The following is a 62387-nucleotide window of genomic DNA, read 5'->3' on the forward strand; positions in this document are numbered from 1 at the left end:
TGATCCCTGGAAGGACGATGGATCTCCTGCCTCATGGACGTGGTAGGCGGAGTTGCTCACTGCCACCTATATCTTTGGGACAGAATTTACGGTGACTAGCCCTCCCTCTTCCCCCCCCATGGACACAGGCAGTGCAGCTCGGGATCGAGCACACAGGTGTGCATACCTATATACACTATATTGCCAAATGTATTTGGGTCCCCTGCCTTTCCACACACATGACCTTTAATGGCCCCCCAGTCTTAGTCCGTAGGGTTCAATATTGAGTTGGCCCCGCCCTTTGCAGCTATAACAGCTTCAACTCTTCAACGCTCTATGAATGATCCATGTACCGGGCCTTCCCGCTCACCGGGCAGTGTATAGAGCCAGGTCATGTCATCGCCAATGTCGTATTGTAACATGGCTCGAGGTAGGCTGTAGTCATGGCGATATGCACCATATCTCCCCAAGTATTGGTCGGCCGGCCTTTCCATGCCCATGACCTTTAATGGCCCCCCAGTCTTAGTCCGTAGGGTTCAATATTGAGTTGGCCCCGCCCTTTCCACGCACATGACCTTTAATGGCCCCCCAGTCTTAGTCCGTAGGGTTCAATATTGAGTTGGCCCCACCCTTTCCACGCACATGACCTTTAATGGCCCCCCAGTCTTAGTCCGTAGGGTTCAATATTGAGTTGGCCCCGCCCTTTGCAGCTATAACAGCTTCAACTCTTCTGGGAAGGCCGTCCACAAGGTTTAGGAGGGTGTCTATGGGAAGGTTGGACCATTCTTCCAGAAGCACATTTGTCAGGTCAGGCACTGATGTCGGGGGAGGAGGCCTGGCTCACAGTCTCCGCTCTAATTCATCCCAAAGTGTTCTGTGGGGTTGAGGTCAGGACTCTGTGCAGGACAGTCAAGTTCCTCCACCCCAAACTGGCTCCTCCATGTCTTTATGGACCTTGCTTTGTGCACTGGTGGGCAGTCATGTTGGAACAGGAAGGGGCCATCCCCAAACTCCTCCCACAAAGTTGGGAACATGAAATTGTCCAAAATGTCGCCTTAAGAGTTCCCTTCACTGGTACTAGGGGGCCAAGTCCAGCCCCTGAAAAACACCCCCACACCATAATCCCCCTCCACCAAACTTCACACTTGGCACAATGCAGTCAGGAAAGTACTGTTCTCCTGGCCACCGCCAAACCCAGACACGTCCATTGGATTGCCAGACAGAGAAGTGTGATTGGTCACTCCAGAGAACACGTCTCCCCTGCTCTAGAGTCCAGTGGCGGCGTGCTTTACACCACGGCATCCGACGCTTTGCTTTGCACTTGGTGATGGAAGGCTTGGATGCAGCTGCTCGGCCATGGAAACCCATTCCATGAAGCTCTCTACGCACTGTTGTTGGGCTCATCTGAAGCCACACCAAGTTTGGAGGTCTTTAGCTATTGACTCTGCAGACAGTCGGCGACTTCTGTGCACTGTGCGCTTCAGCATGCGCTGACCCCGCCCTCTCATGTGACGTGGCCTACCACTTGGTGGCTGAGTGGTTGTTGTTCCCAGTTGCTTCCACTTTGTTATAATCCCACTAACAGTTGAGCGTGGAATATTTAGTAGCCAGGAAATGTCACGGATGGACTTATTGCCCAGGTGGCCACCTATCACGGGACCACGCTTGGAGTCACTGAGCTCCTGAGAGCGACCCATTCTTTCACCAATGTTTGTAGAAGCCGTCTGCATGCCTAGGGGCATGATTGTATACACCTGTGTCCATGGAGGGGATTGGAACACCTGAATCACATGATTTGGAGGGCGGGGACAATACTTTTGGCAATATAGTGCGTATTTACACACTTACAGTATTATATAATATAATTATATTACTTTTTATGTCTATTTTCAGGTAACGGAAATTGGAAAAGATGTGATTGGTCTGCGGCTCAGCCCCCTCCAGTTCCGTTAGGAAGCTGTCCGCCCCTTTCCCCTCCCTCATAATATAACTGTTCTTATATAGTAGTTTGTTCCGGCTCAGCATGGAGCTTCTCGTGTCTTTTCTAACACTGGTGGTGATGACCACCCAGCAGGACCATACGAAGACACAGCTGAAGATGTTCTCATGTTCTGTTTCATTATTGCGAGTGAAATTAAATAAAATTGAAATCTTTCGTCTTTTTTACTGTCTTTATGCTGTTGCTGTGGGACTCCCGCTACTTTTTTGTTTTGTTTTGTTCTGGGTGGAGTATGGAAGGGGTAGAGCCTCTCCTCCATTTTTAAGCGTTCCTCCACAGGAAATGGAGTAAAATCTTCACCAGCAAATACTCCGTCCATAGAAACTTGGAACAGGTATAACTGAGGTCCTGGATTCCACTCGTCGGTGAATCATGGGTCCAAGAAGGTCCATCGAATTCTTACAGAGCACAGTGGCTCTGGTGATGTTTCTTTCTGCAAAAATGGGGAACCCCTTAGCTTGGGAACTCCAAGTGTAAAAAAAAAAAAAAGTCCAATGGGGATGCCAACTCAAAGAACTAAGAGTGCAAAGTCTTTTAGTAGTTGTAACGGAACCGGCCCCAGATTGCACTTGGGTACTTCCGTTATAATACCGCTTCCCGTCTAAACACCGACCACAGACACCACAGCCGACCAAAGAAGACTAGATGACACCAGTCTTGAAGTAAACCAGGAAATAGACTACTTTATTTGAACACAGATACAAGATGTATACACTCAGGGGACAACCCCCCCCCTCCCTGCATAATGACACGGCGGGGCAATCTACATTTAGTAACAGGAGACACACCAGCAGACAGTCCCATCAGTAGGGAGGGTTAATGGAGACACCCCCCCCCTTCCCTTACCAAGCCAATACCCATAAACACATACATCCCATAATAGTTTGCGCCCAAGCGAGACACACAATAGAACAATGGGATGCAACCACATGGCATTAAACAACCCCCCACCGCAATATTAGGATAGATCACCCTGTACCCCTAACAGGCACAGGGTGACTTACACATAATAGGGATATGGGGAGCTGAGACGGGTCTCCCCACCTCTCCAAAGTGAGCTGTGTTCCATGGGCTGCCCACCCATGGTGATTCCCGTCACAGTAGTGGGGTTCGTTCTCTAGACAATCTAAAACGTTTAGCTATTTTTTTTTTTCCCTCTGTAGTTATAGTTGCATTACTTACCTGTAATGAAGAATGTCCCATGATGTGCAGGCTGCTGGATTCTGTAGAAGTCTTCACTGCATGCATGCCCTGTCCTCTTCCTGCGGCTGACCTACATTTCAGACTGCCCTGTCCTCTTCCTGCGGCTGACCTATATTTCAGACTGCCCTGTCCTCTTCCTGCGGCTGACCTATATTTCAGACTCCCCTGTCCTCTTCCTGCGGCTGACCTATATTTCAGACTCCCCTGTCCTCTTCCTGCGGCTGACCTATATTTCAGACTCCCCTGTCCTCTTCCTGCGGCTGACCTATATTTCAGACTGCCCTGTCCTCTTCCTGCTGCTGACCTATATTTCAGACTGCCCTGTCCTCTTCCTGCGGCTGACCTATATTTCAGACTCTCCTGTCCTCTTCATGCGGCTGACCTATATTTCAGACTGCCCTGTCCTCTTCCTGCAGCTGACCTATATTTCAGACTGCCCTGTCCTCTTCCTGCTGCTGACCTATATTTCAGACTGCCCTGTCCTCTTCCTGCTGCTGACCCTTACTGCAGATTACCCTGCCCTGTTTAACAGGACAGGTTCCACTCAGAACAGGCCTCGCCGTGGTTGACCAAAGAAGTTGAGTGCACGTGCTCAGCGTCATATCCAGAGGTTGTCTTTGGGAAATAGACGTGAGTGCTGCCAGCATTGCTGCAGAGGTTGGAGGGGTGGGGGGGGGGGGTCAGCCTGTCAGTGCTCAGACCATACGCCGCACACTACATCACATTGGTCTGCATGGCTGTCATCCCAGAAGGAAGCCTCTTCTAAAGATGATGACCAAGAAAGCCGCAAACAGTTTGCTGGAGACAAGCAGACTAAGGACATGGATTACTGGAACCATGTCCTGCGGTGTGATGACACCAACATCAACTGATTTGGTTCAGATGGTGTCAGGCGTGTGTGGCGGCAACCAGGTGAGGAGTACAAAGACAAGTGTGTCTTGCCTACAGTCAAGCATGGTGGTGGGAGTGTCATGGTCTGGGGCCGCATGAGTGCTGCCGGCATTGGGGGCTACAGTTCATTGAGGGAACCATGAATGCCATCATGTACTGTGACATACTGAGCAGAGCATGATCCCCTCCCTTCGGAGACTGGGCCGCAGGGCAGTATTCCAACATAACGACCCCAAACACACCTCCAAGACCACCACTGCCTTGCTAAGCTGAGGGTAAAGGTGATGGACTAGCCAAGCATGTCTCCAGACCTAAACCCTATGGAGCATCTGTGGGGCATCCTCAAATGGAAGGTGGAGGAGCGCAAGGTCTCTAAGATCCACCAGCTCCGTGATAACGCCACGGGGGAGTGGAAGACGGAAGGTGGAGGAGCGCAAGGTCTCTAACATCCACCAGCTCCGTGATGACACCATGGAAGAGTGGAAGAGGATTCCAGTGGCAACCTGCGAAGCTCTGGTGACCTCCATGCCCAAGAGGGTTAAGGCAGTGCTGGAAAATAATGGGGGCCACACAAAATATTGCCAATTTGGACCTTGTCACTTAGGGGTGGAGTCACTTTTGTTGCCAGCGGATTAGACATTAATGGCGGTGTGATGAGTTATTTTGAGGGGACAGCAAATTTCCATGTTATACAAGCTGTACGCTGACTACGTCACATTGTAGCAAAGTGTCATTTCTCCAGTGTTGTCACATGAAAAGATAGAATCAAATATTTACAAAAATGTGAGGGGGGGGGGAGGGGGGACTCACTTCTAGGAGATACTGTATATATACACATTGTATACAGTCCGGGGGAGGGGTGGACTCACTTCTGGGAGGTACTGTATATATATACATTGTATACAGTCCGGGGGAGGGGTGAACTCACTTCTGGGAGATACTGTATATATATGTATACAGTCCGGGGGAGGGGGGCTCACTTCTGGGAGATACTGTATATATATGTATACAGTGCGGGGGAGGGGGGCTCACTTCTGGGAGATACTGTATACTATTATGATGTGTGTTATATTATGCTCCATATATGTTCGGATTATTGTTGGAAAGCAAGGATCTGGTTTTGTGTCACTTTAATGACAGGTCCTCTTTAGTCAGAGGCTGCCAACCTTTCTCCTGTTTTCATGTTCTTAGAACAAGGCGTGTCACCCTAAAGCTACAGAAACAAAACTGAAAGTATAAATCTCGTACTTTGCTCTCAGGATTCCAGCCGCCATCGAGAGACCAACAGTAAGTCTGCAACTCCCCTGAAACATTTTTTATAATTTGCATTAGAACCGCTTCCCCACCCCCCACCCTGAAAGGGAAGGTGATTATTGGTTATTGATGGGGGGAGGGGGTTCAATGAATAGTGAAGGGACTACAAGGATGTGCATGGCATATGGCTGGGATAGGTGTTTTATCACCCGGGATGGCCAGTATTAGGGACTGTAGCAGCCTCAAATCAGCGCCGGGGTCCAAAATGCTGGATGGGTGGGGGGCGGCCATATTTAGCACTTTGGAGCAAATTACCAACAAGGAGTCTCCAAACTATGGCCATCCAGGTGTTAAGGAACTGCAAGTCCCATGAGGCCTTGCAAGACTCCCAGAGGCATGATGGGACTTGTAGTACTTCAACAGCTGGAGGGCCATAGTTTGGAGACCCCATATAAAGCATAAGTCCTGATATGAACCCTTCATTGAGGCTTTGTAACCCTGATGATCCAGTTTTCATAGGTTGTTTTTTTTTTTTTCTTAACCTCGGCATCCCTTTATTTGGTTCGGGGGGGCAGAAAGGTTCAGTGATCATAGGACCACTGTGATTGGCTGTCAGGAGCCAGTCCTGTTAGTTGGGACCAAGAGCCCCCTTCAACAGCTTGGTCTCTGTGTTGGGCGCGCTTACAGCACAGACAAATCAGCTGCCTGGCGACACAGGTGTAGGTGTCAAAGCCCGCCCTTTTGCTGCCGTGCGCCAAAGGGTTAAACATTTTTTTTTTTTTAATCGACATACAAAACCATCCACAACACCGCCCCCCTAGCTCCATCACCGACCTCATCCGCAGATGTTGTCCAAATGGCCCGCTCCGCTCCTCCCAAGACATCCTGCTCTCTAGCGTCCTCTTCACCTGCTCCCATGCTTGCCTCCAGGACTTCTCCAGAGCCTCTCCCGTCCTCTGGCACTCCCTACCCCAGTATGTCCAATCAGCCCCCACCCTGTCTGCCTTTAGGCGATCGCTGAAATCTCACTTATTCAGGGAAGCCTACCCCACCTCCACCTAAGAACTGTACTTGAGTCACCTCCACCAGAACATCCCCCGCAGCTATCACCTTTTCTAAGTATGAGATAGAGAAGAGTTTCTCTGCTGTCTGTCCCATTGGGGAGATTTCTCCTCACTTCCTGTTCCAGGGACACAACAGGAAGTGAGAGGAAGGAAGCCACTGGAGTCAAATCCTTTGACAGCCTGTTATAAGCTATTGGAGGCTCTTCTGTCTCTTCCATTACACCCCAGCCTGCTGCAAAGTCTCCAGCCCCCATAGTGCCCCCAACCTCCACCAGTGCCCCACACTCCAACCCAGCCTACTGCAAAGCCTCCAGCCCCCATAGTGCCCCCAACCTCCAACAGTGCCCCCTCCCTCACACTTCACCCCAGCTTGCTGCAGAGCTTCCAGCCACCCATAGTGCCCCCAACCTCCAACACAGCCCCACACTCCACCCATGCATGCTGCAGACCCTCCAGCCTCCCATACAGCCCCCAACCTCCAACACAGCCCCACACTCCACCCATGCATGCTGCAGACCCTCCAGCCTCCCATAAAGCCCCCAACCTCCAATGGTGACCCACACTCCACCCCAGCCTGCTGCAAAGCCTCCAGCCCCCATAGTACTCCCAACCCCCAAGAGTGTCCCACACTCCACCCCAACCTGTTGCAGAGCCTCTAGCCCCCCATAGTGCCCCCAAACTCCAACAGTGCCCAACACTGCAACCCAGCATGCTGCAAAGCCTCCAACCCCCCAAAGTGCCCCCAACCTCCAACAGTGCCCCCTCCCTCACACTCCACCCCAGCCTGCTGCAGAGCCTCCAGCCATCCATAGTGCCCCTAACCTCCAACAGTGCCCCATACTCCACCCCAGCTTGCTGCAGGGCCTTCAGCCCCCCATAGTGCCCCCAACCTCCAACAGTGCCTCGTACTCCACCACAGCCTGCTGCAGAGTCTGAAGCTCCCCATAGTGCCCCCAACCTCCAACAGTGCCCCACACTCCACCCCAGCTTGCTGCAGTCCCTCCAGCTCCCCATAGTGCCCCCAGTCTCCAACAATGTCCTACATGACACCCCAGCCTGCTGCAAAGCCTCCAGCTCCCATAGTGCCCCCAACCTCCAAGACTGTCCCACATTCCACCCCAACCTGTTGCAGTCCCTCTAGCCCTCCATAGTGCCCTCAACCTCCAACAGTGCCCCATACTCCACCCCCAGCCTGCTGCAGAGCCTCCAGCCCCCCATAGTGCCCCCAACCTCCAACAGTTTCCTTCTGTGCCCCCTACCCCCCACCCCCCCCAGCTTCCTCAAGTAACCTCATTCACTACAGAGCCACCAAGTCCAGAGTCCCCTAACACCCTCAACAACCTCCATCCTCCCCCCGATGACACCTAGCCCCCATTCAGAGTCTTCCAACATTTCAGTACAAGTTTTGCTTCTCATTCTTCTATTATGTGAGCATAAACTTTTTCCTTAAAAAGAAAAAAATATTTCTTGGGGCAAGGACTATTTTAGAAGAATTTACTGGGGCCCCCCAAAATGGTGTGCAATCGCCTAAACACAAGGAGGCAAAGATAGGAAAAAGAGGAAAAAAAAAAAAGAAGCCAAGTGTGCCACCTGCTGGGTGAAGAAGATACTACAGTACAATCATGCTCAATATTTCAGATATACCTGATTGTTTTTTTTTTTGTAAATATTTTTATTTATTTTCAAACATAAGAAAACAAAATATTCCAAAATGGACAAAAAAATCCCATTATGAAAATAAAATAAATAAACCTAAAAAAAAAAAAATGAAAATATAAATTCTCATATCCATACAATTTTTTTCAGGGAAAGATAAAGAACATGAATAGAAAACGTGGATGAACGTTCATGTATTCATCTATCTTATTATTAAAAAAAAAAAAAAAACATAACCCAAATTAGTTTATAACCAAAAATTATAATTTTTCAAAACTATTTTTACATTTTCATTTTATTTTTTTATTTTATTATTAATATTTATGTTTTCTTTTTCTTTTTTTAAACATACTGTCATCCTAGCAGTACAGTGTCACCATATTATAATTTTACATTTTTATTTTATTTTTTTATATTATTATTTATGTTTTTGGTTTTTTTTGTAACATACTGTCACCCTAGCAGTCACTATGGTGACACTGTACTACTTGTGGGGGGTGATGAAGATTTTTTTTTCTTTTTTTACACCGATTGCTTTTACACCCATAAAGGCTGTAAAAGCAATCGTTTCTCCTTCTCTCTGGCTGCATTCCTGCAGCCATTGAGAAATACTGTGTGAGCTGTGATTGGTCACAGCTTGTCACATGGTACAAGGCTGTTGTGAATAGCCCTGTACCATGTGATCTCTCTGATCATTCACAGATTTCACAAGTAGTAATCAATGATGTCAGGTAGTGACATCTTGCTTGCTACTGTTCATGTGATCACTGATTGGCAGGGGTGGACTGACAACTCATGGGGCCCCCGGGCAATAGGGGATCATGGGGCCCCTGTGTCCTTGCCCAAACTCAAAAAAGCCTATGAAAAAGGCACCAGGAGCATCTCATGGGGCCCCCTACTGACCCCGGGCCCTCGGGCAGTGCCCGAGTTTACAAATGGTCAGTCCGCCCCTGCTGATTGGCCAATCAGTGATCACATGAATCGGGACCTCACCAAACATATTAATGGACTCTTGGCCACTCGTATGGAAGTGATACCATAAATATAGTGTAGGACTTGTGTCCAGAACGTTGATATCTGGGAACCCTCCCAGAAACCATGGTCCTATTCAGGGGCGGACTGACAACTCATGGGGCATCCGGGCAAAAGGAAATCATGGGGCCCCTGTGTCCTCGCCCACACTCAAACCACACCCAAAAAAGCCTATGAAAGGTACCAGGGGCATCTCATGTGGCCCCCTACTGACTCGAGTGCCCGAGTGGCTAAATGGTCAGTCCGCCCCTGGTCCTATTCTATGTCTGACCCAGGGGCGAACTGACCATTTGGAAACTCGGGCACTGCCTGAGGGCCTGGGGTCAGTAGGGGGCCCCATGAGATGCCCCTGGTACCTTTTTCATAGACTTTTTTGAGTTCGGGCAAGGACACAAGGGCCCCATGATCCCCTATTGCCCGGGGGCCCCATGAGTTGTCAGTCCGCCCCTGATCTGACCTATATAAACCTCTACTTTTCTGTACATCGAAATGACAAAGATCTGCTCTTCTGAAAAGCTGGAGTAAGGATGTACCAGAAGAAAATCCACAAGAGAGAGTCTTGGAGGGACATCTGAGGTCTCGTGTTCTTGTTACCAGTGAAAATTGGAGATAAATATTAAATAAAATATTTTATTTTAATTATTTTCCTTTGTTTTGTTTTTTTTTTAGTCTTCGGCTATATAGTACTTTTAACAACTACCTTCTTGTCTGTAGATGGATTCCGAGGTCTTGGTTTTCGAGCTCCAAGACAATAAAACGGTGAATAAAACGTCAGTGTCGTTGACTTTTCCCCGACCAAACAACCAATGCTTGTACATCATCACCAATCAGAAAAGTAAATGCCACCTTCTACAGGATCCGAATGACAAGAAAAGCCTTGAAAAGGTGAGAAACTTCCACACATAAAGGGGTTCCCCGCCTAATTTAGCAAAAATTATCGTCAGTATTTTGGGATTAGGGAAGGTCTAAAGCCAGCCATACACATTATAATTTATTTGTAAAACCCTGTACTAGGAGCGGACTGACAACTCATGGGGCCCCCGGGCAATAGGGGATCATGGGGCCCCTGTGTTCTTGCTCAAACTCAAAAAAGCCTATGAAAAAGGTACCAGGGGCATCTCATGGGGCCCCCTACTGACCCCGGGCCCTCGGGCAGTGCCCGAGTTTCCAAATGGTCAGTCCGCCCCTGCCCTGTACAAGACTGACTAATACTATGTAGTGTGAAGGTCTACCTAAACCAACCTCAATACAGAGGAACCCTTGAAGGAACTTTCTGGTCTCAGGGAACTTTCCGGTCTCAGGGAACTTTCCGGTCTCAGGGTTTTTATATGTAAAACCCTGTACAAGCTCCTTTAGACTGACCAATACTATGTAGAGTGAAGGTCTACCTAAACCAACCTTTCTCAACACAGAGGAACCCTTGAAGGAACTTTGTGGTCTCAGGGAACCCCTGATAAAAATGACTACATCTACAACTCATAATACATTCGTGTGATAGTCGGTGGGAAGAATGTTCCTCACACTTGTGGCCATTGGGAAGAATTACCCACTTATAGATACCTAAAAAGATCAATGGTGTCAATGGGAACTTATCTGAGAAGCAGGAATTGCTCAAGGAACCCCTAGCAACCTCTGGGGGAACCATAGGATTCCATGGAGCCCTGGTTGAGAAACCCCGACCTAAACCACCAAACCATCAGGTCAATGAATAATTTCTTGAAGTATTAGTATTAGTAACACATTGCTGAGCATACAAAACATTTCTGGTGACAGGTCCTCTTTACAACTCATCTGTTTTATATATTCTTTTATTTGGGTAGAACTTGGAGAAGAAGAAGATATTCCAGTATGGCGGCTCCAGCAAAGTCTTCTCTGTGACCGGTCCAACTGGGAGCGAATGGGAGGTGAGGAGCGATATCATCCGTCCTTGTAGGAGTAGATGGAGGCTAGTCAGAGACATGGGATAGAGATCTAGATTGTAGGAATGTCGTGCAGCCCAGATCCAGACAAACATTTATTGTTAGTTTTGGACAGAGTGAGGAAAAGTTCAAACTTCTTTCATTTTTTTTTTTCTGTCTGATACCCCAACTGGGGAAATTTCTCTCACTTCCTGTTCCTGTGACACCAAGAAATATGGAATGTGATTGTCACTGAGACAAGAAGGCAACAGGACAGGGACCCCACTGGAGAGATTTATCTTCATTTTCTGACAGGAAGTGAGGGGATGTTACAATAATAATGACATGGTCTGTGCCTTTAAAAAAGATACAAGTTAAAAAAAAAAGTTTTGTCTGGATTCAGGTTTAAAAGCAGAAAAAAAAAAAAAAAAAATATATATATATATATATATATATATATAAATTTTTTATTTTGTTTTAAAGCTGAATATATATATATATATATATATATATATACAGTTGCAAGAAAAAGTATGTGAACCCCTTGGGATTACGTGGAGTTTTGCATGAATTGGGCATAAAATGTGCTCTGAACGTCATCTAAGTTACAACAATAAAAGAACACAGTCTGCTGAACATAATACTACACAAGCATTAGATGTTGCCATGGTTTAATTGCACATAACATGTAAACATTCACAGCGCAGGGAGGAAAAAGTATGTGAGGCCCTAGCTTAATGACTTCTCCCAGAGCTAATTGGAGCCAGGAGTGAGCCAACCTTGACTCCAATCAGTGTGATGATGTTGGATGTGTTGCTGACAGCTGTCCTGCCCTTAAAAAACACACACCTGTTTTGGGTTTACTGGTTTCAAGAAGCACTGTCTGATGTGAACCATGCCTCGCAGAAAAGAGCTCTCAGAAGACCTACCATCAAGAATTGTTGACTTGCATGAAGCTGGAAAGGGTTACAAAAGTATCTCCAAAAGCCTTGATGTTCATGTGTCCACGGTAAGACAGACTGTCTACAAATGGAGAAAGTTTAGCACTGTTGCTACTCTCCCTAGGCGTGGTCGTCCTGTAAAAATGACTGCAAGAGCACAGCGTAGAATGCTGCATGAGGTAAAGAAGAATCCCAGAGTGTCAGCTAAAGACCTACAGAAATCTCTGGCACATGGTAACATTTTTGTTGACACATCTACAATAAGGAAAACATGAAACAAGAATGGAGTACATGGGAGGACACCACGGAGGAAGCCATTGCTGGCCAAAAAGAATATTGCAGCACGTTTGAAGTTTGCAAAAGAGCACCTGGATGTTCCACAGCACTACTGGCAAAATATACTGTGGACAGATGAAACCAAGATTGAGTTGTTTGGGAAGAACACACAACACTATGTGTGGAGAAAAAAAGGCCCAGCACACCAACATCAAAACCTCATCCCCACTGTGAAACATGGCGGAGGGAGCATCATGGTTTGGGGCTGCTTTGCTGCCTCAGGGCCTGGACGGATTGTTGTCATTGATGGGAAAATGAATTCCAGAGTTTATCAAGACATTTTGCAGGAAAACGTACGACCATCTGTCCGCCAACTGAAGCTCCGCAGAGGATGGGTGATGCAACAGGACAATGACCCAAAGCGTACAAGTAATTCAACAAAACAATGGCTGCAACAGCACAGAATACACCTTCTGGAGTGGCCCAGTCAGAGTCCTGACCTCAACCCCATTGAAATGCTGTGGAATGACCTTAAGAGAGCGATTCACACCAGACATCCCAAGAATATTGCTACACTGAAACAGTTTTGTGAAGAGGAGTGGTCCAAAATGATTCCAGATCGTTGTGCAGGTCTGATCTGCAACTACAGGAAACGTTTGGTTGAGGTTATTGCTGCCAAAGGAGGGTCAACCAGTTATTAAGTCCAAAGGTTCACATACTTTTTCCTCCCTGCACTGTGAATGTTTACATGTTATGTGCAATTAAACCATGGCAACCTCTAATGTTTGTGTAGTATTATGTTCAGCAGACTGTGTTCTTCTATTGTTGTGACTTAGATGACGTTCAGAGCACATTTTATGCCCAATTCGTGCAAAACTCCACGTAATCCCAAGGGGTTCACATACTTTTTCTTGCAACTGTATATATATATGTATATTAAAAATAAATATATATATATATATATATATATATATATTCAGCATTAAAATGTTATTTATATATAATTTCTTTTTAAGCTGAATATGTGTATATATATATATATATATATATATATATATATATTTATTTAAAAAAACTAGATAAATATATATAAAAAAAATATATATATATATATATATATATATATATATATATATATATATTCAGCTTAAAAAGATATTATATATATATACATATATATTTAAAAAAAAAATTATATATATATAACATTTTAAAGCTGAATTTATATATATATATTATTATGTATTATTATTTTTTTAAATATATATATATATATCAAATTTCTTTTTAAGCTGAATATATATATATATATATATATATATAAATGTGTGTACACTATATATTTTTATTTATTTATTTTTTATTTTGGCTTCCCTGGTTCCCCCCTCCCCTCCCCCATCAACATGCTAATGATGATTTAAAAAAAAACTTAAATGCTTTATTTTAGACCCTGTGATGTCCACACACTGGGTCTCTTTTTGTCTCTAAGCAATGCAGGAAGATCATGGCTGGTGGGAGGGGCCGGCACAGCTTTATCACAGCCCCTTGCCTCAGTACTCCTTTCAAGAGCTCTCAACCCTGCCACATACGGCGGGAGGAGGAGTTGTGCGAATATCAATATACCTTGATGGGCGGGTGCCCATCTGGAAGGGCGGGCGTTCCTAGGCAGGCTGTATTTGCATAGGTAACGCCCACATGTGATGCAGCTCATCTACGAAATAACTGAAATCCAATGAAAAAAAAGGGGTGGAGCAAGGGACAGTAAGGCTGGGGGAGGAAAGAACTAGATGATGCTGGGCGTCCTCCAGCCAAGAAATGAGGCAGAGCTCTATCGTACTGGCTGCAGCTTCTAATGCACATTGTGAGAAGCTCACAGTGTGCAGTGACATCAGAGGAAGACATTCCAGTCCAGGAGAGGAGCTGGTACACCTGTGCAAGACTGGAGGGGAGGAGCCGGTACACCTATGCAAGATTGGAGGGGAGGAGCCGGTACACCTGTGCAAGACTGAAGGGGAGGAGCCGGTACACCTGTGCAGGACTGAAGGGGACGAGCCGGTACACCTGTGCAAGACTGGAGGGGAGGAGCCGGTACACCTGTGCAAGCCTGAAGGGGAGGAGCCGGTACACCTGTGCAAGATTGAAGGGGAGGAGCCGGTACACCTGTGCAAGACTGGAGGGGAGGAGCCGGTACACCTGTGCAAGACTGGAGGGGAGGAGCCGGTACACCTGTGCAAGGCTGGAGGGGAGGAGCCGGTACACCTGTGCAAGGCTGAAGGGGAGGAGCCGGTACACCTGTACAAGGCTGGAGGGGAGGAGCGGGTACACCTGTGCAAGGCTGGAGAGGAGGAGCCGGTACACCTGTGCAAGGCTGAAGGGGAGGAGCCGGTACACCTGTACAAGGCTGGAGGGGAGGAGCCGGTACACCTGTACAAGGCTGGAGGGGAGGAGCCGGTACACCTGTACAAGGCTGGAGGGGAGGAGCCGGTACACCTGTGCAAGGTTGAAGGGGAGGAGCCGGTACACCTGTACAAGGCTGGAGGGGAGGAGCCGGTACACCTGTACAAGGCTGGAGGGGAGGAGCCGGTACACCTGTGCAAGGCTGGAGGGGAGGTTGGTGGTCAGGTTCAGGTTTGGGGGGCACTTTGTGACGTTGGTGTCTGTAGCTTTGACCCTTCAGTTGGGATCTTCTGTCTTCACAGGTGCGTTTGCTGCTGAGCCCCTCTGAGATCTCCCGGCTGTCCACTGGCTTCAATTTGATTGGCTGCCTCAGCATTTACCTGGTGAGTGGTGGGGGGTCTGCGGAGGAGCATTGTACTGCACTGATGGATGGAGACGCCTCCCGCCGATCTCCAGCAATTTATTTATATCATTAGGCAGCCAATCATCCTCTGGGGTTCACACAGATTAACAAAAAAACATTTTAGACCCGACGATTAGTTAAAACCCCAAAACTGATATATTTTCTGGAAGCAGAGACCCTGGAGAATAAAACAGTGGCAGTTCCGGGTACCCTGGGGTAGGTGCACTGGAGGCTGTAGAGCCCCCCCACTGCTGCGGACGCATGACATACAACAGTGCCAGCTGGGTTGGGGGGATGCAGGTTTCAGGGGGATTCAGGCAACCAGGGGAAGAGGACCCAGGTTCCGGGAGTCAGTGGAGGTGAACTGACAGCTGTAGAGCCCCCCATTGCAGTGGACATACATACATACATGACATACATCAGTGGCAGTTGCTGCAGACATATGACATACATCAGTGGCAGTTTTTGTGGATGTAAGACATACATCAGTGGCAGTTGCTGTAGTCGTATGACATACATCAGTGGCAGTTGCTGCAGACATATGACATACATCAGTGGCAGTTTTTGTGGATGTAAGACATACATCAGTGGCAGTTGCTGTGGTTGTATGACATACATCAGTGGCAGTTGCTGTGGACGTATGACATACATCAGTGGCAGTTGCTGTGGACGTATGACATACATCAGTGGCAGTTGCTGTGGATGCATGACATACATCAGTGTCAGTTGCTGTGGATGTATGACATACATCAGTGTCAGTTGCTGTAGTCGTATGACATACATCAGTGGCAGTTGCTATGGACGTAGGACATACATCAGTGACAGTTGCTGGACGTATGACATACATCAGTGGCAGTTGCTGTAGTCGTATGACATACATCAGCGGAAGTTGCTATGGACGTAGGACATACATCAGTGACAGTTGCTGGACGTATGACATACATCAGTGGCAGTTGCTGTGGATGTATGACATACATCAGTGGCAGTTGCTGTGGACGTAGGACATACATCAGTGGCAAGTGCCGTGAACGTATGACATACATCAGTGGCAGTTGCTGTGGTCGTATGACATACATCAGTGGCAGTTGCTGTGGATGTATGACATGCATCAGTGGCAGTTGCTGTGGATGTATGACATGCATCAGTGACAGTTGCTGTGGATGTATGACATACATCAGTGGCAGTTGCTGTGCATGTATGACATACATCAGTGTCAGTTGCTGTAGTCATATGACATACATCAGTGGCAGTTGCTGTGGACGTACGACATACATCAGTGGCAGTTGCTGTATTCATGACATACATCAGTGGCAGTTGCTGTGGATGTATGACAAACATCAGTGGCAGTTGCTGTGCATGTATGACATACATCAGTGTCAGTTGCTGTAGTCATATGACATACATCAATGGCAGTTGCTGTGGACGTATGACATACATCAGTGGCAGTTGTTGTATTCATATGACATACATCAGTGGCAGTTGCTGCGAATGTATGACATACATCAGTGGCAGTTGCTGTGGATGTATGACATATATCTGTGGCAGTTGCTGTGCATGTATGACATACATCAGTGTCAGTTGCTGTAGTCATATGACATACATCAGTGGCAGTTGCTGTGGACGTATGACATACATCAGTGGCAGTTGCTGTAGTCGTATGACATACATCAGTAGCAGCTGCTGTGAACGTATGACATACATCAGCGGCAGTTGCTGTGGACGTAGGACATACATCAGTGGCAGTTGTTGTGGACGTAGGACATACATCAGTGGCAGTTGCTGTGGGATGTATGGCATACAGTACATCAATGGCAGTTGCTGCTGACATATGTGAATAGTAGTAAAAGGGTGAAAACACACACGCAGTGAATATTTGGTGAATGTCAGTGTCAATGTGCGTTGATGTGGAGAAGGATGTGTATCATACCATTTTATAGGTATCCCCCGAGTCTCATCAAGATTTTCAGGATCTCCTTCATGGAAAAAAAAGCACAAATGCAGCAGAAAAGATCTGCAGGATGATCACCCCGTTCCTCTGCCTTCCGGAAGGTGACGTAGCCGATGACTATCGGGCCCAACTCACCGAAATGGTGACCACTAATATCAGACCATCCTGCAAGGACCTACCTGGAAAGGGGGCAACAATGGTGGCCAGAGGGCTGGCGGCTCTGATGGCGGCTGAACTGGCCGCCTCTTTTGTAGCCTCCAACACGTTTGACTATCCAGGAGAGAAGATGGAGGGCAAGGAGGACCTGAAGGAGAAGGTAGTGTACATCAGTATTACATTTGTAACAAAGCCCACCATTGGTCAGTGTACATCAGTATTATGTTCATAAGGAAGCTCACCATTGGTCAGTGTACATCAGTATTATATTTGTAAGGAAGCCCACCATTGGTCAGCATACATCAGTGTTATATTTGTAAGGAAGCCCCACCATTGGTCAGCATACATCAGTGTTATATTTGTAAGGAAGCCCACCATTGGTCAGTGTACATCAGCTTTGTACTTGTTTGGAACCCCCACCATTGGTCAACATACCTCAGTGTTTTATTTGTAAGGAACCCCACCATTGTTCAGCATACATCAGCTTTGTACTTGTAAGGAAGCCCACCATTGGTCAGCATACATCAGTATTATATTTGTAAGGAACCCCCACCATTGGTCTGCATGCATCAGTGTTGTGCTTGTAAGGAACCCCACCATTGGTCAGTGTACATCAGTATTATATTTGTAAGGAAGCCCACCATTGGTCAACGTACATCAGCTTTGTACATGTAAGAAGCCCCACCATTGGTCAACATACATCAGTGTTGGACTTGTAATGAACCCCCACCATTGGTCAGCATACCTCGGTGTTTTATTTGTAAGGAAGCCCACCATTGATCAGCGTACATCAGTATTATATTTGTAAGGAAGGTTCACCATTGGTCAGCATACATCAGCTTTGTACTTCTAAGAAACCCCACCATTGGTCAGCGTAAATCAGTGTTATATTTGTAAGGAAGGTTCGCCATTGGTCAGCATACATCAGCTTTGTACTTGTAAGAAACCCCACCATTGGTCAGCGTACATCAGTGTTGGACTTGTAAGGAAGCCCAGCATTGGTCAGTGTGCATAGAGTGTTGTAACTTAGAAATGACTTTCTCTTTAGATCAGTCAGATGGTCAAGATGTTTGATGTACAGGCCGAACTTCTGGAGGTTTCTCATCAAGGGAAGTCGGTGACCATTATATTTCGTAACCCCTGTCCTGATAACTGGGTGAGTGGAGAACTTTCATTTTTGAGTGTATTAGAATGAAACAAAATATCTCCTTGTGAAAATAATTTCAACAGCTTCTTTGGCTACAATGGTTCTCTTAGCAGAACATAAATTATATTATAGCGAGTCCCACAGTGGCCACTATTGGTGTATACCAGTGGTCTCCAAACTGCGGCCCGGGGTCCGGATGCGGCCCTTTACTTTATTTTATCTGGCTCTTGGGGCACAATTTAATCCACTGACACCAACAAATTCCTCACAGTGATTCCAACAATGGGGCACAATTCCCACCAATGACACCAATGATGGGGCACAGTTCATCCTAATTATAGCAAGAATGGGGCCCAATGACACCAATGATTGGGCACAATTTCACCCAGTGACACCATCAATGGGGCAAAATTCCTAGCACTAGCATCAAAGATGGGGCACTGTTTACTCCCACTGATGCCGAGTTATTTTCCGATCCGCCCCCCCCTAAAAACTGTAGTAAACTGACCCTTTGCTTAGAAAGTTTGCAGACCCCTGGTGTATACCTACCATCATGGGACTTCATTAATAAGTGCAACTAGCTCCAGTACGCATAGGGGCCCCTTTGGACCTATGTGTTTCGGTGACGCCTGCTTTGCTGGGGTATTGCGCAGCACTTTGTGCCGTACCACTTTCATTTAGAATGGTGCACCAAAGTACCAGCGCCGCATCGTGTTGTTCGGTGCCGTATTAAAAAGGGATTTCTCTAATTTTTTTGGGAAGTTTCTTCACCTCCATTCTACATCTGTATCTACAGGGCAGGAAGTGAGAAGGAATCTTTTGAACCGGATACAGATGGCAAATAAAAAAAACTAAGCGGGGCGGTTTAAAGCAGAACTCCAGGCATGTCATTGATATCAGCCTCTTGCAAGTCCTTATATAAGAAAGCTCAGACTGGGGGAGGGGCATGCAGCACAAGGAGCCAGTTCCTAGTGCTGCAGTGCAGGAGGAGCACTCCAATAGGGGCAGAGAGCAGAGTGACAGAGATAGTCATCAGTCTTTTCCTTTCATTGTCCAATCACAGTCTGAGAACTGCAGCTGAAATCAGGTTTCCTGCCCTGCCAGACAGTGCAGAACTGTGTAAATCTCAGGACTGTATAGACAAACCCTTTGGAAGATAAGCCAACGCCCATGTATGTATTCCATTTGTCTACTTAGCCATTTGCCTGGACTACAGTTTTAATTAGCCGTTCCGTTCCAATATGCCATAACTTATGAATGTTCCGCTGGCGATTTTTTCCTAATATGCTTATTTTATTTATTATATTTTATTTTCTCGTTCAGGCCTCTGGTGGTAGGAAATGCTCAGAGAGTAAAGAATCCATTGAGTTTGGTCTTTGTCACAAAGTCTTCTCCATCTCTCGATTACAATCTGATGTGAGTAGTAGCATGGGAAACCTCAGGAGTTCCCTCCTTAATGTACGTTGCCTCTACTTTCTCCACTTTTCCCATAAATTCATTTACAGTAAAGATACGTCTTCCATCCCGGAATCAGCCTATAAAGTTCTCTTTCGGTGGTGTTAGGTCCCAGTCTGGATTACTCAAGCAAACCTTAACTATTCGGATAGATGTTTTCATGTTTTCAGGGTTGGGATCAATGAGGTGACCTGCTGCATATCTGGTGGTCTTGGGAACCATGGCTTACCTATGCCTTGCCTTCTGTAAGCCCGGTAAGCCTATCGTACCCTTACCCTCAAACCTGGATGGGATCTCGAGTCTATGGGGACTTTCCCCTAAGCCCCCTCCCTTCCCCTTCACCCTTCCTGGTCATCCCTCGTTTACGCTCTTATTCTACCCTAACATATTACTCAGGCTATCCTTAACTATTCGGATAGATGTTTTCGGGGTTGGGATCAATGAGGTGACTTACTGCATATCTGGTGGTCCTGCCCTCAAACTTTATTCCAGCTGGTAGTTCCCAGGGAAGCTAAGTTTGCTCTACTTCACTGCCTGATCCCCGCTCTTTATGCTGTCCAACAGCTACTGGCCATGCACCTCTTTCTAGCGGCCAAACCTGGAAGAAGCTCTCAGTTTCCTTACAGGAAGTCAAAGACCGCATGACTTTGATGATGTCTAGCATCCTTAATGACTCCTAACCCAAATTTCTGTGCATGTGGGAACCATGGATTATCTATACCTTGCCTTCTGCAAACCCCGGCGAGCCTATCGTACCCTTACCCTCAAACCTGGATGGGATCTCGAGTCAGTGAGGACTTCCCCCTAAGACCCTTCTTCCCCTACTGCTCATCCCTCTTTTGCTCTCTTATTCTTCCCTAACATATTACTCAAGCTAACCTTAACTATTCGGATAGATGTTTTCGGTGTTGGGATCAATGACGTGACTTACTGCATATCTGGAGGTCCTGACCTCAAACATTTTTCCATCTAGTAGCTCCCAGAGATGCTAAGTTTGCTCTACTTCACTGCCCGATCCCAGGTCTTTATGCTCTACAACAGCGACTGACCATGTACCTCTTTCTAGCGGCCAAGCCTGGAAGAAGCCCTCAGTTTCCTTACAGGAAGTCAAAGACCGTATGACTTTGATGATGTCTAGCATCCTTAATGACTCCTAACCCAAGTTTCTGTGCATGTGGGAACCATGGATTATCTATGCCTTGCCTTCTGTAAGCCCAGCAAGCCTATCGTACCCTTACCCTAAAACTTGGATGGGATCTCGAGTCTGTGGGGACTTTCCCCTAAGCCCCTTCCCTTCTGACCATGTACCTCTTTCTAGCGGCCAAGCCTGGAAGACTCCCTGTTTCCTTACAGGAAGTCAAAGACCGTATGACGTTGATGATGTCTAGCATCCTTAATGACTCCTAACCCAAGTTTCTGTGCATGTGGGAACCATGGCTTATCTATGCCTTGCCTTCTGTAAGCCCAGCAAGCCTATCATACCCTTACCCTAAAATTTGGATGGGATCTTGAGTCTGTGGGGACTTTCCCTTAAGCCCCTTCCCTTCTGACCATGTACCTCTTTCTAGAGGCCAAGCCTGGAAGAAGCCCTCAGTTTCCTTACAGGAAGTCAAAGACCGTACGACTTTGATGATGTCTAGCATCCTTAATGACTCCCAACCCAAATGTCTGTGCAAGTGGGAACCATGGCTTACCTATGCCTTGCCTTCTGTAAACCCTGGCAAGCCTATCGTACCCTTACCCTCAAACTTGGATGGGATCTCGAGTCTGTGGGGACTTCCCCCTAAGTCTCCTCCCTTCCCCTTCACCCTTCCTCCCCTACTACTCATCCCTCGTTTGCTCTCTTATTCTTCCCTAACATATTACTCAAGCTAACCTTAACTATTTGGATAGATGTTTATGGGGTTGGGATCAATGAGGTGACCTGCTGGTGACCATCTGGTAGCTCCCAGGGTTGCTAAGTTTGCTCTACTTCCCAATCCTAGGTCTTTATGCTCTCCAACATCGACAGGCCATCTTGAGATACCTCAGATTATCTGCTTGTTGTAATCCTGTTATATGTTTATATCATTTACCATTTGAAAGCTTCCATTGTTCTATTATTTCTTACTGTTTCATTGATGATATGTTGTCAATTAATGTCCTTGCCCCTACATGGGCCTATTTGTTGTCATGTTCAAACGTCTCGAAAATCTCAATAACACCATTGAACTAGATACATCTTCCATTATCCTCGTATCGCAGATTCAGTTCCTGCAGAGCCTGCAAGAATCCTACGACATGATCGCCGTCTTCCATATTGCCGCTTTTGCCGAACACTTGCTGGTAAGCATGTAACAGCTACACCAAATACTGGCCTTCTCCAGTCTTAGTCATCCCAACAATAATTCATAATCGTCTTCAGCTTCCATCAAAGTACATAAACACAAGCCACTCCCATAAAAAAAAGCCAACATTTAACAGATTGGTTCTCTTCACTTCCTGTCCTGTAGACCCAACAGGAAGTGAGAGGAAATCTCTTGAATGTGCAGGATATCGTAGACAATTTTTCCCCATTGGATATTTTCACTCTAGTCTTGTTGTGGTGACGGTAAAATTTCGGATTTTTCCTTAATTTCCAAAACAAACAAAGAGGACAAATTTCCTCCAAGGCTACGTTCACAGTCGTGTTTTCCAGAGGTTTTTTGCTTCAAATATTTTTGTGTGTTTTTGGAGCAGAATTGCACGTTTTTGCACGCTTTTCTCAATGCCAATGGAGAGCTGAAAAAAGAGCAGAGAGCTGCTGTTTGAGCTGAGAACGCGCAACAAAACACGCAAAAAAAATGCTTGAAAACGATCAAGTCACGCTTTTCAGGCTCTTTCACTGAAGTCTCAATTTTGCCTGAAAAGTCTTTTTTGATAGACAAATGTTTTTTTTCAAGCGTCATGATGCTCAGATGTGAACAAGGGCTATTGAAAACAAAAGGTTTTTGACTGTTCAGCGTTTTTGAGCTTCGAGCTACAAAACACTCAAGTGTGAACGGGGTCTGAGTGGACACATTGCGGCAATAAATTGCTTAACTACTATTATTATTATTATTATACAGTATTTATAAAGCGCCAATAGTTCGCTCAGCGCTGTACATTACAAAGGGGGACAGAACATGTGACAGAACAATACCAATACAATGCAAAACATGAGGGGATCGAGGGCCCTGCTCTTTCGAGCTTACAATCTAGGAGGGAGGGGATGGTGGCACAGGAGGAGATAGCTGTGGGGGATGGAGTGGTAGGAAGAGTGGAGGAGGTCGGCAAGTTAGCAGGGGGTGGGGTAGGCTTCCCTGAAGAGATGGGTTTTCAGGGTGCGCCTAAAGGAGAGGATAGTAGGTGATAATCTGATGGGTTGGGGCAGGGAGTTCCAGAGGATGGGTGACACCCTCGAGAAGGCCTGGAGGCGGGCATGGGAGGAGGAGACCAGGGAACTAGAGAGAAGGAGGTCTTGTGAGGAGCGGAGTGTGCGTGCTGGGCGGTACTTGGATATTAGGTCAGTGATGTAGTTCGGGGCAGTATGGTGGACAGCTTTGTACGTCGGCGTTAGGATTTTGAATTTGGTCCGTTGCGCAATCGGAAGCCAGTGGAGGGATTGGAAGAGGGGGGTGGAGGAAACAGAGCCCAACCCCTCTCAACCCCCCACCTCACCCCCTCAGTCTCTGCCCGAATCACACACCCACCGAGCGACACATCAGACTGGACGTCGCTCCACTTCCCCAAACCGAACCTCTCCAAAACCGAGTTTCTTGTCTTCCCCCCAGCCCACGCAGACTCCACCTCCGCAACATCGCCAAAATCCGCACGTTCCCAACCCCAGAAACCACCACTAGAAAAACGTTTTGGTTTAGATACACTTTAAAAATGGAGACCGATAAGACATCTCATGTGGGCTAGAATTTCTGGCCTCCTGGTCCCTCCAGGAGTGTTGCTTTCTGGCCTTCTGAAACCATGGATGGTAACCTATCCAATAGAAAAGTAGAGTGTTGTATTGTGCTAGCCATCGACTAGTTCGGAAAGTTTGAAGTTTACGTGATACCCCTTATTGGCTAACTTGGGTTATTAAAGACTCAAGATTTTGGGATGCCTTAGATGCCCTTCTTCAAGTGTTCTACAACTCCTTATTCTGATATTGTAACATCTTGATTTTCTTTCAGATGACCAAGAAGTGGAGGAAGACTTTGGATGCTCTCCTGAACGAAGATCAAAAGAAGGAGACGATTAATGAGCTGTCTCAGTTTGCCGCTAAATTTGTGTGCAGCAAGAAGCGTACTGAAAAGTCCTTTCTAAAATGTTTTAAAAAGGAGATGAGGGAAACATTGTCCAAGGTAAAAACACTGCAAGCGGGTGGTGAGGCAATACCTGTCTTTGGTCTTTTGGTGGCTATCTTAGCAGCTTTTAAGGCCAAAGCCATTGCAGATACTCCCGATGATGATATCTCTTCGAGTAGTGATGATGAGACAGACAAGCCAGTTGTTTCAGAAAGCCAATCTTCTGAGGAAGCACATGATTCTAAGGTTGATTTACAAAGTTCACAGCAGGTTGTCCATTCTAAGCCTGAAACCATTGGTCCAAATTTAAAAGTAAATGATGAGACCGGCAATGAAGAAGCAGAAACTGGCAACACTGGTGAGATCTCAAAAGATTCAACTGATGTTCTTGTGGATGGGAATGTGGGTCATTCTGAAAAGGCCAACACTGAGTGCAATGAGACTGATTCCTCTAAAACACCTGAGGTTGGAGCATCGGATACTGGAACATCATCGCCTCATTCAGATGATGATTCACAGCCCTGCCCAACAGGGAAGCCTTCAAATGAACAGCTAGACTCAAACGATAAAGCCATCAGTCCAGTTTTAAAAGGAAAGGATGAGACCGGCAATGAAGAAGCAGAAACTGGCAACACTGGTGGGATCTCAAAAGATTCAGATGATGATCTTGGGGATGGGAATGTGGATCATTCTGAAAAGGCCAACACTGAGTGCAATGAGACTGATTCCTCTAAAACACCTGAGGTTGGAGCATCGGATACTGGAACATCATCGCCTCATTCAGATGATGATTCACAGCCCTGCCCAACAGGGAAGCCTTCAAATGAACAGCTAGACTCAAACGATAAAGCCATCAGTCCAGTTTTAAAAGGAAAGGATGAGACCGGCAATGAAGAAGCAGAAACTGGCAACACTGGTGGGATCTCAAAAGATTCAGATGATGATCTTGGGGATGGGAATGTGGATCATTCTGAAAAGGCCAACACTGAGTGCAATGAGACTGATTCCTCTAAAACACCTGAGGTTGGAGCACCGGATACTGGAACATCATCGCCTCATTCAGATGATGATTCACATCCCTGCCCAACAGGAAAGCCTTCAGATGAACAGCTAGACTCAAACAATGATTGTCCAGTGAGTGGCATTGATATGGAACCATCTCCACTTGAGACCCAATCAACTGGAGAATCTCAATCAGTTGAAGAATCTCAAGGTTCGCCTGAGTTCACCTCAAAAATCGATACATCAGGCACGTGCAAGCATGGCAGACAAGACCCCGATGATCTTAATGGTAATCATTCAGGTTCATCTGCAGAGAGTACCTGTAGTGAGACATCTGTAGGACATGTTGATGATCCCGATAGTGGTTCAAGGACAACTTACGATGAAGATACTACCAACAACAGAACACCTGAGCCTGAAACCATCGGTCCAAATTTAAAAGAAAATGGTGATACCGGCAATAAAAAAGCAGCAACTGGCAACACTGGTGGGATCTCAAGAGATGGTCTTGGGGATGGGAATGTGCATCATACTGAAAAGGCCGATAGTGGTTCAAGGACAACTTACGATGAAGAAAAGACCATTCATCAAGATACACAAATAACACACAGTAGGGGTATGGAGTCTTTGACATCCAGCCCTCAAAAAGACCCGAGCACTCAAAGATCAGAGGAAACAAAAAAGTCAGATACTGATCAGCCAGGCCAAAGGCAAGACCTCCCTTCTGATGTAGACCAGGGAGGAGAGGAAACATCTAACAGACCTGTTGCCCAAAGCTCATTTTCCATGCTGCTGATCATCCTGATTGCTGCGTTGGTCATTGCGTCATTTGTTCTTCCCGTTGAGTGGACATCTGTCCTATTCACAGTCATGGCGCTGATGCTGGGTGTGTATCTGTTTCTCGGTAGGAGACCTTAGTGTCTTCTCCGTGGGGTTTCCTAAACAGAATCTCTCACTTTGCCCAATTGGAGGAAATTTAAGGTTCTCTTGAAAGCCCACCAGCACCCAGGGCTGTCTTAACGCATGGGATACATGGGGGCCCTATGATCATCTTGCACTACATCATACTTGCCCAGGACAGTTACGGTTTTTCCCAAGCTGTCCCGGGATGGCTATGTTCCTTGCTTAAAATCGATTTTATTGAAAGTACTAATAAATATTTGTTTCATTCTATCAACTATTTATACTTTAATTCTTGAGAGCAGGGGCGTAAATTGGGGCTGGCCGGGAGGGGCCCCAGTGCATTACTTTTCCCAGGGTCCCATGATGCTATTAGGACGGCTATGCCCCCACCAGATTTTTGTTGTGCCCCCCCAAGCTAAAGCTATCTGTGTGGGGAGGAGGAGCTCTGCTGTCTGTGCCCAGGCTGTGTGCAGGGATGGGAGAAGGAGCTCTGATGAATGCCCTGCCAGCAGTGACTCCTGTCCTCTTCCCTGCCAGTTGTGACTCCTGTCCTCTTCCCTGCCAGTTGTGACTCCTGTCCTCTTCCCTGCCAGCTGTGACCCCTGTCCTCTTCCCTGCCAGATGTGACTCCTGTCCTCTGCCCTGCCAGTTGTGACTCCTGTCCTCTTCCCTACCAGCAGTGACTCCTGTCCTCTTCCCTGTCAGCTGTGACTCCTGTCCTCTTCCCTGCCAGTTGTGACTCCTGTCCTCTTCCCTGCCAGTTGTGACCCCTGTCCTCTTCCCTATCAGTTGTGACTCCTGTCCTCTTCCCTCCCAGTTGTGACCCCTGTCCTCTATCCTACCAGTTAAGACCCCTGTCCTCCTCCCTGCCTGTTGTGACCCCTATCCTCTTCCCTGCCAGTTGTGACCCCTGTCCTCTACCCTAGCAGTTGAGACCCCTGTCCTCCTCCCTGCCTGTTGTGACCCCTATCCTCTTTCCTGCCAGTTGTGACCCGTTCTGTCCTCTTCCCTGCCAGTTGTGACCCGTTCTGTCCTCTTCCCTGCCAGTTGTGACTCCTGTCCTCTTCCCTCCCAGTTGTGACCCTTGTCCTCTACCCTACCAGTTGAGACCCCTGTCCTCCTCCCTGCCTGTTGTGACCCCTATCCTCTTCCCTGCCAGTTGTGACCCGTTCTGTCCTCTTCCCTCCCAGTTGTGACCCCTGTCCTCTTCCCTCCCAGTTGTGACCCCTGTCCTCTACCCTACCAGTTGTGACCCCTGTCCTCTACCCTCCCAGTTGTGACCCGTCCTCTACCCTCCCAGTTGTGACCCGTCCTCTACCCTCCCAGTTGTGACTCCTGTCTTCTTCCCTGCCAGTTGAGACCCCTGTCCTCTACCCTGCTGACCCGTCTTCAGCTCTGCTACCCCCTATGCTCAGATCTGCTGACCCCTGTCCTCTGCCCTGCCAATTGAGACCCCTGTCCTCTTCCCAGCCAGTTGTGACCCCTTTCCTCAGCTCTCCTGACCCGTCCTCAGCTCTGCTGTCCCCCCTGTGCTCTGCCCTGCTGACCTCGCACTCTCTGCCCCCCCTGACAGTTTTTATTGCACTCCCACATCAGACAGGCTAGATCCGGCCCTGGCGTAGACCCAAGGCCAGGACGGACGGATGGGAAATGCAGTGGTCTGGCGGTTCATGGTAAGCTTTCAAGAGAACCTGTCATTTTGTTAATTCAGGAATATCTGATAGCGACTGATTCCTCTTCACATAATCTCTAGTTATCTGCAAAAAAAAAAAAAAAAAATCCAAGATTTTTTTTCATCTTAATCGAACATTTATTACCTCACAGACAAAAAAGTTGTTTGATTACAGATGCTTTGATCTATATTTTTCGGGAATACCTGTCTATGGATCTGTGAAGGACTTTTATTATCATCTGCTAATGGACCTTTTTCTTACTTTCTGCAATAAATGATCTGAGAACATGGAGGGCGTTGTGTCTGATGATTGCTTTCATGTATAATATTAGGCTCGGCATTGCTGTCATTATTAGTGGTAAGCAATGGGTTCCAGGAAACCGCTGAACACGGATCGCAGGCACTGTATGTGAAAGGCTCCGGGACAGGGGGCGGGCAGGAGGGGCGGCTGCCCTGGGCACTGTGGTGTCATGTCAGGTGGGGAGGGGGGGGGGGCACCGCGAGGAGATTGTTGGGAGGGGGTAAGAATTGTTCTAGGAGGGAGGTGTGATTGGGGGGATTTGTGTTTTGGAAAGGGGGTGTGTGCTAGAAAAGTTGATATGGTAGAAGGGAGGAGGGGATTGTGCTAGGAGGGGAATTTTTTTTTTTTTGAGGTGTGGGGGGAGGGGGGATATTTGTGCAAGTAAGGATGACGGAAGGGGGGGGGGGGGTTTGTGCTAAGATTGGGTATTGGGGAGGAGAATGTGTGCTGGGGGGGGGGGGGGGGTTGGAGTCAGGGGAGAGAATTTGTGCTGGGAGGGGAAATTTGAGGGGTAGAGGATGGAATTTTTTTTGGGTGAGATTTGTGCTAGTAGGGATGATGGAAGGGGGGGGGGTGTGCTAGGATTGGGAATTGGGGAGTATTAGGGAGGGGAATTTGTGCTGGGGGGGGGGGGTTGGAGTGGGGGGAGGGAATTCGTGCTGGGAGGGGAATTTGAGGGGTAGAGGCTGGAATTATGTTTTAGGTGGTGGTGGTTGGGGGTGGGGGACGGGGGTTGTGCTAGTAGGGATGATAGAAGAGGGGGGGGGGGGATTGTGCTAGAATTGGGCATTGGGGAGCATTGGGGATAGGAATTTGTGCTGGGGGGGTGGAGTGGGGGGAGAGAATTTGTGCTGGGAGGGGAATTTGAGGGGTAGAGGCTGGCATTTTTTTTGGTGGGGGGGTGGGCTTGTGCTAGTAGGGATGATGGAAGGGGGGGGGGTGCTAGGATTGGGCATTGGGGAGTGGAATTTATGCTGGGGGGGGTGGGGTGGGGGGAGAGAATTTCCGTGGGAGGGGTAATTTGAGGGGTAGAGGATGGAATTTCCTTTTTTTTATGGGGGGGAGGGGGTTGTGCTAGTAGGGATGATGGAAGGGGGGGGGTGTTGTGCTAGGATTGGGCATTGGGGAGGGGGATTTGTGCTGGGGGGGGGTGAGGTGGGGGGAGAGAATTTGTGCTGGGAGGGGGAATTTGAGGGGTAGAGGATGGAATTTCCTTTTTTTTTTTTGCTGGGGGGGTTGTGCTAGTAGGGATGATGGAGGGGGGTTGTGCTAGGATTGGGCATTGAGGAAGGGAATTTGTTCTGGGGGGGTTGGAGTGGGGGGGGGGAGAATTTGTGCTGGGAGGGGGAATTTGAGGGGTAGAGGATGATTTTTTTTGGTGGGGGGGGGGGGTTGTGCTAGTAGGGATGATGGAGGGGGGGACTGTGCTAGGATTGGGCATTGGGGAGCACTGGGGAGGTGAATTTGTGCCGGGGGGGGTTTGGTGTGGGGGGAGGGAATCTGTGCTGGGAAGGGAATTTGAGGGGTAGAGGATGGATTTTTTTTTTTTGGTGGGGGGGGGGGTTGTGCTAGCAGGGATGATAGAAGGGTGGGCGGGGGGGGGGTTGTGCTAGGATTTGGCATTGGGGAGGGGAATTTGTGCTGGGGGGGGGATTTGGAGTGGGAGGAGAGAATTTCTGCTGGAAGGGGAAATTTGAGAGGTAGAGGATGGAATCTTATTTTTTGTGGTGGTGTTGGGGGGGTTTGTCCTGGGGGCATATAAGGGGGGAGAGAAATTGAGTTGGGGGGGCAAAGATTTGTACTGGTAGGAGGGATTTCATCAGGGGGTGGATTTATACTGAGAGGAGGGGGGGGGGATTTACACTTCGGGGGTAAAAATGCAGATTAGTGCTCACATTTTATTGGGTGGGGAGATTTCTGCTGACACATAATGTTCATATATCTGGGGGTGGGGAGGGGGGGCACAATATTCGCCCCCCAGGCTCTAGATGACCTTGTCCCAGCACTGGTCCTTGGCACCTCAGGGTTCCATCACTTCCCCCACCCCATCTCTATGGGAACGCAGTGTAGCTGCACACCTATGGTTAGGCCCCAGCAGTGGACGAAACGCGTTGGTTGGAGTTCGGTGGGGGAACGGTCTCTGCTGACAGAATAAAGGTTCTGTATGGAGGATTGTGTGGCTCCATTACTGTGTGGAATGTTTTACCTGTCAGCATGATTCTATCCAGCCGGACCTGTGATGGCGGCACACCTGCCGAACAGCCCTGACCGCCATTTCAGCACGACAACCTCGGTCAAAAAAACAACCCCAAGGAAGGAGCGGCGGCCAAGTTTCGACTCGCCTTTCTTCTGGGAGTGTCCTTTGCCTGCCTCCCCCGCCGTGTTCTGTGGTACCTTCCAGCAGCCTCTTATGTCTCAGTACAGAGGAAGGAACCACAGAAGGCAGCGGGGGAGGCAAGCGCCGGGCACTCCCAGAAGTGTGATGGATGGGAAGGTTCCTCGGGTGGCTTTACTCCCTGACACATCAAAGATCCTACGAAGTCTCTTACCGGACCCTTTACATTTTGTCTTTTTTGGGGATTTTTTAATTACAATTTTAAATTTTTTTTATTCAATTTATATACAATTTTGCAAACCAATGTACATTCACATCAGTCCCCGCCCCCGAGGAGCGAACAAGGTCCCTATCTCACACATACGAGAGCCAATGTCGACAGGAGCCACTTATCCTACCAGCATGGCCTTGGAGTGTGGAAAGCCTGCGAAAAGCCCAGGAAGAACATGCAAACTCCATGCAGGTATTGTCTTGGCTGGTATTTGAACCCGGGACCCCGGTGCTGCAAGGCGCGTGAGCCAGCATGCTACCCCCTTGGTTATCAACGACTCGGGAAGCACTGAAGCCAGAGCCACCGATAGCCAGGTGACTGGCATTTTCAGGAGCTCAATGGCGGACATGTTTATCTCAGGATTTCCTTTAAAATGGTTTAACTCTAAAAAAAAAAAAAAAAAAAAAAAAAAATGAAAATTGAGAAAGCAAAATTAATAAACAAAGACATACGCAATTAAAATAAAATCGAATAAATAAATACATAATTTAAATTAATTCAATAAAGTAAATAAACTACTTGTACCAAATTGTATTGTAGCTGTAATGTCTGCCTTCATTTTGTAAAGCGTTGCGCAAACTGTTGGCGGCATATAAATCCTGAATAATAATAATTAATAAATAAATACATACATACTGTACTTAAAAAAAAATAAAATTGTTTAAATAAATAACCTAAATAAAGTAAATACAATAAAATAAAATAATGCAGAAATAAATCAGAATAAAAGAAATAAATTGATTCATGTAAAAAAATAATAATAAATATATACATACATATTATTATTATTATTATTATTATACAGGATTTATATATTATTATTATTATTATACAGTATTTATATATTATTATTATACAGTATTTATAAAGCGCCAACAGTTCGCTCAGCGCTATACATTACAAGGGGAGACAATACATGAGACAGCACAGTAACAATACAATAAAATACACGAGGGGCTCCAGGGCCCTGCTCCTTGGAGCTTACAATCTAGGAACATATAATATATACATAAATTAAATAAAGTAAATCAGCAAAATTAATGAATAAATAAATATAAGAAATATGTCACTAAAATACAAATAATTGGAATGTGCAGCGCCAATAAAATAAATGAATATATCTATAAAATAAACAAATAAATAAATAAATAGAATAAATAAATATAGTAAATATGTAAACAAAATAAATGAATATATAAAATTAATATAAACAAATAAATACATAAAATTTCAATAAAGTAAACAGACAAAATCAACAAATGGAAAAAAAATAGATGTATAAAACAATCAAACATAAAAATAAATAAAAACAATAAATAAATAAAATAAGTCTTAGATTGTAAGCTCCCAGGATCAGGGCCCCCTTATCCCTCTTGTATTGAACTGTATTGGTGCTGTATTGTCTCCCATTATATTGTAAAGCGCTGAGCAAACTGTTGGCACTATATAAATCCTGTATCATAATAATAATAATAATAATAATGATAATAATATATATAAAAAAAAAATACATAAATAAATAAAATAAGTATATAAAAAAGCAATAAATACATAAATAAAAAAATAAATAAAAGAAATGACTATAGTAAATAAAATAAATAAATAAATATACTAAATCTGAAAATAAATGAATACATACAGTATATAAAACAAATAAATATAATAAACTAAATTAAAAAAACACAATGAATGCATACAAGTGTTAAATGTATAAATACAATAAAATAAATGAATAGAACAAATAAATAAAAATTAGAGAAAAAAATAAAAATAATGCATAAAGAGTGCATAAAACAATTGAATAAATAAATAAAGACAAGAAATATATCAATAAAATAAATGAATATATCTATAAAACAAATAAATAAAAAAATAAATACAGTAAATATGTAAACAAAATAAATTAATATATAAAATGAATATAAATAAAAATAATAAATAAATAAAATAAGTATATAAAAAAAAATTAATAAAATAAATGAATAAATAAATATAGTAAATATGCAAATTAATTAAATAAATATACTAAATATGAAAAGAAATGAATACATACAGTATTTAAAACAAATAAATGAATAAACATAATAAATTGAATAAAAAACAACAACACACTGAATGCATACATGAATTAAATGTATAAATACAATAAAATAAATGAATAGAACAAATAAATAAAAATTAGAGAAAAAAATAAATATATAATGCATAAAGAGTGCATAAAACAAATTAATAAATAAATATAAGAAATATATCAATAAAATAAATGAATATATCTATAAAACAAACAAATAAATAAATATGCAAACAAAATAAATGAATATATAAAATTAATATAAGCCAATAAATACATAAAACATATAATAAAGTAAATAAAAAAAAGAAATGAATGAAAAAATAGATGTATAAAACAATCAAACAAACAAATAAATAAAAATAATAAAAAAATAAGTATATAAAAAAATAAATACATAAGTAAAATAAATGAATAATTAAATAAATATAGTAAATATGTAAATAAAATAAATAAATATACTAAATATGAAAATAAATGAATACACCTATAAAACAAATAAATATAATAAATTAAATAAAGTAAAAAAAAAACCACACACACACACAATGAATGCATACATGAATTAAATGTATAAATACGATAAAATAAATGAATAGAATAAATAAATAAAAATTAGAGAAAAAAATAACTATATAATGCATAAAGAGTGCATAAAACAAATTAATAAATAAATATAAGAAATATATCAATAAAATAAATGACTATATCTATAAAACAAACAAATAAATAAATATGTAAACAAAATAAATTAATATATAAAATTAATATAAATACATAAATACATAAAACATATAATAAAGTAAAAAAACAAATCAAATGAATGAAAAAATAGATGTATAAAACAATCAAACAAATAAATAAATAAAAATAATTAATAAATAAGTATATAAAAAAATAAATACATAAGTAAAATAAATGAATAATTAAATAAATAAATATAGTAAATATGTAAATAAAATAAATAAATATACTAAATATGAAAATAAATGAATACACCTATAAAACAAATAAATATAATAAATTAAAGTAAAAAAAAAACCACACACACAATGAATCCATACATGAATTAAATGTATACATACGATAAAATAAATGAATAGAATAAATAAATAAAAATTAGAGAAAAAAATAACTATATAATGCATAAAGAGTGCATAAAACAAATTAATAAATAAATATAAGAAATATATCAATAAAATAAATGACTATATCTATAAAACAAACAAATAAATAAATATGTAAACAAAATAAATTAATATATAAAATTAATATAAACCAATAAATACATAAAATATATAATAAAGTAAAAAAACAAAACAAATGAATGAAAAAATAGATGTATAAAACAATCAAACAAACAAATAAATAAAAATAATAAATAAATAAGTATATATATAAAAAAAATAAATACATAAGTAAAATAAATGAATTAAATAAATATGTAAATAAAATAAATAAATATACTAAATATGAAAATAAATGAATACACCTATAAAACAAATAAATATAATAAATTAAATAAAGTAAAAAAAAAAACACACACACAAAATGAATGCATACATGAATTAAATGTATAAATACGATAAAATAAATGAATAGAATAAATAAATAAAAATTAGAGAAAAAAATAAATATATAATGCATAAAGAGTGCATAAAACATATTAATAAATAAATATAAGAAATATATTAATAAAATAAATGAATATATCTATAAAACAAACAAATATATAAATATGTAAACAAAATAAATTAATATATAAAATTAATATAAATCAATAAATACATAAAACATAATAAAGTAAATAAACAAAACAAATGATTGAAAAAATAGATGTATAAAACAATCAAACAAACAAATAAATAAAAATAATAAATAAATAAGTATATATATAAAAAATAAATACATAAGTAAAATAAATGAATAATTAAATAAATAAATATAGTAAATATGTAAATAAAATAAATAAATATACTAAATATGAAAATAAATGAATACACCTATAAAACAAATAAATATAATAAATTAAATAAAGTAAAAAAAAAACCACACACAATGAATGCAAACATGAATTAAATGTATAAATACGATAAAATAAATGAATAGAACAAATAAATAAAAATTAGAGAAAAAAATAAATATATAATGCATAAAGAGTGCATAAAACAAATTAATAAATAAATATAAGAAATATATCAATAAAATAAATGAATATATCTATAAAACAAACAAATAAATAAATATGTAAACAAAATAAATTAATATATAAAATTAATATAAATCAATAAATACATAAAACATATAATAAAGTAAAAAAACAAATCAAATGAATGAAAAAATAGATGTATAAAACAATCAAACAAATAAATAAATAAAAATAATTAATAAATAAGTATATAAAAAAAATAAATACATAAGTAAAATAAATGAATAATTAAATAAATAAATATAGTAAATATGTAAATAAAATAAATATACTAAATATGAAAATAAATGAATACACCTATAAAACAAATAAATATAATAAATTAAAGTAAAAAAAACCCACACACACAATGAATGCAAACATGAATTAAATGTATAAATACGATAAAATAAATGAATAGAATAAATAAATAAAAATTAGAGAAAAAAATAAGTGCATGAAACAAATGAATAAATAAATAAAGTAAATACATAAATATGTAAAGTGTATTCCTATACAAATGAATGATTCCGCTTCCCAGCCATGGTTGCAGTGTGTCCCCCGATCACATGACACGAGTGTCCCGAGCTGTCAGTGTCACACGTGGTCACCTGTCACCAGTTCAGGCTCCTCCCCTCTAACTTTTAAAATGGCGCCGCCCGCAGCGGCCTCGGTGCCCTTACCTTTCTGTCGCTCCTCATTGGCCGGCACAGGCTGACGTTGTTGGACACGCCTCCCCGGCTGCAGAAGGGAGTAAAGATGGCTGAGGCTGGAGGAGAGGACAAGGAGCTGGAGGATCTTCTGGACAGTAAGGGGGAGGCTGGGGGGGTCACGTGGTTAGGGAGCCATGGGGAGTGCTCTTGCTGTGCCCCCCCCTCCCGTTCCCGGCAGGTGGGATCTGGGGGGAGGGGGAGTTCCTTTAGCCCCAGGTGGACTTTAACCCCTGCACTGCCAGCTGGCTCCCCAGACACAGACAGGCAGCACATTGTGAACTCAGTGGGGAGGTTTTGCTGTTGGAGGCCATGCCATGCACACTCCTACCCATAGGGGGCATGGGGGGCTGGGCACATGTGGGTGACTTTGCTGGGTGAGGTTTTGGGGTGTCCAAGGATGACCTTCCCTGGGTCTGTGCAGGCTCCTGTGTCGGGGTCATGGCTTGCTCTGTTCCTTTTAAAGGGCTTTTGATGTCATTTCAAGAACCTGTGGCCCCCGCACCCGTCCCTGAGGAGAATTGGTCCCAGATATTGAAAGATTGAGGTCTATCCCCCCCCCCCCCCAATCCCTTATGTAGAGGCTGACTCTGGAGCTGGGAGTTGGGGGTGAAGTCTGACAACTGCTACCTGATCTGGGAACACCTGCTGTCTTCTGGCTCCTGAGTGAGCAGTGCAGAAGAGCATGGGGCTGCCCTGTCTGTGCGGGGGAGGTGCTTAGAGCTGCCTGGTCTGTGCGGGGGAGGTGCTTAGAGCTGCCTGGTCTGTGCAGGGGAGGTGCTTAGAGCTGCCTGGTCTGTGCGGGGGAGGTGCTTAGAGCTGCCTGGTCTGTGCAGGGGAGGTGCTTAGAGCTGCCTGGTCTCTGCGGGGGAGGTGCTTAGAGCTGCCCGGTCTGTGCAGGGGAGGTGCTTAAAGCTGCCCGGTCTGTGCGGGGGAGGTGCTTAAAGCTGCCCGGTCTGTGCAGGGGAGGTGCTTAAAGCTGCCCGGTCTGTGCGGGGGAGGTGCTTAAAGCTGCCCGGTCTGTGCGGGGGAGGCGCTTGGGAGCTGCCCGGTCTGTGCGGGGGAGGCGCTTGGGAGCTGCCCGGTCTGTGCGGGGGAGGCGCTTGGGAGCTGCCCGGTCTGTGCGGGGGAGGCGCTTGGGAGCTGCCCGGTCTGTGCGGGGGAGGCGCTTGGGAGCTGCCCGGTCTGTGCGGGGGAGGCGCTTGGGAGCTGCCCGGTCTGTGGGGGGGAGGGCGCTTGGGAGCTGCCCGGTCTGTGGGGGGGAGGGCGCTTGGAGCTGCCCGGTCTGTGCGGGGGAGGGCGCTTGGAGCTGCCCGGTCTGTGCGGGGGAGGCGCTTGGGCCTGCCCGGCCTGTGCGGGAAGGGGGGGCGCTGCCCGGCCTTTGCGGGGAGAGGCACTTGGGGGGCTGCCTGGCCTGTGCGGGGGAGGCGTTCTGTGCAAAGAAGTTATTCAGAGCCTTGTGGACTCTGCAGGGGAAGTGCTTGGAGTCACCTCGGCTTTTCAAGACTGCTGGGAGCCATTTGTGCTTTGCAAAGGAGCTACTTAGAGCTACCTGAACTTTGGTAGGGGAGGTGCTTTGAGTCTCCTGGACCAGGGGTGGGCAACTGTGGCCCTCCAGCTGTTGAACTACAAGTCCCATTATGCCTCCGCCTTTTGGAGTCATGCTTGTAACTGTCAGTTTTGCAATGCCTCATGGGACTTTTAGTTCTACAACAGCTGGAGGACCACAGTTGCCCACCCCTGTCCTAGGCTGTTCAAAGTAGGTACTTCAAGCTAAATGGTCTGTGCAAGGGAGGTGCTCCGAGCCACGTAAACTCTGCAGGGGAGGTTCCCTGAGCCCCATAGACTCTGCAGGGGAGGTTATCAGTCACCATTACAGCATAAGGGAAGTTCTTGGCGCCACTTGGTCTCTGCATGGGAGGTGCTCGGAGCCGCCTAGGCTGTGCAAGGGAGGTCATTAGATACAAGCAGGGTTCAAGAGAAGGGGCTTGTGGCACTGAAAAATAGTTGTAGGCCCAGAAGGTGGCTTAGGGGGAAAAATTAAAAAAAAGACTGACCCAGAATTAGAAGGAAGTTTTCACAAGTGGTCATTATTGGTCTAATTTTTGGTTAGATACCCAAGTAGTTGGATTTGGAATCACTGTTTTTTTTGTTTGTTTTTTTCGCCTTGGCAGGTGCACTGGATGATTTTGAGAAGACCAGCCAACCACCTCCGTCCTCAGACAAAACTACAAAACCCTCCGGTCCCGAAAGGCCGCCTGAGGATGCTGCCAAGGTACGGCCATGTTTCTCGTTTTAGTGTATGGAAGACTCTGGAGGCCAATGGGGGACCCACATTTTTGTGTCTCAGCCCTCTGATGGCTCCATGTTGGGACTGAAGGGCAGAATCTGGAGGAAGAGAAAGTGGGGGAGGAATGTTTGCAGGCCACAGGGGTGAGGAGCCTTGACTGAGGGGGGCAACACGTATCTTTAATATGCAGCATTCATAGCAGAATATGATGTAGCGGGTCTACATGAGTGTTCTGTTACTGCTCGTGATGGTGATCTTCAGATCCTAACGCTCGCCAGTATCTCAGTGCGCCCGGAGGTGCTGGAGTTGAGTCAGACGTCAAACACCAGGCAGGGCCCCTGACATTTGGTGTGGTAGTCATGTTCTTATTTACCCAGCTCCTTCCTGGAGTGCATTTAACTGAAGGTGTACCGGGAACTTGGGTATATGGAGCTCTTGCGTAGCTGCCATACGAGCCTTCAGGTGGTGGAAAGTCATTGGTATGGGTGTGTTTATGGATATGTGGAGCATGTGGTTCAACTTTCGGGAACTATGCGCTGTGGTTGTCATGATGGGCATAAGCATGCACACTGCAGTCCTTCATGGGTCTGTGGTTTAGATGCAGAGCAGCTCTTCTTTTCTTTTGAAGAACAGCTGATTCGTTGGTCCTTCAGGGGTCGTCGTCTCTTGGAACCTGCATGGGAACCATCTGGAGAACCTCACGAGAGCATTCCAAAGGGTCTAAACATGCACACTGCAGTCCTTCATGGGTCTGTGGTTTAGATCCGGAGCAGCTCTTTCCTTTTTGAAGAACAGCTGATTCACTGGTCCTTCAGGGGTTTTCGTCTCTTGGAACCTGCATGGGTACCATCTGGAGAACCTCACAAGAGCATTCCAAAGGGTCTAAGCATGCATACTGCAGTCCTTCATGGCTCTGTGGTTTAGATGCAGAGCAGCTCTTCTTTTCTTTTGAAGAACAGCTGATTCACTGGTCCTTCAGGGGTATTCGTCTTTTGGAACCTGCATGGGTACCATCTGGAGAACCTCACAAGAGCATTCCAAAGGGTCTAAGCATGATTTACCCAGCTCCTTCCTGGAATGCATTTAACTGAAGGTGTACCGGGAACTTGGGTATATGGAGCTCTTGCGTAGCTGCCATACCAGCCTTCAGGTGGTGGAAAGTCATTGGTATGGGTGTGTTTATGGATATGTGGAGCATGTGGTTCAACTTTCGGGAATTATGCGCTGTGGTTGTCATGAAGGGCATAAGCATGCACACTGCAGTCCTTCATGGGTCTGTGGTTTAGATCTGGAGCAGCTCTTTTCTTTTTGAAGAACAGCTGATTCACTGGTCCTTCAGGGGTCTTCGCCTCTTGGAATCTGCATGGGAACCATCTGGAGAACCTCACGAGAGCATTCCAAAAGGTCTAAGCATGCACACTGCAGTCCTTCATGGCTCTGTGGTTTAGATCCGGAGCAGCTCTTTTCTTTTTGAAGAACAGCTGATTCACTGGTCCTTCAGGGGTCGTTCTCTTGGAACCTGCATGGGAACCATCTGGAGAACCTCACGAGAGCATTCCAAAGGGTCCAAGTCTTCTCATCTGTTTTTTACCCCAGAGGAAGCCTTGAAATAACTTTCAGATCTTGGGAACCCTTGCAACAACCAGTTCATAGGGGTTCAGTGGGCAAAGTATCCTTTACCTTGGTAACCAGTCCCCCCCCCTTACAGTGATACAGTGATGTTCAAGAATGCCATCCATCAAAAAGATCATTGGTATCATATGGGTGAAGTGGTATTGAACTTTACTGGAGGTAACCTCGAATAGGAGGTCAATCTGTTTGCTGTTTAATGCCTTTGATGGTTTTTGGTGTCTCCCTAATGATACATCTTTGAGGACCTCTCACGTGACTGTCCCGGAGGATGACTTGGGAAAACACAAGTTATTACTGGAGAACTTCTTTTTAAAGTTCAACCTTTAACCAAAAATAATAAATGCCCGTTTTTTGCAGGTAAAAAAATGTGCATTTTAATATTTTTGGATTCGGGATCCTGTAAATCATCGCACCAGCCATCAGCAGATCTGTGGTGCCATGCAGGTCTCCTGCAGTCCTGTCCGTATATCTGCTTGTCCATATGGGATATACAGGCAAGCAGATCTACTGACTGGAAGATTCAATGAACTACAATGGCACTGTGGTAGTTCATTGAGGAACTACAAGCTGACAACCGCTAAGGCTGTCGGGACTAGTAGTTCATTCATTCACCAAACACTGTGAGTGAATGACGTGGGCGTGTGGGCGGAGCTAGTTGACAGCCAGTACAAGGAACTTCTGTCGCGGGGAGGGGGGACTAGGCAGTGGCTGCAGCATGGGGAACATGTTACATGTTCCACTCTATTAGGGTGGAACATGTAACATGTTTCCAAAGGTGAACTTATCCTTTAAGGAATCCTCCAGCACAGTAACAATCCTCCCCTATTTTATGACTTTTACTTCTAGTGTTCTGCTCCTCGAATTTTTGCACAAAACGGGACTTAGTTATAGAGGGTGTATGATTTAAGTCCAGTTTTGGGTGAAACACGTGAGATTGTCCCAGGTGGCGGCTGAGTGGAGTGGGGAAGGGTAAACACCCCTTCTTCTTCCTTTTTTTTTTTTTTTCTTCAAATATAAGGGAGATTTGACATCACTTCCTATTCCAGAGACCGTGGTCACCAATTAAGGCTGAGAAAAGGAATCTCCAGATTGTAGACACAGCTGTGGGGAAAAAACTGATGCAGGTTCTAATCCTTCTTTACTTTCTTTTTTTACTCTACTTTTATATTTACTAAAAAAAAAAAAAAAAAAGGGAGATTCGACATCACTTCCTATTCCAGAGACAGTGGTCACCAGTACAGGAGAAGAGAAGGACCTCCAGAATGTAGACACAGATGAGGGGAAAAAACCCTGATGAAGGTTCTAATCCTTCTTTACTCCTTATATTTAATAAAGAAAAAAAAGGTAAAAAAAGTAGAATAAAAAGACAGTAAAGAAGGATTAGAACCTTCATCAGGGTTTTTTCCCCTCATCTGTGTCTACATTCTGGAGGTCCTTCTGATGAAGGTTCTAATCCTTCTTTACTCTTTTTTTTACTCTACTCGACTTTTTTCCTTATATTTAATGAAGAAAAAAAAAAAGAAAAAAGTAGAATAAAAAGACAGTAAAGAAGGATTAGAACCTTAATCAGGGTTTTTCCCCCTCATCTGTCTACATTCTGGAGGTTCTTCTGATTAAGGTTCTAATCCTTCTTTACTGTCTTTTTTTATTCTACTTTTTTTCCTTTTTTTTTTTTTTTTTTTTTCTTAAATATAAGGAAAAAAAGTTGAGTAGAGTAAAAAAAAAAGACAGAGTAAAGAAGGATTAGAACCTTCGTCAGGGTTTTTCCCCCTTATCTGTGTCTACATTCTGGAGGTCCTTCTTTTCTCCTGTATTGGTGACCACTGTCTCTGGAATAGGAAGTGATGTCAAATCTCCCTTATCTTTAATAAAAAAAAAAAGGGGGGAGATTTGACATCACTTCCTATTCCAGAGACAGTGGTCACCAGTACAGGAGAAGAGAAGGACCTCCAGAACGTAGACACAGATAAGGGGCAAAAAAGCCAATGAAGGTTTTAATCCTTCTTTACTCTACTTTCTTTTTTTACTCTACTTTTTTTTTTTTTTCTTTTTTTACTGTTGAGTCTCTCATCACCTGTCCCGATGGCCAACATGAACACAGACAACAGTATAAACCTTGCAGGAGTCCTTATCCTAATCTTCTTTATCCATAATAAAAAAAAAAAAAAGCTTTGGCAGGAGTTACAACTTCGTAGACCACACACTCGTGAACACACCAGAATTGGCCGCCATAGAGCAATGGTTCCCAGTGAAACCGATAAATGTTGGCTCATCACAAAAGACAACTGGTGTAAATCTGGAGTTTGGCTGATGTAAAGGTTCAGAGGTCATACATATTCTTGTCTTGTTTCTCTGGCGCAATGGTTGTCCCTCTGGTTCCACCTTAACTGAAGTCCTTTGTTTTCTCAGGATCCCCTGTTGGCGTCTCAGGAGAAGTTCTTCCAGGAGCTGTTCAGCAGCGAGTTGGCAGCCCAGGCCTCAGAGGAATTTGAGAAAGCCATGAAGGAGCTGGCTGAGGAGGAACCTCATCTGGTGGAGCAGTTCCAAAAGCTGTCGGAGGTCGCTGGAAAAGTGGGTGGGTAGTGACCTTCTTGAAGAATGTGAGCTTGCCCTTTAATATGGAGGCCAAGGGATTCAGACTGAGAACAGGCCACGTTCAGAAGTCCTCCCTTCAGGGAACTCTTACTCAGTGTCCAGAGAAATCAAGTGAAACTAAGGGGTCGATGAAATTCAGATTCTTTTCTCGATGTGTAAAATACACAGTCATTTTTTTTTCTCGTATCAGCCAATGCCGTTCTTCCTTTTCTTGCCTGACTGTCCTCTTCCAGTGCAACTCTGATTCTTCGGTGCAACACACTTCTTGAGCTTCACTTATCAAAGTGTTTTGAGATAAGAAGTGCTTGTGCTTTCACACAGCATGGGATCAGACCCAAGCCCGTGATGGTGGCGGGGGGATCCAAGCCCGTGATGGTGGCGGGGGGATCCAAGCCCGTGATGGTGGCGGGGGGATCCAAGCCCGTGATGGTGGCGGGGGGATCCAAGCCCGTGATGGTGGCGGGGGGATCCAAGCCCGTGATGGTGGCGGGGGGATCCAAGCCCGTGATGGTGGCGGGGGGATCCAAGCCCGTGATGGTGGCGGGGGGATCCAAGCCCGTGATAGTGGTGGGGATCCTGGTAATTAGTGGAAATATCTAAATTCATATAGACTACCCAAATGATGGACCATTGGGTGTAATTTGAGAAGGGTGGCAATTCCACTAGAAACCAAAAATGCTTTTCCATAAAATTGAATCCAAAACTGGATAATCAATCAAAAGATCCGACGCGTTTCGCGGGATGTGACCCACTTCAGGGAAAGTGGAAAAACTGAGCAACAATGCCAATCGATGATAGCACTCTGTTCAATAGCAGCACCTGACGTGAAGATCAGTAGTGATTGGATACACAAAGGAGATTTTCTGTACACCAGGGAGGAAGCCGTCTGTCCGAGAATACCTCAGATCTAGTTGGGTAGCAAACGCCAAGCCATTGTTCGTTCCAGATGAAAAAAGTATAGTGACCAATTGTTGTTGGTTGGTGAATAAACACCCGTCTTGGTTGCTTCTGAGCAGTTAAGGAGGTTAAAAGCAGACAAAAGAGAGGCCAAAATTTGCCCAAACAGATGCCCCAATGTAGTCCTGTGATGTGGGGGGGATCCAAGCTCGTGATGTGGGGAGGATCCAAGGCTCGTGATGTGGGGAGGATCCAAAGCTACGTGATGTGGGGAGGATCCAAGGCTCCGTGATGTGGGGAGGATCCAAGGCTCCGTGATGTGGGGAGGATCCAGGGCTCCGTGATGTGGGGAGGATCCAGGGCTCCGTGATGTGGGGAGGATCCAGGGCTCCGTGATGTGGGGAGGATCCAGGGCTCCGTGATGTGGGGAGGATCCAGGGCTCCGTGATGTGGGGAGGATCCAGGGCTCCGTGATGTGGGGAGGATCCAGGGCTCCGTGATGTGGGGAGGATCCAGGGCTCCGTGATGTGGGGAGGATCCAGGGCTCCGTGATGTGGGGAGGATCCAGGGCTCCGTGATGTGGGGAGGATCCAGGGCTCCGTGATGTGGGGAGGATCCAGGGCTCCGTGATGTGGGGAGGATCCAGGGCTCCGTGATGTGGGGAGGATCCAGGGCTCCGTGATGTGGGGAGGATCCAGGGCTCCGTGATGTGGGGAGGATCCAGGGCTCCGTGATGTGGGGAGGATCCAGGGCTCCGTGATGTGGGGGGGATCCAAGGCTCCGTGATGTGGGGGGGATCCAAGGCCTCGTGATGTGGGGGGGATCCAAGGCCTCGTGATGTGGGGGGGATCCAAGCCCCTGAAGTGTGTGTTTTTTTTTTTTTTTTTTTTTTTTTTTTTTTTTTTATAAATGTTTTTTTTGAGGGGGCGGGCTGTCGGATTAGCTGTTTGCGGCCCCATGGTTTCTATCAGCTGCCCTGATCACTGGGCACAGTGGATGCTTCAAAAGCCCAAACAGGCACGAGGTTGATAATCATTGCTCCAATGAATGTATTGATTACTTGCCTCATTGACTCAGGACGGTAGTATGACCGATATTGGATGGATCGGTCTCTGATATAAATTATCTTCATTTATCTGATAGGAAGCGATGAAACCTCCCAGCAAGAGTTTACTTCCTGCCTGAAAGAGACACTGTCTGGACTGGCCAAGAATGCCAACGACTTGCAGGTAGGAATTTTGAAAAAAAGAAATAAAAACATTCTATAGAAGTACCTGTAGTAGTAATAATACAATACATTATTTTGTTCCCCATTGGTTACACATTGGCTGTGTGTCCCTCTTAAAGGCATATTCCACTTCTTCTTTTTTTTTTTTTCCTCAAAAAAAATAAATTCATAAATGCACCCATGATAAAATATAAAACGTGCATTTAATTTTTTTTTTCAGTATTGGAACCTGCAGAGCATTGCAACTAGCCCTCAAGGGGCGTGCAATCTAAGGTCCCTCACCCTCAAGGGTAGTACAATCTAAGGTCCCTCACCCTCAAGGGGAGTACAATCTAAGGTCCCTCACCCTCAAGGGGAGTACAATCTAAGGTCCCTCACCCTCAAGGGGAGTACAATCTAAGGTCCCTCACCCTCAAGGGGAGTACAATCTAAGGTCCCTCACCCTCAAGGGGAGTACAATCTAAGGTCCCTCACCCTCAAGGGGAGTACAATCTAAGGTCCCTCACCCTCAAGGGGAGTACAATCTAAGGTCCCTCACCCTCAAGGGGAGTACAATCTAAGGTCCCTAACTCACATTCATACATACACATATTAGGGACAATTTAGACAGGAGCCAATTAACCAACCAGCATTGGTGCACTATACAGAAACCATGGAGTAGATCTTGGAGGGCTTCTTGGTTCTTTTAGTCTGTTCTCACCACAACACTATCTGTAATTCTGATTATCTGTCTGGGTGTATGGAGCCTCTTCTCTCTCTGTGTACACATAGTGCATATAGCGGTTTCAGGCTTGTTGGCCCTCATCAGGGCAGTGCATGGAAACCATGGGTTCTGTAGGGTAGGACTTAGAGGGCTTCTTGGTTCTTTTAGTCTGTTCTCACCGCAACACTATCTGTAATTTTGATTATCTGTCTGAGTGTATGGAGCCTCTTCCATATGTATGTATGTATGTGTAAGGAACCAAGAGGCCCTCCAAGATCCACTCCATAGAAGCCATGTTTTCCATTTAGAACATGGCTTGTAGGCCACCATCGGTGTGCTAGATGGAAACCATGGCTTCTATGGAGTAGATCTTGGAGGACCTCTTGGTTCCTTTAGTCTGTTCTTACCACAACACTGTCAGTAATTCAGGTGATCTATCATGGTGTATGTAGCCTCTTCCCTCCCTGTACACATACTGCATACAGTGGTTTCAGGCTTGTTGGCCCTCATCAGTGCAGTGCATGGAAACCATGGCTTCTGTAGGGTAGGATTTGAAGGGCTTTATGGTTCCTTTACTCTGCATTCACATTTTGAGCGATTTTTGTAGCTTGAAGCTCCAAAAATGCTCAAATGCCTGATCATGCAAACCGGCACCATAGAGGACAATTGATTTTTGAAGTTTGAGTGTTTGTGGAGCTACGAGCTTCAAGTTACAAATCACTGAAGTGTGAATGCAGTCTTAGTCTCTTCTCACTCTAATACTGTCTGTATTTCTAATGATCTGCCCAGGTATATGGAGCCTCCTCTTCCCCTTTATATATACTGCATACAGCGGTTTCAGGCTTGTTGGGCTTCATCAGTGTAGTGTATGGTTTTTACATTGTAGGGTTTGGAGGGCTTCTCGGTTTCTTTAGTCCCTTCTCACTCTAATACTGTCCGTATTTCTAATGATCTGCCCAGGTATATGTCGCCTCTTTCCTCTTTGTGTGTATATATACTGCATACAGCGGTTTCAGGCTTGTTGGGCTTCATCAGTGCAGCGTATGGTTTATACAGGGAAGGGCTTGGAGGACTTCTTGATTCCTGCAGTCTGTTCTCACCATAACTTTGTATGGTTCTACTTCTCCTGCAGATAAATCTTCCTTGTTCTCTTCTCAGAACCCCAGCCTATCAGAGGAGGAATTGGCTCGGGCAATGGAAGGTCTCTCAGTGGACGACGCGGATGGAGACGGAAATATCTTACCGTTGATGCAGAATATTATGCAGAGCCTGCTGACCAAAGAAGTCTTGTATCCGTCCCTCAAAGAGATCACAGACAAGGTGAGTCTTCCTTGTGGCCCTCTAAAGATCTGCTGGCACTGGCGTGGTTTTCTGTGCAGGAGGTGACCGGCAGTAGGGCCGGTGTAACAAACTGAAGGCTGGGGAGGCAGTCCGCCCCTTTGGGTTGCAACGTGCTTAAAACTCAACTTTGGACGCAATTATTACACCTGTTCCGCAGTGGCCAGAAAGGGACATAAATCAACTTTGTGCACCAAATGCTTTTCCAAACCTTGTAGAAGTAGCAATGATGTCATTAATGGGTCCCTGTGCTTCTCTATGCAGTGCAGGCAGGTCATGGCTGGTGGGCGGGGCCAGTAGGGTGCTATGGTGTTTTTCGGGAAGCTATGGACAGCACTATGCTGGACATTCCCGGCAGCTATGATCTGTGTGCATTGCGTAGAGAAACAGAAACCCAGTTCCATACACCTCTCAGGAGCCCTCAGCCCTGATGTAGGCAGGGGGCGGAGTTATGCAAATAACAAAAATGCCTTGATGGGTGGGTGTTAGTCTGGGAGAGTGGACATTCCTAGTCAGGCTGCATTTGCATAGGTAACACCCACATGTGACGCTGATCCTCTGTTTTGTAAGAACTAAAAACCAGTGAATGAAAGGGGCAAGGCCATGGACAGTCAGGCTGGGGGAGGAAAGAGCTAGATGATACTGGTCGTCCTCCAGCCAGCAAATGAGGCAGAGCTCTCTCTGACTGGCTGCAGCTTCTAATGCACATTGTGAGAAGCTCACAGTGTGCGCTGAGATCAGAGTAAGCCGTTTCAGTCCAGGAGAGGAGCCGGTACACCTGTGCAAGACTAGAGGGAAGGTCAGAGAGGTCCTTCTCTCCATCTTCATGTCCTTTCTCACGCCTGTGTCTCCGCCTCCTGCGCAGTACCCAGAATGGCTGCAGACGCACCGCGAGTCTCTGCCCCCTGAGGAGTACCAGAAATACCAGGAGCAGCACAACCTCATGAGCAGGATCTGCCAGACATTTGAGTCCGAGCAGCCAGGTGAAGAGGCAGCCAGGTTCGAGACGGTCATGGACCTCATGCAGCAGGTAGGGAGCTCATCGGCCAACAGTCCCGGTCCACTTAGACTCCTTAAAGCCTACGTCCACTCAGATATTTCAGTTACAGGTGGAGTCTGGTGGACAGATTTTGTTTTTCTAGCATGTTTTGTACTGTATTATCATCGGTTGGCTGGTTGGTTGGTTTTTGGTTGGTTGGTTGGTTGTTGGTTGGTTTTTGTTTGGTTGGTTTTTGGTTGGCTGGTTGGTTTTTGGTTGACTGGCTGGTTTTTGGTTGGCTGGTTGGTGGTTGGCTGGTTTTTGGTTGGCTGGTTTTTGGTTGGCTGGTTTTTGGTTGGCTGGTTTTTGGTTGGCTGGTTTTTGGTTGGCTGGTTGGTGGTTGGTTGGTTTTTGGTTGACTGGTTGGTTTTTGTTTGGTCGGCTGGCTGGTTTTTGGTTGGCTGGTTTTTGGTTGGCTGGTTGGTGGTTGGTTGTTGGTTGGCTGGTTGGTTTTTGGTTGGTTTTTGTTTTGTTTTTTGTTTTTTCTTCAGTGTGTTTTCTTATTTTTATTTCCTTCCTGCAGCTTCAAGAATTGGGACACCCACCTAAAGAACTGGCTGGAGAGTCTGTAAGTTACCGCGTGTAGGAAATGGAACCTCAACCTCTTTACGACTGCTGCAAATATGCGTCGCTGGGCGGACAAGGTTTCTGTGCTGAAAGCAAGCCAGGAGCTCCCCCTACTGATTGGTGGTTTGATGTCCATCACAAGAGGGGCAGACCTGATAGGGGCACTAGTGCCTATGAATGCCCATTAGGCTCCGCCCACCCTGATTTAAAAATCCCGTCTTTGTGACCACTGCAATGGCGAGGAGGGAGCTCCGCTCCACTGAGGATGACAGAGTGCTCACTGAAGCCTTACCAAAAAATGCTCCCTTTCCTCCCCCTGTTGAAGCTACGCTGAGCTCAGCTGCTGCTGCGACAGACGGAGAGCGCACCGCCATGCTTCACGGGTTCTGCGCTCCCACCTGTGCTCCCAGGACCTTTATGATGGGTGTCCTTGGGTGGAGGGGAGGGAGACAAGAGAATGTCTGTTCGCTGATCTCCCCTAGCTGCAAAGAACCCGGAAGTGATGTGTACAACATGAACTGTGCTTCTCTGGCTGCTGTGGGGGAAAGGAGCGCAATCTGCACCTCTGCTGCTACACGGAGAAGTTCTGTCCTCTCTGCCACTGACCGCTGCGACTGGGGGGGCAAGCAGAGACGAGCTTCCCAGCAGCTGCACCGAGAAGTCATATCCTCCTTCTGCCACTCACTGCTGCAACCATGGGGGCGGGGGTAGCAAAGACGAGCTTCCCTGCAGCTGCACCGAGTAGTTTTGTTGTTCCCTCTTCCGCTATCTGCTGCGATCGGGAGGTGGAAGCTACCCTTCGAGTTTCCCAGCAGCTGCACGAAGAAGTTCTATTCTCTCTGCCACTGATCACTGTGACCTGGGGGGGAGCAGAGATGAGCTTCCCAGCAGCTGCACGGAGAAGTTCTGTCCTCCCCTCTGCCGCTGACCGCTGCGATTGGGGGTGGGAAGGTAGCAGACTCGAGCTTCCCGGCAGCACAAAGAAGTTCTATCCTCTCTGCTGCTGACTGCTGCGGGGGGGTAGCAGAGACAATCTTCCCTGCAGCTGCACTGAGAAGTTCTGTCCTCTCTGCTGCTGACCGGGGCGGGTGGGTAACAGAGACCATCTTCCCTGCAGCTGCACAGAGAAGTTCTATCCTCTCTGCCGCTGACTGCTGCGGGGGGGTAGCAGAGACAATCTTCCCTGCAGCTGCACTGAGAAGTTCTGTCCTCTCTGCTGCTGACCGGGGCGGGTAGGTAACAGAGACCATCTTCCCTGCAGCTGCACAGAGAAGTTCTATCCTCTCTGCCGCTGACTGCTGCGACCGGGGTGGGGGGAAGCAGAGACAAGAGACAATCTTCCCTGCAGCTGCACGGAGAAGTTCTGTACTCCTCTCTTCCGCTGACCGCTGCGATCGGGGGGTGGAAGGGTAGCAGACTCGAGCTTCCCGGCAGCTGCATGAAGTTCTATCCTCACTGCTGCGACTGTCCGGGGGGGGGGGGGTAGTAGAGACAATCTTCCCGGCAGCTGCACACAGAAGTTCTGTCCTCTATTCCGCTGACCGCTGCGATCGGGGGGTGGAAGGGTAGCAGACTCGAGCTTCCCAGCAGCTGCATGAAGAAGTTCTATCCTCACTGCTGCGACCTGGGTGGGGGGCTAGCAGAGACAATCTTCCCTTCAGCTGTACGGAGAAGTTCTGTTGTCCTCTCGACCGCTGCGACTGGGGTGGGGGGAGCAGAGACAATCTTCCCTGCAGCTGCACGGAGAAGTTCTGTCCTCTCTGCTGCTGACCGGGGTGGGGGGGGGTAGCAGAGACCATCTTCCCTGCAGCTGCACGGAGAAGTTCTGTCCTCTCTGCTGCTGACCGGGGTGGGGGGGGTAGCAGAGACCATCTTCCCTGCAGCTGCACGGAGAAGTTCTGTCCTTCTCTCGGCCGCTGCGACCGGGGTGGGGGGGTAGCAGAGACCATCTTCCCTGCAGCTGCACGGAGAGGTTCTGTCCTCTCTGCCGCTGACCGCTGTGACCGGGGTGGGGGGGAGCAGAGACAATCTTCCCTGCAGCTGCACGGAGACGTTCTGTCCTCCTCTTCTGCTGCTGACTGCTGAGAAAAGATGAGGGGGGTGCCGCAACTGCTGGAGAGCTGCGAGGGCCCCATGAACTGGCCTGGGGGGCCAGATTCGGCCCCCGGGCCTTCTGTTTGACACGCGGTCCAGAAAGTCCTACACAACCTAAAATAAAACCGAAACTGATATGTTTTCCTTCAGGGTCTCCTGTTCTTGTGGCCCCGCTGACCTGCCCGTCCTGACCTTCGGGTACATACAGCTGTGATTGGACGCTGCTTGTATTTGTCGGAGATGCACATTGAAGTGTATCACAGCGCCAATCAAAAATTCTATTTCGCCCCCCCCCCCCCCTCCGGTTTTGAATCCCCACCCCCGTCCTGTACATAATTTCTATTTGAAGCCTGTGACTCTGCTCTGTGTCACCGAGACGTCTGGGATCTTGTGACCACTTTTGGCTGTTTGGCTGCGAGTCTTCCCCGCGTAACCTGTTTACAAACCATGTCATGTCGGGATTGATTTCCCTCCCCGCTCCGACGTCTGCCTGGGGGGAGCCCGGGGCCCTCGTGTCATTTTGGAAGAGCTAAAAGTAAAGCAGATCTCTGAGCCGGGAAGGGTGAGAATCCTCAATCCCTAAAAACATCTTCATTCAAGCTTTCAAAAGTCATTTTTAAATTTTGCAATTTGTAATCAAATTATATTCCCGCTGATACTGCCTTGAGGTTCCTTTTATGCAGGCGCTTCCTGTTATAGGGTGACAACCCTTTGTCCTTCTCTCCTAGCTGTGCTCCTGCGTTGTCACCTTGTCTCCCAGGCTTCTGTGACCACATTTGACTGGTTTAGCACACATTACAGAGACATGGTCCACTGTTGTCACCATCAGGAAACCCGCTCTGAGAAATTCAATGCAGCCATCGCTTGAGTGCATGTAGACCGAAAGTGGCTGTAGAGGATCCGTGGCACTTGATGCAGCAGAGGGCACCCCCCCCCCCTTCCAGTCCGGACACTTTCACCCCCCCCCTTCCAGTCCTTACACTTTCACCCCCCCCCCTTCCAGTCCTTACACTTTCACCCCTTCCAGTCTGGACACTTTCACCCCCCCCCTTCCAGTCTGGACACTTTCACCCCCCCCCTTCCAGTCTGGACACTTTCACCCCCCCCCTTCCAGTCTGGACACTTTCACCCCCCCCCTTCCAGTCTGGACACTTTCACCCCCCCCCTTCCAGTCTGGACACTTTCACCCCCCCCCCCTTCCAGTCTGGACACTTTCACCCCCCCCCTTCCAGTCCGGACACTTTCACCCCCCCCTCCCCTTCCAGTCCAGACACTTTACCCCCCCCCCCCCCCCCCCAGTCCAGACACTTTCACCCCCCCCCCCCCCTTCCAGTCCGGACACTTTCACCCCCTTCCTATACAGGCCAATTTTCAGCTTTCAGCGCTATCACACTTTCAATGACAATTGCGCGGTCATGCAACACTGTACCCGTATGAATTTTTTAGCATTTTTTTTGTGACCGATTAAAACTTTATTTTGGTGGTATTTATTCACCACTGGGATTTTTATTTTTTTTTTTGCTATATAAATGAAAAAGTCCAACATTTTTGAAAATGAAGTGTTTTTCTTATAAAATGTGGCAAATAAATATTATTTCATCATAACTCTTGGCCAAAATGTATTCATTGATCTTTTTAGTAAAAAAAAAATAAAAAAATAACCCATATTAGTTTATAACCAAAAATTATAACTTTTCAAAAAACATTTTTTTACAAAATATTTTTTTTATTTTATTTTTTATATTCTTTATTTTTTAACATACGGTCACCCTAGCAGTATAGTGTCACCATGGTGACACTGTAATACTTGTGGGGGGTGATGAAGATTTTTTTTTTTGCACGGATTCCTTTTACACCCATAAAGGCTGTAAACGCAATTATTTCTCCTTCTCTCTGGCTGCATTCTTGGAGCCAATAAGAAATACTGTGTGAACTGTGATTGGTCACAGCTTGTCACATGGTACAAGGCTGTTGTGAATAGTCCTGTACCATGTGGTCTCTGTGATCATTCACAGATTTCAGTAGTAGTAAGCAATGATGTCCGCAAGAGACCTCTTGCTTACTACTATTCATGTGATCACTGATTGGCCAATCAGTGATCACATGATCGGGATCTTACACAGAGGTCCTGTACAGCAATCTGTGTTACGGAGGACACAGCGGGCAACGATCGCGGTGATTGGTCACAGCTTGTCACATGGTACAAGGCTGTTGTGAATAGCCCTGTATCATGTGATCTCTGTGATCATTCACAGATTTCACTAGTAGTAAGCAATGTCGTCAAAAGTGACATCTTGCTTACTACTCTTCATGTGATCACTGATTGGCCAATCGGTGATCACACGATCGGGTCCTCGCACATAGGTCCCGTACAACGATCGGTGTTCCTCTGTGTCCGGAGGACACAGCGGGCACTGGATCGTGGTGCTGTGTGCTCCCAGGAAGCTATTCATGTGATCACCGATTGGCCAATCAGTGATCACATGATTGCAACCTCACACAGAGGTCTGGTACAGCGATCGGTGTCCCAGAGGCCACAGCAGGGCATCGGATCGCGGTGCACGCACGGGCTGTAAATGTGGGTGCCATTTATAAACCGCAACTCGCTCCTGCACTGCTTCCGTCTGGCCATTTATGTACATTGGCTGGAAGGGAAGTGGTTAAAATAATCCTTTAGTGATCCTACAAAGATCATTGTTCAGGCACTTCCTGTTACAGGGTGACCACGCTGTGTCCCAGGAGTTGTGTGATGCAGGAGCACAGCTCCAGGGAACAGCGTTGTCACCCAAGCTACTGATGGAGACTACAACTGGCCAATTTTATCATATATTCTACAGGCATGGCCATGATTGCTGTCGCCATCAGGAAACCCACTTGTGAGTACTGCCATGTAGCCATTGCTGCTAGTCTGGGTAGTCAGGAAGTGGTGGCAAGGAAGCTGTGGGAGATCAGCAACAAAGGATGAAAATAGGTGAAATCAAGGATTTTATATAAAAAGAAAAAGGTCCATGATGGACAAAGAACCCCTTCCTATACTGATGCCAACATTCTCAGTCTGTGCTCTAGAAAACCTTCTCTTCCAATGACGTTTTTCTTTTTCTTCCCAGCCCCCCGGCTTGAATTTCGATCTCGACGGATTGAACCTGAATTCCAACAGCGCCAGTGCAGAGCAGTGCTCGATCATGTGATTTCGGTCTCTCCCGGCAGTCGGCACGCAGACACGGCGAGGGGGGTGGGGAAGACTTCCCATTTTTCATTAGTTGGAGCGCTGTATTTAAAGTCCTGGCGTGTTTCCTGGCCGAAAGCATGGAAGACCACTAGAGAACTAGGTTTATCGACTGATGCTTGTTAAAACCTGTGGAGAAGCCCTATCGTCCAATCAGAACGCCTTATTAACTGTACTAACAACAACAAAAAAAGACTTGAAATGGTTATTAAAGCATTTTCCTTATTGCTGCAGCTCGGTGAAACTCATTGCATGGAGCGAGGGTGCCGCTGCTTGGTTCCGGTTGAAGATGGACATTGATTTGATCACAGCGGGAGATCTTTGAGATGAGGTCTTTTCCCATAATCCTCTATACTACATTTAACCATCCACACACTAAAGAGTTGCTAAGCTCGCCAACTGCCGTACTTCTTCTGTATCCGAAAGATAGTCTTTGAAAACCAAATCTTCCTTAAGATCTTGTGTTTGGGGAGCGAGAAGGAATGTTTGATCTTTGCCTAGTTGTGCTAATTTTAGAAAACTTGTTGAAAAAAATTTGACGTTAAGCCACCTGTCCAGCTTGTTGGGTTTGAGAAGACCAGTATGTTATTTAGGGCAGCAGATATCTCCGCCTACTTCGAATGTGGCAATTTTAGAAGTAGAATTGAACATCCAAGCCAACTTTTGGTTTTTAGACCTAAAGGTTCATTGCACCCCAAAACTGAAAGTCCAGGCCACCTGCTGCCTCAACAAATTTCTACCTTGATTGCTAAGATTGGCAACTGTGGTACATTGTCTTTTATCTCAAGTCAGTCTTTGATACAAATCTTCCTTAAGATCTTGTGTTTGGGGAGCGGGAAGGAATGATTGATCTTTGACTAGTTGTGTTAATTTAGTAAACTCGTTGAGAAAAAGAGGATATTCCAGTTGAAGATAAGCCATCTGTCCAGCTTGTTGGGTTTGAGGAGGACAATGTTATTCAGGGCAGCAGATATCTCCGCCTAGTTCGAATGTGGCGATTTAAGAAGTAGAATTGAACACCCAAGCCAACTTTGGTTTTTAGACCTAAAGGTTCATTGCACCCCAAAACTGAAAGTCCAGGCCACCTGCTGCCTGAACAGATCTCTACTTTGATTGTTGCTAAGCTTGGCAACTGTGGTACAATCTCTTTATCTAAAGCAGTGGTTCTTAACCTGTGGGTCGCGACCCCTTTGGGGGTCGAACGACCCTTTCACAGGGGTCCCCTAAGACCATCAGAAAACACATATTTCCGATGTGTAAAGAGCAGCTGCTGTGTAGAAAGCAGCAGCTGCTGTGTTGAAAGCAGCTACTCTGTTAAAAGCAGCTACTGTGTTGAAAGCAGCAGTATTGGAGGTAAAAGGACACTCATGAATTATGATTACTGGGTAAATAATTTTATGGTTGGGGGGTCACCACAACATGAGGAACTGTATTAAAGGGTCACGGCATTAGGAAGGTTGAGAACCACTGATCTAAAGTCAGTCTTTGAAACCAAATCTTCCTTTTAAGATCTTGTGTTTGGGGAGCGGGAAAGAATGTTTGATCTTTGCCTAGAGTGTGCTAATTTAGTAAACTCCTTGAGAACAAGAGGATATTCCAGTTGACCAAAAGCCACCTGTCCAGCCTGTTGGGTTTGAGAAGGCCAATATGTTATTTAGGGCAGTAGATATCCCCGCCTAGTTAAGAATGCGGTGATTTTTAGAAGTAGAATTGATCCTGGTTACCTTTCATGATGGGTTCGTAAACCGAGAACAGACCAGGTGAAGTTTTAACATGCCAAGCCAACTTTGGTTTTTAGATAAAAGGTTCATTGCACCCCAAAAATGATGGTGTCGTATGAAAGTTCAGACCACCTGCTGCCTCAACAAATCTCTACCTTGATTGTTCCTAAGCTTGGCAACTGTGGTACAATGTCTTTACCTAAAGTCAGTCTTTGAAATCAATGCTTCCTTAAGATCTTGTGTTTGGGGAGCGGGAAGGAATGATTGATCTTTGACTAGTTGTGCTAATTTAGTAAACTCGTTGAGAAAAAGAGGATATTCCAGTTGAAGATAAGCCATCTGTCCAGCTTGTTGGGTTTGAGAAGGCCAATATGTTATTCAGGGCAGCAGATATCTCTGCCTAGTTAGAATGTGGCGATTTTAAGAAGTAGAATTGAACATCCAAGCCAACTTTGGTTTTTAGACCTAAAGGTTCATAGCACCCCAAAAATGATGGTGCCGTATGAAAGTCCAGGCCAACTGCTGCCTCAACAAATCTCTACCTTGATTGTTGCTAAGCTTGGCAACTGTGGTACAATGTCTTTTATCTCAAGTTAGTCTTTGAAACCAAATCTTCCTTAAGATCTTGTGTTTGGGGAGTGGAAAGGAATGTTTAATCTTTGACTAGCTTGTGCTAATTTTGTAAACTCGTTAGGGAAAAAGTTGATAGTCCAGTTGATGATAAGCCACCTGTCCAGCTTGTTGGGTTTGAGAAGGCCAGTATGTAAAATAGGACAGAGGATAACTCTGCCTAGCTAGAATCTGGTGGGTTTTAGAAGTTGATCCTTGTTACCTTTCCAAGTCCTGATGGGTTCATAAAATGAGAGCGGATCCGGTGCAGAAGCTTTAACGTCCAAGCCAATGTTGCTTTTTTAGACTAACTAAAAATTCACTGCATCTAAAAACCGATGATGGAGTATGAAGATCCAGGCCATCTTCTGGCTTAACAATTCTCTACCTTGAATTTTGGGTGTTCCCTTTCATCTTGGTGGGTTCCTGTTACTCCTGATTTTCCAAGCAAATGGAAGATCCAACAACGAGAGGGATACCAGTTTGTGATATTTATGGTAGGGCAGCTGATATGGGGATTTAAATGTGAAGATCACACCACAACAATCTCCTTCAGATATACACTATATGGCCAAAAGTATGTTGACTCCTCTCCAACTGACAGAGTTTGATTGTTTCCACGGAAGGGTACAGTTAATACTACAGCCTACAAAGGCATTTTGGATAAATGTACACCTTGTGGTTCCAGTTTGGGGAGGTCGTCTTCTGTTCATGACTGTGCCCATGTGCACCAAGCCAGCTTCATAAAGATATGGTTTGATGTGAAGGAACTTGAGTGGCCTGGACAAAGCCTTGACTGTAACCCTGTGAACACCTTTGCTACCGCTCTGTCCCCATGGGTAATGGGTTTGTAAAATGTGAACAGACTGGGTGCAAAGGCTTTACCGTCCAGTGAAATGTTGGTATTTAGACTAACTGAAGTTCACTGCACCTAAAACTGATGGATTATGAAGGGCCAGGCCACCTGCTGTCTCAACAATTCTTCCTTGAGTTTTGGGTGTTCCCCTCTATCTTGGTATGTTCCCTTTCCTCCTGATTTTCCTTAATTGAAAGTGTAGGCAGGGAGAGTGATACCAGTTTCTAATAATTTTGGAAGGGTAGCTGATATGGGAAGTCAAATGTGAGATCTCACCAATCTCCTTGAGATATACCAAATACGGTATGGCCAAAAGTATGTGGACATCTCTCCAACTGACAGAGTTCAGATGTTTCTAGTGAAGGATAGTGTTAATACTACAGCATACAGAGACATTTTAGATAGATTTACACTTCCAGTCTTGTGGTAACAATTTGTGAAAGGTTCTGTTCGCGATTGTGCCCAGGTTCGCCAAGCCAGCTTCATAAAGACATGGTTTGATGTGAAGGAACTTGAGTGACCTGTACAGAGCCTTGACCATAACCCTGTGAACACCTTTGGAGTGTATTGGAACCCAAAATGCGAGCCAGGTCTTTTCATCCAGCATCAGTACTTGACCTCACAAATGCTTTTTTGGCTGAATGGGCACAAATTCCCACAGCCACGCTCCGAAATCCTGTTGAAAGCCCTCCCAGAAGAGTGGAGAAAGTCAACTCCATATTAATTGCTACAATTTTGTATGGCCAACAAGCTCATATAGATGCAATGGTCAGGTGTCTACAAATTTTTGGAAGTATGCTGTATAAGAAGCCATTGGGGGGAGCACAACTCCCCAACATCTACAAGAAAGGAGCCATTACCCATAGCAACCACTCACATTCTCGTTTCCATTTGTGCTGTAGGTCGGAAAGGAAGGTGGTGATTGGTTGCTGTTGAGAACACTGTTTCTCATTTGGAAAGACTTCTCCTTCTCCTTCTCTTTTTTTTTTTTTTTTTTTCATTTGTCTCATTTACTGATGTGCCAGAGTGAAGGTCTGCCTGTGTTGCCCACAGCAACCAATTGCAGTCTTGTCAGGGCACTAAGTGAGAGAATCTGGTTTCTGTGGGCAACACAGATGGTTAGCTCTTGGACCCGTTTTCACTAGTTATTTTATTTTTTTTAATCCATTGGGGGATACAGGAAGTTATTCAACTCTGAGTTATCCTGCCACCTACGGGAGGATCGGACATTGGCAAACAGAAAACCTGTAGGCTAACTCAAGGTAATGTCTCCTGCTACCAGCATGTACAGTTTTGGGCTAGTGTCCTAGTAGGATGAATGTTTACTTCAGCTGGTTGGTCTACGCGACTTCAGTGGTCTGGTGTGGCCGTACTCAGCCCAGCTTTTGCATTTGAAGTTCCAAGCTTGGACTTCACTGAACAGGACATGGTGGCGATTGGCTGGAAGTGGCTTTCAAGCACCTAGATTCATGTAAGGTGCTTCCAGGCCCCATTTTGCTAATTTGTTAGCTGCAGAATACTTTCCAGGTCCAAATCCATTAGCATTACCTCAACACTAGCCATATCTTTAAAGGCTTTGTTTGAAAGGCCTGGTCCAACCGAGCACCAGGAGCTACCTCAAGTACTTAAGTCACTGGATACTTTTTTAAAATTCTCAGAAAGGTTTAACACTGTTGGACTAAGCGCTGACTTGTCATCCACTTGCCCCCTTTCGTGCCATACAGGGGCTTTGTTATATAGAATGAGCAAAATACTTGTAGGTCTAGATCAATCAAAGCAGAAGTATTAGGGAGGACTGTATCTCCTTGCTGCAGCTTGAAACGAGCCCCATGGAACTTATCTTCAATCTGTTTTGCACCATGTTTGATTTTAGACATGGATGGAACGGGGTTCCGGGGCTTCTTGCAGCATGTCCATTCTAGCGGTCCAGCTTGGGATACAGTTGCCCTCTACTCCTGAAACCTATTCCATCTTTGGTGTCTTCTTCGTCAGTTAAAGCCAGTTCTTCTACCCTTTTTAAGCTGAGGTTCTTACTACAGTCCAGCAAGACTTTATGGTCTAAATCACATAATTATTTACTGACATAAAGAGGCCACCAGCATGCTCCTGGGCCTTCACCCGCAGATTCTGTATCAAATTTTCAATGTGTTAGATGGCTTCTGAGCCAACACCTGGAGAGGTTCTGTCTGTTTTAGAGCCTCTTCATTCTTTGGCTGACGAGTTCATCCTGGAGGAGATTGTCTGCTAATTCTCCCAAATTAGGGGGACCATTACGGCTTTGGTCGATGCAGTGTGCACCACTCTTGACACTAGAGGATCAACTTGTTGCTTCTACCAGTGCCTCTTACAATTTTGGGTCTTTTAGAGCCCCTAAGACAGTAAAGACTTTTTCATTGCACCTGCTGTTCTTCTTTTAATGGAGATTGAAAGTTTTCTTCTAAAGGGCTTTCGAAGGAAATGACCTCTCTGTGGATCTTGCAGTGTCCCACCTTTACAAAGTCCCTACCATACCATTAGATGATGTACCTTTCTTTATGGACCCAACGGATAAGCAGTTAAAAGACCTCTCTAACGCTAGGCTCTCATTGGCAGGTCCTGCTCTTCGTTCCATCCATTGCCAAACCTCGGTGATTGAGCTAAGCCTTCTAAAAGAGATATTACTACTGCTGAGGTTGACCTCTTGATTTTAGAACGTTTGGAGCAAAATGGTTGCAGCTTTAAGCTCCAGTGGTGATGGGCTGCTAGAAGCTTCCGTACTCATATTCCTGATTCTCCCTAGTCATTTCAGGCGGTACTCATAAGGGTTCATTGGCTTCTCGCCCCACCCTCTCTAGATGGCTCAGAAAGACCATCACCAAGGTTATGGCCTCGAGGATTGCGTTCCACGCTTCCCTGGTAAGGAGCGCTCTACTGGGTTGGTAAGTGCTTATTGGGCTGTTCAACATCAAGCTCCTGATGTTTGCAAGGCTGCCACTTGGTCTTCTGTTAAGGGATCCTTTATGTTCTGCTGGGTGGATGTTGCTGCTTCATCTGATGTCAACTTTGGGCATAAGGTCCTTCAGGCACCTGTTGAGCTTTCGCGTAGTCCCCACTTCTCTGTTTGCATTTCATTGCTGTGTTGCCCACCCCTCAGTTGGACTTCTTTTGGATGTCTTGAATGTGAATGCCTTCCTGTGTCCCTCAATGGATGAGAAACAAAATAGGACCTTTTTGTGCTCGACAGAAAATCTATTTTCTTGGTGTCCATTGAGGGACACTGGTCCCACGTCTTGAAGTTTGATTCTGCTCTCGGTTCTGAATACTACAAAACTGAAGCACGTTGGTAGTTGTAGGGGTGTTCCTGGGCCGGTCTACAGTTTTTCGTTTACCAGTGTCCAATCCTCCTGTAGGCGGCATTATAACTAAAAAGTGAATAGCTTCCTGTGTCTCTCAATGGAGGAGAAAGGAATTAAGATCTTTGTACCTGTTTTTTTGGAGTCCATTGAGGGACACGGGTCCCAGTGGTTGTATAGGCTGAAGGTCTCTTACCTTCATGCATGAAGGTGGAAAACCTTCTGTATGTTGTTCCCCCCCCCCCAGTATTTACCTGAGCCCCCTTTCAATCCAGTGCTGTGCACTGGTGCCTCAGCTCTCCCCGGTCTCTCTCTCCTCATTGGCTGAAACACAGCTGTGGAAGCCATTGGCTCCGACTTCTGTCAATCACAGCCAGTGAGGAGGGGGCAGGGTCGAGCCGCGGCTCTGCATGTCTTATGGCGCATAGAGCTGGGCTCGGGAGCAAGCATGCCCGAGGACCGCCGTAACAAGCGAATTGATATTGGAGGCACTGGTCAAGGGGGAAGAGCGGCAGCGGGGGGACCCAAGAAGAGGAGGATTGGGGGCTACTCTGTGCAAAACCATTACGCAGAGAAGGTAAGTATAAAAACTTAAGCCCCCTCCCAGTATTTGGGGTGTTCTTAGGCTTCCCTAGTTTTTTTTTTTTTTTTTTTGTTTGCCAGTGTCCAATCCTCCTGTAGGCGGCAGTCTAACTGGAAAGTGAACGGCTTCCTGTGTCCCTCTCAGGATTTTACGGCAATTAATAAAAATAAAAAAAATTTGTATGTTTTTAACATAGATGGTGTATATAGTGCTGTGATCGAACGAATGCCGCAGGACCCCTAATGTACCGAACTTTTAATGGTGATTCATTATCAAATATGCCTGGACTGACCAAGCACAAACGTAAAAAAAATAAATAAAAATATATGACGGTTGATTGTTTTACGTGATATTTTGTTTAGTGTTGGGGGAACAAAAATGGGAAATATCATGATCAAAAGTTTAATATATCTGATGGGCCACGCAACCAATGGGCTTATTCAGGCCCTGACTGGAACAAAAAATAGGCCCGGGCATTTTAGACTGAGCAGTTCATTCCTGGGTTCAATTGGTGGCGGTCACGGAGTCGGTTCTCCACACTGTAATATAAAAGGGCACTGTGATATAAAGGGGACTGTACTCTAAAGGGGCATTGTATTGAGTACATTGCCCCTTTACAGCGCAGTCCCCTTTATATCATAGTGCCCCTAGAGATCTAATCACAGTGCCCCCCTATATATTCAAAGAGAGGGCTCAATCCAGCAAAGAGACATCCCCATATAGCAAAGACAGGATGTCTCTTTGCCGGATGGGGATGTCTCTTTGCTGGACCCAACTGCGCAAAGAGACAGCCCAGTCCAGCAAAGAGACAGCCCCATAAGATATTAATAAAAAAAATTAAACACGTGATGAGGAGTCTCTCAGCCACCTGTCATCTAAAATCCAATCTAAGGCGCACTAAAATAAAAAAATATACAGTGGGGCAAAAAAGTATTTAGTCAGCCACCAATTGTGCAAGTTCTCCCACTTACAAAGATGAGGGAGGCCTGTAATTGGCATCATAGGGAGACCTCAACTATGAGAGACAAAATGAGAAAACAAATCCAGACAATCACATTGGCTGATCTGGAAAGAATTTATTTGCAAATTATGGTGGAAAATAAGTATTTGGTGAATATGAAAAGTTCATCTCAATACTTTGTTATATATCCTTTGTTGGCAATGACAGAGGTCAGACGTTTCCTGGAAGTCTTCACAAGGTTGGCACACACTGTTGCTGGTATGTTGGCCCATCCTCCATGCAGATCTCCTCTAGAGCAGTGATGTTTTGGGGCTGTCGCTGGGCAACACGGACTTTCAACTCCCTCCAAAGGTTTTCTATGGGGTTGAGATCTGGAGACTGGCTAGGCCACTCCAGGACCTTAAAATGCTTCTTACGAAGCCACTCCTTCGTTGCCCGGGCGGTATGTTTGGGATCATTGTCATGTTGGAAGACCCTGCCACACTTCATCTTCAATGCCCTTGCTGATGGAAGGAGGTTTGCACTCAAAATCTCACGATACATGGCCCCATTCATTCTGTCCTGTACATGGATCAGTCGTCCTGGTCCCTTTGCGGAGAAACAGCCCCAAAGCATGATGTTGCCACCCCCATGCTTCACAGTAGGTATGGTGTTCTTTGGATGCAACTCGGCATTCTCTCTCCTTCAAACACGACGAGTTGTGTTTCTACCAAACAGTTCTATTTTGGTTTCATCTGACCATAAGACATTCTCCCAATCCTCTTCTGGATCATCCAAATGCTCTCTAGCAAACTTCAGACGGGCCAGGACATGTACTGGCTTAAGCAGGGGGACACGTCTGACACTGCAGGATCTGAGTCCCTGGCGGCGTAGTGTGTTACTGATGGTAGCCTTTGTTACGTTGGTCCCAGCTCTCTGCAGGTCATTCACTAGGTCCCCCCGTGTGGTCCTGGGATTTTTGCTCACCGTTCTTGTGATCATTTTGACCCCACGGGGTGAGATCTTGCGTGGAGCCCCAGATCGAGGGAGATTATCAGTGGTCTTGTATGTCTTCCATTTTCTAATTATTGCTCCCACAGTTGATTTGTTCACACCAAGCTGCTTGCCTATAGCAGATTCAGTCTTCACAGCCTGGTGCAGGTCTACAATTTTGTTTCTGGTGTCCTTCGACAGCTCTTTGGTCTTCACCATAGTGGAGTTTGGAGTGTGACTGTTTGAGGTTGTGGACAGGTGTCTTTTATACTGATAACAAGTTCAAACAGGTGC

General features: G+C 45.6%; 3 protein-coding genes across 3 annotated transcripts in view; all 3 read left to right on the top strand.

Moving 5' to 3' along the window:
- Positions 1 to 2134, top strand: part of COPA (coat protein complex I subunit alpha) — a 16353-nt gene extending 14219 nt beyond the window's left edge. Inside the window, exon 11 of the mRNA XM_089667209.1 lies at positions 1873 to 2134. Within this exon, the coding sequence (XP_089523335.1) occupies positions 1873 to 1932 (60 nt within the window). The 3' untranslated portion in view covers positions 1933 to 2134. The remainder of the gene's footprint in view (positions 1 to 1872) is intronic.
- Positions 2135 to 5318: 3184 nt separating this feature from the next.
- Positions 5319 to 27864, top strand: LOC149428605 (uncharacterized). The gene is made up of 9 exons (XM_089667211.1): positions 5319 to 5359; positions 9793 to 9963; positions 10899 to 10982; positions 14893 to 14973; positions 16931 to 17257; positions 18146 to 18253; positions 19568 to 19660; positions 21944 to 22024; positions 23884 to 27864. Exons 2-9 carry the CDS (start codon positions 9793 to 9795, stop codon positions 25915 to 25917), a joined length of 2979 nt encoding a protein of 992 aa, XP_089523337.1. The 5' UTR covers positions 5319 to 5359; the 3' UTR covers positions 25918 to 27864.
- A 7537-nt stretch (positions 27865 to 35401) lies between these two features.
- On the top strand, positions 35402 to 60495 carry PEX19 (peroxisomal biogenesis factor 19). Its single transcript, XM_089667210.1, has 8 exons — positions 35402 to 35548; positions 37625 to 37725; positions 41782 to 41947; positions 44008 to 44093; positions 45954 to 46115; positions 46999 to 47163; positions 47696 to 47740; positions 52941 to 60495. The coding sequence occupies exons 1-8, from the start codon at positions 35500 to 35502 to the stop codon at positions 53019 to 53021; spliced, it is 855 nt and encodes a 284-aa protein (XP_089523336.1). The 5' UTR covers positions 35402 to 35499; the 3' UTR covers positions 53022 to 60495.
- The last annotated feature ends 1892 nt before the right edge of the window (positions 60496 to 62387 follow it).

This window comes from Staurois parvus, unplaced genomic scaffold (genome assembly GCF_062004578.1).
Source record: "Staurois parvus isolate SC_StPar_1 unplaced genomic scaffold, SC_StPar_1.0 ptg003098l, whole genome shotgun sequence".
NCBI lineage: Eukaryota > Metazoa > Chordata > Amphibia > Anura > Ranidae > Staurois > Staurois parvus.

Excerpts from the sequence above, each read along its gene's own strand:
- LOC149428605 (XM_089667211.1), top strand. The coding sequence starts at position 9,793 with ATGGATTCCGAGGTCTTGGTTTTCGAGCTCCAAGACAATAAAACGGTG. Across the intron at positions 9,964-10,898 it reads ACAAGAAAAGCCTTGAAAAG|AACTTGGAGAAGAAGAAGAT; the intron begins GTGAGAAACTTC and ends TTATTTGGGTAG. Across the intron at positions 14,974-16,930 it reads GCTGCCTCAGCATTTACCTG|GTATCCCCCGAGTCTCATCA; the intron begins GTGAGTGGTGGG and ends ACCATTTTATAG.
- PEX19 (XM_089667210.1), top strand. The coding sequence starts at position 35,500 with ATGGCTGAGGCTGGAGGAGAGGACAAGGAGCTGGAGGATCTTCTGGAC. Across the intron at positions 37,726-41,781 it reads CGCCTGAGGATGCTGCCAAG|GATCCCCTGTTGGCGTCTCA; the intron begins GTACGGCCATGT and ends TTGTTTTCTCAG. Across the intron at positions 46,116-46,998 it reads TCAAAGAGATCACAGACAAG|TACCCAGAATGGCTGCAGAC; the intron begins GTGAGTCTTCCT and ends CCTCCTGCGCAG.